This window comes from Lathyrus oleraceus, chromosome 6 (assembly GCF_024323335.1).
Source record: "Lathyrus oleraceus cultivar Zhongwan6 chromosome 6, CAAS_Psat_ZW6_1.0, whole genome shotgun sequence".
Classification (NCBI taxonomy): domain Eukaryota; kingdom Viridiplantae; phylum Streptophyta; class Magnoliopsida; order Fabales; family Fabaceae; genus Lathyrus; species Lathyrus oleraceus.
Genome location: NC_066584.1, coordinates 377,133,323 through 377,205,411, shown reverse-complemented (window position 1 = coordinate 377,205,411; position 72,089 = coordinate 377,133,323). Strand labels below are relative to the sequence as shown.

Below are 72,089 nucleotides of genomic sequence, written 5' to 3'. Positions count from 1 at the left end.
TACTAAAAGGATGAAACCTAATGAGTTAAATCCAACTTACCTTTGGCATTGTCAATTAGGCCACATAAATGAGAAACGTATTTCCAAACTCCATAAAGATGGACTCTTGGACTCTTTTGATTATGAATCATATGAGATATGCAGATCTTATTTAATTGGAAAGATGACAAAGTCTCCATTCACAGGAAAAGGTGAAAGAGCTAATGATCTTTTGGCCCTCATACATACTGATGTATGTGGACCACTGAACATACCAGCCAGAGGAGGTTTTCAGTACTCCATCACATTTACTGATGATTTCAGTAGATATGGTTATGTGTATTTAGTGAAACACAAATCAGAGTCCTTTGAAAAGTTCAAGGAATTCAAGAATGAAGTACAAAACCAACTAGGTAAGAATATTAAAACTCTTCGATCAGATCGAGGTGGTGAGTATTTAAGCTTAGAGTTTGATGACCATCTGAAAGAGTGTGGGATCCTATCCCAACTTACTCCTCCTGGAACACCCCAATGGAATGGTGTATCTGAGAGAAGAAATCGAACCTTGTTAGACATGGTCCGATCCATGATGAGTCACGCCGATCTTCCAAACTCATTTTGGGGACATGCACTATTGACAGCAGCTTACACACTTAACCGTGTTCCATCCAAAAAAGTTGAGAAGACACCGTATGAGATATGGAGTGGTAAGAAACCACATATGTCTTACATGAAGATTTGGGGTTGCGAAGTTTATGTGAAATGACAAATTTCAACTAAGCTTGAGCCCAAATCTGACAAATGCTTATTTATGGGGTATCCTAAAGAAACAAGAGGGTATTACTTCTACAATCCTTCTGAGGGCAAAATGTTTGTCGCTCGAACTGGAGTTTTCCTAGAAAAGGATTTTATTTCCAAAGGAATCAGTGGGAGGAAAGTAGAGCTTGAAGAAATTCAAGAATCACAAAGCATCGATACACCTATGGAGGAATTAGAGCAGGAAACACAAGTAGTTATGGAAGAGCAACCTGCTCAAGTAGAACAAGACCAGCGTAGGTCAAGCAGGATACGTCACCAACCTGAGAATATGTATATCTCATAACTGATCAAGGTGATGTATTACTCATGGATCAAGATGAGCCTGTGACCTACCAAGAGGCCATAACTGGTCCCGAGTCTGAGAAGTGGCTAGAAGCCATGAAATCTGAAATGGATTACATGTACACAAACCAAGTTTGGACCTTGGTAGAGCCTCCTGTAGGAGTTAACCCTATAGGATGCAAGTGGGTCTTCAAAAAGAAGACTGACATGGATGGTAAGGTACATACCTATAAGGCAAGACTGGTTGCAAAAGGATATAAACAAATTCATGGGGTTGACTATGATGAAACCTTTTCACCAGTTGCAATGCTTAAATCTGTTCGGATTTTACTTGCTATCGCTGCATATCATGATTATGAAATATAGCAGATGGATGTCAAAACTGCTTTCCTTAATGAGAATCTTCTTGAGGATGTGTACATGACACAGCCTGAAGGATTTGACATACCAGAAGAAGCCCAAAAGATATGTAAGTTAGAAAGACCAATCTATGGATTGAAGCAAGCTTCCAGAAGTTGGAATCTTCATTTTGATGAAACGGTAAAACAATATGGATTCATCAAAAACGAAGATGAGCCTTGTGTCTACAAGAAGGTTAGTGGGAGCATGATCGTCTTCCTGGTATTATATGTAAATGACATATTACTCATTGGAAACTATGTCCCTACCCTGCAACAAGTAAAGTCTTGGTTGGGGAAATGCTTTTCTATGAAGGACCTAGGTGAAGCAGCCTATATATTAGGAATCAGAATCTATAGAGATAGATCACAAAAACTGCTTGGCCTAAGTTAGAGTACGTACATAGACAAAGTGCTGAGATGCTTTAATATGCATGATTCCAAGAAAGGATTCATACATATGCAACATGGCATGTGTCTATCAAAAACACAATCCCCTTCAACTAAGGAAGTAAGGGATCGCATGAATAAGATTCCATATGCATCTGCAATAGGATCTATCATGTACACCATGTTATGAACTCGACCAGATGTCTCGTATGCTTTAAGTGCAACGAGTAGGTACCAATTTGATCCTGGTGATGCTCATTGGGTAGTTGTCAAGAATATAGTATTTGAGAAGGACTAAGGACTCATTCTTGATATATGGAGGTCAGGAAGAGCTGGCTGTAATTGGATACACTGATGCTAGTTTCCAGACAGATAAGGATGACTTTAGATCACAATCTGGTTATGTGTTTTGCTTAAACGGTGGCGCTGTGAGCTGGAAAAGTTCAAATCAAGACACAGTTGCTGATTCTATAACCGAGGTCGAGTATATTGTTGCCTCAAGTGCAGCAAAGGAAGCTATTTGGATCAAAAAGTTCATTAGTGAACTTGGCATAGTTCCTAGCTTTGTGGATCCCATTGGTCTCTATTGTGACAACAATGGTGCCATCGCACAAGCTAAGGAGCCTAGATCTCACCAACGATCCAAACACATACTTAGGCGTTATTACCTCATTCAAGAGATAATAGATAGAGGAGATGTGAAAATATGCAGAGTACCTACACTTGACAATATTGCTGACCCACTGACAAAGCCTCTTGCACAGCAGAAGCATGATGGTCATACTAGATCTATGGGCATTAGGGGTATGCCTGATTGGATCTAGTGCTAGTGGGAGATTGTTGGTGTAAGCCCTAGAGGCTAATACTTTTGGTACTTGTATCGAATTATTTATTAATAATAAAAGGCTTTTTCTTTATTATGTTTGTTTAATAAAGTCCCTAGAATAGATAGTCCGTTTAATGTATCAAGTGTGACTTAATCATGAGATCACATTAAAGATAAGGACAATATTCTTAAAGTATCCATAGTCGAGCTTTATTGTGAAGTGGAATGACATTAAAGCATTAAGACTATTATGTATATAGACTGATGATCACATCTCATGGATTATGGATAAGGAGTTATCAAGTCTTAAACATAGGTATGAATATTAAGAGTAATATTTATACTGGATTGACCCGCTATGAGAATACTATATAGAATGTTATGCAAAGTGTCATAAGTTATTCTCATGGTGATAATGGTGTATACCACCCTTCGACCTGAAAGCACTATGGACCCTAGATGTAGATGTCGCACCTCAAAAATGATAATGCGATCCCTCGCGATGGAACGCGGAAAAAATGTTAGTTAGAAACAGAGTCGCCACCGAACTTTATTCATTCCAATGAAGGAATAGGAAAATATCGAGAAAACCTTTAGAAATAGAATAATGGTCGTCGCAACCATATTCGGGTTCGAGAGTCGATTACGCAAGGGGAAGGTATTAGCACCCCTCACGTCCGTTGTACTCAACGGGAACCTTTTAGTCTGATTTTGCTATTTGACTGTTAATTGATTGTTATTTGCTTGCTTCGAGTGATTATAATTGATGATAGATATGGATGAAGACCTTAGGAGGGGGAAATGGGAGGTTTTTTATTAGTGTGCTCGCGAAGAGACAATAATCTCCTGCCTATGTATCCTTATAGTGCAATAAGGAAATCAAAGCATTCGTAGTTCGGGCTACTACGAATATTTTGTGTGTTTTGTTTTGATGAACGACTGTGTAGGTCGGCGTTCTAATGGCTAAACGCTTGGCTTGTCTACTCACGGTGGAGACTCTAGCACTGGTTTGTTGTGCGCATTAAAAAGGATTAACAGTGTTCTTTTGAAGAGGTTTTGGTCACGCGGGGGTGACAAGTTGAATTGATATGTTTGGGTTTGATTGGTTTCGATCGCTCGAGGGCGAGAAGTTAGGTTTAATGCTGGAGATGTTTTTGAAGAACGGCGAAAGATTGAGCAATGTGGTGTACACCAATCGCTCAATTCTTTCAAGGAATAACAAGGCGAACGCCTTCTATCCCTTTTTCGTTCGAATTATTTTGAAAGTTGTGTTTGTGGATGTTGAATATGCACGGTAGTGAGGCGTACACCTCCTACTTGCTTATTCAAGGAATAATGAGGCGTACGCCACTTACTCCTTTATCCAAGTTTATTTAGCGTGTTTTAGTCGGAAGTCGATAATTTGTGCAATATGGCGTACGCCGATTATTCAAGTAATCGAGAGAGGGTGAGGCGTACGCCTCCCCTCTTTTATCATCCGAAGTTTAAATAGTAAAAGACATGTTTAGATGTCGTATTCGATTGCGTTTTAAATTGATGACGAAGATTTGAGCAATGTGGCGTACGACAATTATTCGAATAATCGAAAGATAGTGAGGCGTACGCCTCCTATCCTTTTTTTCATCTGAAATATGGAATAAAAAGGATTTGGAATTTGTAGAAATGATTTAAAATATTATAATTATTAGGGTTTTATTTGAATGACGAAAATCCGAGCAATATGGCGTACGCCAATTATTCGAATAATCGAGAGATAATGAAGCGGATGCTCACTATTCTCCTTTTCATTCGAAGATTAATAGAGCTTTTAGAATTTAAAATTAATTGGGGGAGTGATTTTAATTTTATGGAGTTTTAGGGTTTTAAATGAATGACAAAAATCCGAGCAATATGGCGTACGCCAATTATTCGAATAGTCGAGAGATAGTGAAGCGGAAGCTTACTATTCTCCTTTTCATCCCAATGTTTATGTTTAAAAGAGAAAATTCTTTAGAATTGAATGGTTTGGAAAAATGTTTGAATTCATGTTTATGAATGAAATGAATTTTGTTTAGTGTATTATTCATCTACTCGATTAATCAATAACCAAGTAGGTTTCATTGTAAGGAAGCCCAAGAGTAAGCTATGTGAGGTTGATGGCGATGCGAAGAGCAATCGACTTACAAGGTGTTTTAAAATGGGCTCGATATTTGAATCGAGAATTGTGTTATGTGTTTTTGAAATTGGTTTGGATTGATGGTGAATTGAAATGAAATAAATCAATAAATATTTGATTAACCAAATTAATTAATTGAGACTTGAATAGATCGATTAATTAACTTAATTAAAATTAATTATCAAAATTATTTATTTAAACCAAATAATCATGTTAATTAAAATTAATTAATGATAATTAATTAAACAATATTTAAATTAATTGATTAATTAAAGAAAATGGAAATGTGTGATAATATTGATTTGCAAAATTGAATCATGGTCACAAAATGTGCTCAAGAACCGGTTAGGGCGAAATGACAATATGGTCGATGTCATACGCGAGGTCATAACGCGGTGAAATTGGTCCATTAATTTATTGAAACTTTGGATGGTACAAAGACATGGAATTGTCGAGTCCACATAAATTGATTTAACGCAATGAACTTTAAACGACAATCCAATATTATTCATCATATTATAGATTATCTATTTAACTATAGAGATATTTGGAAGCTAACTAAAATTGAAATATAACTTGTGACAGAGTCCTCATTAACCCATTTCACCACATGCAAAGTTCTCACTAGACCATGACATAATGATAATAAAACAATAAGGCCCATGACGGAACAACAAAAGCCTGACATAATTGTTATGTATTAACATCCATGATGTCCTACAGAGTAAAAAAAATATTAGTTTATATTAACTAAATTTATCCTACAAGGTAGCCAAAACTAAACACTCATCCCTATCATGTGAAACAAATCTAACCAAAAAAAAAATTGAGGAAACTAGAATGAACTTCATTCGCATTCGCATCAATCTTGCACCTGATAAATACAATTACCAGCCAACATCCACCTTAGTCCAAGAGTGAATGAGAATTAAGATAAAAAAACAAAATTTACCTACATCTCCTAAACGAAAACGGATCAAACAAAACCAGACCAACATAAATCAAAACATATACTTGACGACATATAATGAAGGATGCAAGATTACCACGAGATCATAACAACAATGAGCATAAACAGATCGATGCAAGCCTAATTATATTTTAGCTTAATTTTTACAAAAGACTTAATTGAATTCACTGTAATGCTAAGAAATAAAGCTACCGTCAAATGAAGAATCTTGAATGTGGCATTGGAAAATGTTGAGAAGAAGGAATACGTTCCACACCCAAACCACTCAAATCAGCTTTGTGGTTTCTTTCTTCATCGAAAGAAATTTCCTTCATGCGCGGTAGATCCAGATATTGGATGGTTGCTACTATATCCAGACTTGTAGAAGGAGAAGATGGAAGATACCGCAGCGGTCGTCGACTGAAGGAAGACGGCGATGGGACCCTGAGAGCGGAGGTTCTGACAAAGGTCGCTATGTGCAGATAGGATGGCTCTCGTGGCAGACGGCAGCTAAGCGGTTGAGTGAAAGTGGATTTTGATGGTGGAGTTAATGGGGAATCGCGGAACGGCGGAGACGGGAGATTGTTGGATATTTATGGTGGGGTCGCGTCGGTGGTTTGTGGAGGGTTTAGTGAGGTTGATTTCTCCGGTGAAGGCGATTGGAAGGCGGTGGTGGGTAACGAGAGTGGTGGAGAATCGTTGGTGGTGGAGATGATGACGATGGATGGTGGTTGACGGCGTAGGTTTGTGAGATGGAGATTTGGGGGTATTGTTTGAAGGGTTTGGTAAAGAGGCGATTTGGGGAAGATGATGAATAGTGAAGGCGAGAGAGACGGAGTGAATGAGAGAGAAAAGAGGTCGCGTGTGAAGGGGTTGTGAGTGAATAGCGGAAGAGATGAAGGCGGAAGAGATTTGTGCGTGAGAGAAAGAAGAGAGATTCGTGAGGATTTTTGTGAGAGATTTTTGTGTGGATTTGCAGAGTGGATTTTCTGTTTTAGAGAGTGAGGTGGAGCTAAATGAGTGGAGCGTGAGGTAAGGAGAGTGAGTGGCGTGAGGTGTGTGAGGAAAGGAGTTTGTTAGCTGAGTGAACTTTTTTCCTTTTCTTTTCTCTTTTTTTTTTGCTGGCAAGAGAGAGTGGAGAGTCACATGTGTGATCGTTGGGAGATGAAGTGAGGGAATTAGAATCCAATGTAAAAACATATATATTTTTTACATTTATTATTTATTTAAGAAGAATAAAATCATAAAAAGAAATATCTAATTAATATTAACTTTTAATTGTTTTAATTAAATAACTAAATCAAAGATTATTGACCAATTACAAATAGAAATCGAGTATAAATTTGTTCGAAAAATTAAACCGGTCACACTAAAATTGTCAGGACAAAACATACTTATTAAAAAAAATACAGTCTTTCCTCAAATTCTGAAATAATTTTGTATCGGTTAAAAGGCTCAGGCGGGTCAAGATATAACCGAAACAGTCATTGCTGATTTTGCCTGTTCTTGAGAAATGATTCAACTGATTGGTCTGTATTTTCAATAAATTCATTCTGACTGATATTTTAGGTGTTATTCATGATACAATGTATGTCATGCTATGCATATGATGCAAAAATAAAATGAGATCAAATTCTATGAAATTTAAATATGCCCGGACAAAATTGGGGTATGACAGCTGCCCCTATTTAATTATCTTGAACTAGAAAGTAAGAATGACAACGGTCTTCATGCATTCGTGGTGGAAGGTAATTAAATACGAAAATACTCAAATTTTGTCCTTTGGGATGCAATGGAGAAATACAGACGGAAAATGCGATGGATTCTAACAACACCAAGGTAATAGGGGTAGAATGCCAAATCAATGTCAACCCTCGAGTCGACATCAAGTCTTGCACAGGTCGTTATTGATGTAAGGAAAAATGAACATGTTTTCTGGCGCCTAAAGGATGACAGTCCCAATTAATGGTCATCACCAAAAGGATGATGGGAATTCAACATGATTTTCAGGATCTTTATCACCAAAAGGATGATGGATAAACTGAGCTTCAAAGGTAGTCATCACCAAAAGGATGATGGTTACAGTGGCTATAACAAAGATCGCCATCACCAAAAGGATGATGGTAAGATCAACAACAAATCTCGCTATTACCTAAAGGATGAAAGTTAAACACAATCCAAAGATTTCCATCACCAAAAGGATGATGCCCGTTACCAAAAGGATGATGGTTATTCTGATAACGTTTCCCACTATAGAGAGTATAATATCAAGGCTATCACCAAAAGGATGATAGTTGACTCATCAACTTCAAAGATCACCGTCACCAAAAGGATGAAGGTAAGATTCAACAACAAAACTTGTTATCACCAAAAGGATGATAATAAGTCAAATAACTTCAATGATCACCCTCACCAAAAGGATGAAGGTATGGTACAAGATAAAACTTTTTACCACCAAAAGGATGATAATAAGTCGAAACAATCACCATCACCAAAAGGATGAAAATAATAATTAAAAACAAAACTTGTTACCACCAAAAGGATGATAATAAGTCACACAACTCAAAGGATCCCCATCACCAAAAGGATGATAGTAAGATCAAAACAAAACCTTGTTACCACCAAAAGGATGATAATAAGTCAACAATCACCATCACCAAAAGGATGAAGGTATAATCAAAAGACAAAACTTGTTATCGCCAAAAGGACGATAATAAGCACACAACGCAATTGATCGCCATCACCAAAAGGATGAAGGTAAGATCAAGACAAAACTTGTTATCACCAAAAGGATTATAATAAGTCAACAATCACCATCACCAAAAGGATGAAGGGATAATTAAAAGACAAAACTTGTTATCGCCAAAAGGACGATAATAAGTACACAACGCAATCAATCACCATCACCAAAAGGATGAAGGTAAGATCAAGACAAAAACTTGTTATCACCAAAAGGATGATAATAAGTCAACAATCACCATCACCAAAAGGATGAAGGTATTGTCAAACGACAAAACTTGTTACCACCAAAAGGATGATAATAAGCACACACGCAGTTGATCACCATCACCAAAAGGATGAAGGTAAGATCAAGACAAAAACTTGTTATCACCAAAAGGATGATAATAAGTCAACAATCACCATCACCAAAAGGATGAAGGTATTGTCAAACGACAAAACTTGTTACCACCAAAAGGATGATAATAAGCACACAACGCAATTGATCACCATCACCAAAAGGATGAAGGTAAGATCAAGAGAAAAACTTGTTATCACCAAAAGGATGATAATAAGTCAACAATCACCATCACCAAAAGGATGAAGGTAGAATTAAAAGACAAAACTTGTTATCGCCAAAAGGACGATAATAAGTCAAAATAGACTCAAATGATCACCATCACCAAAAGGATGAAGGTAAGATCAACAACAGAACTTGTTACCACCAAAAGGATGATAATAAGTCAATAACCTTAAATATCACTGACACCAAAAGGATGACAGTAAGATCAAACAAACCGAACTTGTTATCACCAAAAGGATGATAATAAGGACAGACTTCAAAACTTGTTATCACCAAAAGGATGATAATAAGCTGAAACAGACTCAATGATCGCCATCACCAAAAGGATGAGGGTAAGATCAAAACCAAACTCGTTATCACCAAAAGGATGATAATGAGCCCATAACTCAAATGGTCACCGTCACCAAAAGGATGAAGGTAAGGCCAATAACAAAACTTGTTACCACCAAAAGGATGACAATAAGTCAATAACTTTTACTGATCACCGTCACCAAAAGGATGAAGGTAAGATCGAACAACAAAACTTGTTATCACCAAAAGGATGATAATAAGTCGACAGTCGCCATCACCAAAAGGATGAAGGTACTAAAAACAACAGAACTCGTTATCACCAAAAGGATGATAATGAATCAACAATCACCATCACCAAAAGGATGACCGTGAGATCATAACTTCAAAACTTGTTACCACCAAAAGGATGATAATAAGTTATAATAATTTCAAATGTTGCTGACACCAAAAGGATGACAGTGGGATTGGACTTTCCAAATGTCACCATCACCAAAAGGATGATGGCTTAAACCAAACTCCATAATCTCTATCACCAAAAGGATGATATTTAGATTGAACTGGACATCATCACCAAAAGGATGATGATTGAACCCAGAATGACAAGGATCCTTATCACCACAAGGATCGCCGACACCAAAAGGATGACGGTAGGCTGTAATTATTGTAGAGGTCACCATTCCCCAAAAGGATGAAGGTTAGCTTAAAAACTTCAAGGATCTTCGACACCAAAAGGATGACAGTAAGATCACAAATGTCAAGAATTTACCATTACCAAAAGGATAACGGTGATCATAAACAGGGTGATGATTAGTATTATTCCTCAATGGAATTTCACCAAAAGGATGATAGTGAGAAAAATATTGGACAAACAAGACTACTGTCAAAGTTCAGTAAACCTGATTTGCTGGGTAGTGTTGGAACATCACTAGGTAATATTTGCTTGGGGTATCAACAACAAAAGGTTACAGAAAAAATATTCTCTGGGGAGAAGTAGTTTCTGTCAACAAAAGGTTACAGGAAACGACTTGTCGAGGAACGCTCAACGCGAAGCAAAGTAGGTGTTTAAAGAAACACTGTTTGACTTAGCTGAGGATAACATCTTATCAACAAACGGTTGAAAGATGTAACTCAATGGGGAACGCCCGATGGCAGGGTAGGAACTTACTTAGAAAAAGTGACAATGACTCAACTGAGGGTTGGCCTGGATGCCTACGACTAAACCTTGGATTTTGATTCGTGCCATATCCATAAATGTCATGTATGTGTTATGTTAATGAGGTGATGCATATGATGCATGTGATGCATGTCTGAATGCGAAGAATGATTGGTTTGTTCGGGATTGGCCCCCATTTTTCAAAGGCAATGTGTTTTCTGGAAACCAGTGATGGTTATATTCATTTTTATGAAGGTGGCACAAAGGTGGGCTTTGGTTTTTTTTTGGTAATTGTCGTTGTGGGTTGTATTGTTGGTTGATGGAGGGATCTGACTTCCCGACACTCGGTAGTTGATGGTGTGATGAACCCGCAATAGGTGTGGATATGCTTGGTGCCCCAAGTTTGATTTCTTGCTGATATATTATGTATTTGTCTTTGAGAAGATCTCGATTTCTTCTTCTGAAGCATTTGGCCATCCTGTGACTGAGCATAGCGATGTGATCAACACATGTTGGTTGTGCTTTTGACGGGCCCTAAGGGTTCTTATCAAGATGTGACATTGTACTGGTATGAACTTTCGATATTTGAGTGGTGAATTCAAGCAATTACTAGTGTCTGACGCAATCTGCTTGATTGCCTTGAAGATATGAAGGGAATTTTGCCCCCTGCAACTTGTCTTGCTCCCGACTGTAGGGTGTTCAAAGGAATTCTCCTTAAAAGGAAACTTTAGGAGTGATTTATCCCATGACATGGTCGGAGTTTGTTTTTCCCAGCTTCTGAATCTTGCAATGGTCTGCCCCTGATTAGCCTTTGGGGAACTTGCCCTAGACACACTGAGTATTGAAGTATTTTTCTCCCTGATCAACCGATGCTTGGAGATTTGTCTTATACTGACTACTTCTCATGTCAATGTAATCAAAAGGATGCCATGCCCTTGATTTATGAGATGGCCTTGATTCGTGTCAGCACCAATGATCAAGTACCTCTTGAATTGCCCCTTGTAGGATTTTTCTCGATGTCAAGTACTGACTGACAATTAAGAATTGTTATTCAAGAAATGGTGATTTTAATGCAACAGTTATGCAAGTTTTGAAAAAAAATCATTCATTTGGAAGCGTCGTGGTAGTGTGTGGCGAGTGGATCACGTGTCCAATCGCGGTGCTTGATTTAGCTAGTGTGTGAATGATATAGTGAGAATAACATATTAGCAAATCTCTAGGAGTCAGTTTACTCAACCTTGCTATAGTATGCTCTCAGAATAAACCTTACTTCAATTAGGTCTTTTGAAGGTTGTAACGTGGCTTGGTTCATGGTTATTGAAACAAAAGGATATAAGGCTCAAAGTTTATTTTAACCCACCCCTTCTTCATGATGATCTCCAATCCTACGTTCAGTTAATTCACACACATTCGTATTTTGCAGATGTAAGGATAAAGATGGTGATTCAAGGTTTCTTGGTTTGGCAGCCACTTTATTTCGTTTTTTGGATGTCGGTGACCCTTTGATTTTGGTATGGTGGTCACTGCATCTTGTTTTGTTTTGTTGGAGACTTTCATTGTCTCTTTCAATTTTTGTTTGATCCTTAACTCTTGCATGGACCGCTTGTTGAAGCTTCAATCCATCGGGATTACCCCTGTTTTTGCCTAAGTCTCCTTTCAGGGTGTTGGACTTAGCGGGCTCTTTCTTTGATTTTTTTTTTTAAATTGTGACTGCCAAGTCATTGGTCATTGAAGGACAACCGACATAAAATTTGAATTTGTATGGTTCCTTCGACACTTCAAGATGTGTGTGGAGAATGTCATATGGTTGATCCTTGTATGGGATATTTCACTTTGTAACTTGGACGTGTAGTCTTGATCAACGGAACACTACCCTGCCCCAGGTTAAGCGTAAGGGTTTTTAGATCCGAAAAAAAACTCCTACTTCTAGGCTCGAAGTGGTTGACTAGGGATTAACTCCTTATATCTCCAGTGTTTGGGGATTTGAAACAATGCATGTACATCATCAACAAAGTTTTATCCGAAAGCATTCAATCAGCAATTATGAGTATTTTGTTTTCGTCATCCTCCTTCCAACATTTACTAACAATAGTGAGACGAAGAAAGTGAGGTGGAAAAGTATGTGTTTGTGATTTGAAAATGTGATAGATGAGTGAATATGAAAAATTGATTCAAAGCATGCATAATCATCCCATTAATAAAACCAAATACAAATAACAATGTTTAGAGCATACAATTCTTAAACACATAAGAACAAATTACAAGAATGTGAAAGGGTAAAAATGGCATAAAGATCTCCTTCATTCAAATGAATAGGCCTTCATCTCTTGATTGCTCTGCTTGTTCAGGCTGGTGAGGAACTTTATCTTTGAGCTTCACTCGACTCTGCATGCGCTGGCATGGGGTTTGTTGCAACGTTTAACCTTACTGGCGTGAATGTAACTGCTTTGCTGTCAATCAAATCTTGAACCTTGTGCTTGAAAGCCTTACAATTCTCTATTGTGTGCCCTGGGGCACCCATGTGATACTCACAGTGAGCATTAGCGTCGTAGCCTGGAGGATATGGTGGAGTTGCAGGTGTTATCTCCTTTAGAACAACCGATCCATCCTTTAGCGGGTAGGGAAGGATCTTGCTGTATGACACTGGCAAAGGATCGAAATGTCTTTTTGGCCTCCTTGCCCTCTGCTGATTGGGTTGACGTTGTTGCGGAGCACGTTGCTGTTGATTCTGATGTTGTTGTTGGTAAGCCGGTTGTTGATAAGGCTGCTGATATTGTTGTTGATATGGTTGTTGATAAGGCTGTTGATATTGTTGTTGATGCGGTTGCTGACATGGTGGCTAATATGGCGTTGGGATGACAGCAGCAGTCTGGTGATAAGGCATAGGAACATTCGGATGTGCCCTATATCCTCCTCCTCCCATTATGGCATTGGTTTGACCTTCTAGCTTCTTCGGAGGATTAGGATAAGGTTTCTTCATCCCACTTGAAGCATTGACGGCATAAGGTAGCTTTCCCTTCTTGATCTGGCTCTCGATTCGTTCTCCCACGGAGACGACCTCAGCAAAAGTTGGGAAGCTAGATCCTACCATCTTTTCCATGTACTGGGTGTGCAGAGTTCCCATAAACATGTCAATTAGCTCTTTGTCAAGGAGAGGAGGTTGGACACGAGTTGCAAGCTCTCTCCACCGCTATGCATATTCCTTGAATGACTCATTGTTGCGTTGAGTCATGTTTTGCAGTTGGGTGCGGTTGGGTGCTAAATCAGTATTGTACTGATAATGCCTAAGGAAGGCTTCAGCAAGTTCTCTCCATGACTGGACCTGACCTCTCTCTAGTTACATGTACCACTCCAAGGATGCCCCACTGAGGCTATCTTGGAAGTAATGAATCAAGAGTTGATCATTACTGATTTGGGCAGCCATTTTGCGACAGTAGGCTCTGAGGTGAGTTCTCGGGCAACTAATTCCCTTGTATTTATCAAAGTCTGGGACTTTGAATTTTTGTGGAATCACGAGTCCTGGCACCAGGCACATATCAACGGCGTCCAAACCGGGAGTAGTGCGAACCTCCAAGGACTTAAACTTTTCCTCCAAAGCATGGAGTCTATCAACAGCTGGGTCTGGGAGACCTCCAACAACAGGTTTGACGGGTTGTGGCATGAAGAAAGCGTCATACGGATCTTCATCACCCATCATGGATCCATGGCGAGCAGATGTAGCAGAATGCTCGTGGGGATTCATGTTGACCATGGGAACAGGAATAGGGATCGGTCCTCCTCTAGGATGGTTAGGGTTACCATCAAGGTCAATCACTCCAGGGATACTGAGCGATGGTGATCCAAACTGGGCATCAACTTTCCTGGCTTCGGGGCTAGTCTCAGCATCCTTTTCCTTCTGGGCCAAGAGTAACATGGTCTCAAGCAAGCGATCCATCTTTGCCTGCACGGAATCAATGTTTGTTCTCATCGAAACCAGGTTTGCTTCCAGTTGTTTGAGTGTCATCTTATAGTTGCGGCGTGTCTCGTACTGGTGTCGAGTAGTTAGCGTTTACTGGACAAAGGGTAGAATATGGTGTAAGCTTTTGTTTCTGGAAGATGAAATATGATGCATGTTTATGATATGCAAATGCATGAAATTTTTCCAGGTTTTTTGCAAAGGAATACAGGCACAAGATTATTCACACGTCAGGTACGTCAGGATAAGAGGAAGAAGTACGAGTTTGTCTGATTACTAGAAATTCCCCAAAGGTAGGTTCGAAAGTTATGTTTTCAAGGAAGAAACTTAGACTCACGGATCAAGTTCAAAACTTCCTCGCAATGGTGGGCTAGCCATATCGTGATGGGAATTCTGAAATGATCTAATCTAAGTGGGATTCTTGTATTGTTCGAACAGGGTGTAGACCCTTCGGTTTAATACTACATAATCACCAATCATAAAAACAAAACCTGGGTTTAAGGCGAGGTCCCTAGAGTCACGGATCATATTTAGAACCTCCCCCACAATGATGGGCTAGCCATATTGTGATGGAAACTCCAAACAGATCTACTCTAGGTGGAGTCTTCGTATTGTCCCAATGAGGTGTACACCCCCCTATTTAATACTACACAACTCCGGGTTTTAAGTTTTTCTCGAAGCTCGGGTATGGAGCTTATATCACAACATACATCAAGCCCCATACTATAGTATCAAAACACATTACATACAAGCAACATAATAAAATACAGAGAAACAAGCAAGGAAGATAAGAACAGTTTCTAACAGTCATAGAAAAATCAGACTAAGTTAGGCTAGACTCTCTCTTGCTTGGAGCAGGGTCCCCAGCAGAGTCGCCAGTCTGTCGCACCTCAAAAATGATAATGCGATCCCTCGCGATGGAACGCGAAAAAAATGTTAGTTCGAAACAGAGTCGCCACCGAACTTTATTCATTCCAATGAAGGAATAGGAAAATATCGAGAAAACCTTTAGAAATAGAATAATGGTCGTCGCAACCATATTCGGGTTCGGGAGTCGATTACGCAAGGGGAAGGTATTAGCACCCCTCACGTCCGTTGTACTTAACGGGAACCTTTTAGTCTGATTTTTCTATTTGACTGTTAATTGACTGTTATTTGCTTGCTTCGAGTGATTATAATTGATGATAGATATGGATGAAGACCTCAGGAGGGGGAAATGGGAAGTTTTTTATTAGTGTGCTCGCGAAGATACAACAATCTCCTGCCTACGTATCCTTATAGTGCAATAAGGAAATCAGAGCATTCGTAGTTTGGGCTACTACGAATATTTGGTGTGTTTTGTTTTGATGAACGACTGTGTAGGTCGGCGTTCTAACGGCTAAACGCTTGGCTTGTCTACTCTCGGTGGAGGCTCTAGCACTGGTTTGTTGTGTGCATTAGAAAGGATTAACAATGTTCTTTTGAAGAGGTTTTGATCACGCGGGGGTGACAAGTTGAATTGATGTGTTTGGGTTTGATTGGTTTCGATCGCTCGGGGGCGAGAAGTTAGGTTTAATGTTGGAGATGTTTTTGAAGAACGACGAAAGATTGAGCAATGTGGTGTACACCAATCGTTCAACTCTTTCGAGGAATAACAAGGCGAACGCCTTCTATCCCTTTTTCGTTCGAATTATTTTGAAAGTTGTGTTTGTGGATGTTGAATATGCACGGTAGTGAGGCGTACGCCTCCTACTTGCTTATTCAAGGAATAATGAGGCGTACGCCACTTATTCCTTTATCCAAGTTTATTTAGCCTGTTTTAGTCGGAAGTCGATAATTTGTGCAATATGGCGTACGCCGATTATTCAAGTAATCGAGAGAGGGTGAGGCGTACGCCTCCCCTCTTTTATCATCCGAAGTTTAAATAGTAAAAGACATGTTTAGATGTCGTATTCGATTGCGTTTTAAATTGATGACAAAGATTTGAGCAATGTGGCGTACGCCAATTATTCGAATAATCGAAAGATAGTGAGGCGTACGCCTCCTATCCTTTTTTTCATCTGAAATATGGAATAAAAAGGATTTGGAATTTGTAGAAATGATTTGAAATATTATGATTATTAGGGTTTTATTTGAATGACGAAAATCCGAGCAATATGGCGTACGCCAATTATTCGAATAATCGAGAGATAATGATGCAGATGCTCACTATTCTCCTTTTCATTCGAAGATTAATAGAGCTTTTAGAATTTAAAATTAATTGGGGGAGTGATTTTAATTTTATGGAGTTTTAGGGTTTTAAATGAATGACGAAAATCAGAGCAATATGGCGTACGCCAATTATTCGAATAGTCGAGAGATAGTGAAGCGGAAGCTTACTATTCTCCTTTTCATCCCAATGTTTATGTTTAAAAGAGAAAATTCTTTTGAATTGAATGGTTTGGAAAAATGTTTGAATTCATGTTTATGAATGAAATGAATTTTGTTTAGTGTATTATTCATCTACTCGATTAATCAATAACCAAGTAGGTTTCATTGTAAGGAAGCCCAAGAGTAAGCTATGTGAGGTTGATGGCGATGCGAAGAGCAATCGACTTACAAGGTGTTTTAAAATGGGCTCGATATTTGAATCGAGAATTGTGTGATGTGTTTTTGAAATTGGTTTGGATTGATGGTGAATTGAAATGAAATAAATCAATAAATATTTGATTAACCAAATTAATTAATTGAGACTTGAATAGATCGATTAATTAACTTAATTAAAAAATAATTATCAAAATTATTTGTTTAAACCAAATAATCATGTTAATTAAAATTAATTAAGGATAATTAATTAAACAATATTTAAATTAATTGATTAATTAAAGAAAATGGAAATGTGTGATAATATTGATTTGCAAAATTGAATCATGGTCACAAAATGTGCTCAATAACCGGTTAGGGCGAAATGACAATATGGTCGATGTCATACGCGAGGTCATAACGCGGTGAAATTGGTCCATTAATTTATTGAAACTTTGGATGGTACAAAGACATGGAATTGTCGAGTCCAAATAAATTGATTTAACGCAATGAACTTTAAACGACAATCCAATATTATTCATCATATTATAGATTATCTATTTAACTATAGAGATATTTGGAAGCTAACTAAAATTGAAATATAACTTGTGACAGAGTCCTCATTAACCCATTTCACCACATGCAAAGTTCTCACTAGACCATGACATAATGATAATAAAACAATAAGGCCCATGACGGAACAACAAAAGCACGACATAATTGTTATGTATTAACATCCATGATGTCCTACAGAGTAAAAAAAATATTAGTTTATATTAACTAAATTTATCCTACAAGGTAGCCAAAACTAAACACTCATCCCTATCATGTGAAACAAATCCAACCCAAAAAAAAAATTGAGGAAACTAGAATGAACTTCATTCGCATTCGCATCAATCCTGCACCTGATAAATACAATTACCAGCCAACATCCACCTTAGTCCAAGAGTGAATGAAAGTTAAGATAAAAAAACAAAATTTACCCACATCTCCTAAACGAAAATGGATCAAACAAAACCAGACCAACATAGATCAAAACATATACTTGACGACATATAATGAAGGATGCAAGATTACCACGAGATCATAACAACAATGAGCATAAACAGATCGATGCAAGCCTAATTATATTTTAGCTTAATTTTTACAAAAGACTTAATTGAATTCACTGTAATGCTAAGAAATAAAGCTACCGTCAAATGAAGAATCTTGAATGTGGCGTTGGAAAATGTTGAGAAGAAGGAATACGTTCCACACCCAAACCACTCAAATCAGCTTTGTGGTTTCTTTCTTCATCGGAAGAAATTTCCTTCATGCGCGGTAGATCCAGATATTGGATGGTTGCTACTATATCCAAACTTGTAGAAGGAGAAGATGGAAGATACCGCAGCGGTCGTCGACTGAAGGAAGATGGCGATGGGACCCTGAGAGCGGAGGTTCTGACAAAGGTCGCTATGTGCAGATAGGATGGCTCTCGTGGCAGACGGCAGCTAAGCGGTTGAGTGAAAGTGGACTTTGATGGTGGAGTTAATGGGGAATCGCGGAACGGCGGAGACGGGAGATTGTTGGATATTTACGGTGGGGTCGCGTCGGTGGTTTGTGGAGGGTTTAGTGAGGTTGATTTCTCCGGTGAAGGCGATTGGAAGGCGGTGGTGGGTAACGAGAGTGGTGGAGAATCGTTGGTGGTGGAGACGATGACGATGGATGGTGGTTGACAACGTAGGTTTGTGAGATGGAGATTTGGGGGTATTGTTTGAAGGGTTTGGTAGAGAGGCGATTTGGGGAAGATGATGAATAGGCGAGAGAGACGGAGTGAGTGAGAGAGAAAAGTGGTCGCGTGTGAAGGGGTTGTGAGTGAATAGCGGAAGAGATGAAGGCGGAAGAGATTTGTGCGTGAGAGAAAGAAGAGAGATTCGTGAGGATTTTTGTGAGAGATTTTTGTGTGGATTTGCAGAGTGGATTTTCTGTTTTAGAGAGTGAGGTGGAGCTAAATGAGTGGAGCGTGAGGTAAGGAGAGTGAGTGGCGTGAGGTGTGTGAGGAAAGGAGTTTGTTAGCTGAGCGAACTTTTTTCCTTTTCTTTTCTCTTTTTTTTTTTTGCTGGCAAGAGAGAGTGGAGAGTCACGTGTGTGACCGTTGGGAGATGAAGTGAGGGAATTAGAATCCAATGTAAAAACATATATATTTTTTACATTTATTATTTATTTAAGAAGAATAAAATCATAAAAAGAAATATCTAATTAATATTAACTTTTAATTATTTTAATTAAATAACTAAATCAAAGATTATTGACCAATTACAAATAGAAATCGAGTATAAATTTGTTCGGAAAATTAAACCGATCACACTAAAATTGTCAGGACAAAACATACTTATTAAAAAAAATACAGTCTTTCCTCAAATTCTGAAATAATTTTGTATCGGTTAAAAGGCTCAGGCGGGTCAAGATATAACTGAAACAGTCTTTGCTGATTTTGCCTGTTCTTGAGAAATGATTCAACTGATTGGTCTGTATTTTCAATAAATTCATTCTGACTGATATTTTAGGTGTTATTCATGATGCAATGTATGGCATGCTATGCATATGATGCAAAAATAAAATGAGATCAAATTCTATGAAATTTAAATATGCCCGGACAAAATTGGGGTATGACAGTAGAGTCGAGTGCCTTATTGCTGATCAAATATTGTCCGTAACTAGATGACCATAAAGACAGTTGATGGGTGCTCCATGAAGCGTGCTAAGGGACATGAGTGACCTAGATGGAATTTGCCCATCCTGCATAACAGGATAAATGTCTATGGGCCCAATATTGAACTGGACAAGGATGACACGGTTTATGCCTTGTGTTCAATATAAACATAGGGGCAAAAGGGTAATTTTACATATAAGTATTATCACAAAAGGATTTGTCAGATCACATGACATTTTCGTGTCTTGGGTAGCAGTGATGTGTTGCTAGATACCGCTCACTGTTTATTATGTTAAATACGTGATTTAATATAATTGCCAATGCCGCGAAAACCTACAGGGTCACACACAAAAGGACGGATTGATGAGAGATAAAGTAACTAAGGAATACCGTAATGTATGGTGCCCTTAAGTGAATTGTAGAACATCGTAAGGTACGGTGTACTTAAGTAGAATACAAAATATGGTAAGGTACCACGCGCTGAAATGATTTTGGCATATTATAAGATATGAGCCACATACACTTGAGTGGGCTTTATAGCTTGCAGCCCACACAAGTGGTTCTATAAATAGAACCCTTGTGTAGAAGCATTTGTGCAGTTGCAATTTCGTCTCTCTCTCTCTCTCTCACTCAAAGCCTTCATTCGTATCAGCTAGCACTGAGATTGAAGGAATCCGTTCGTGTGGACTGAGTAGAGGCATTGTCATCGTTTAACATTCGTGATCGCTCAGTAGATATGCATCAAAGATTACAATCGCCACAAGAGGTAACAATTTTATCACTGATCATGCCCATTCGTAAGGATCGCTAAAGGAGAAATTTTCAACTCCGCTGTGTTTTGGATCTCCCTTCTCCTTCAGGATGTCTATGAGAAGATGGACGAAATGAAAAACCAACTTCTTGAGCTGCGCAAGGAATTGAAGACGCTGAGAGGTAAAGATCTGTTTGGGAAGAGTGCTCCTGAATTATGCTTGGTACCCAATGTGAAAATCCCAGTGAAATTCAAAGTGCCTGACTTTGAAAAATACAATGGAAACTCTTGTCCGCTCAGTCATCTTGTGATGTATGCCCGCAAGATGTCAACCCAGACAGATAATGACCAATTGTTGATTCACTACTTCCAGGACAACCTGATAGGTGTTGTACTCCGTTGGTATATGGGGTTGGACAGTGCAAGCATCCGCACTTTCAATGACCTAGGAGAGGCTTTTGTGAAGCAATTTAAATACAATGTGGGCATCGCGCCGGATAGAGACCAGTTGAGGTTTATGTCTCAGAAAGATAAAGATACATTCAAGGAGTACGCGCAGAGATGGAGGGAGTTGGCTGTCCAAATCACTCCTCCTTTGGAGGAGAAAGAGATGACAAAGATCTTTCTAAAAACCCTGAGTTCATTTTATTATGAACGCATGATCGCCAGTGCCCCCCAGTGATTTTACCGAAATGGTAAACATGGGGATGAGACTTGAAGAAGGGGTCTGTGAAGGATGTTTGTCAAGAGATGAGGCGTCGACGAGTAAGAGGTATGGCAGTAGTTTCAGTAAGAGGAAAGATAATGAAACCAATGCAATTTCCAGTGGGAGGCAGAGGAGGCCTCAAGCAAGAAGAAATCCACCACCCCGTCAACATCATCATCATCATCATCAAGTATCTTCAGTTATCCCTGTGTTTTCTAATAAGCAAACAGCGCCAGTTCAACATCAACAACAACATCAACGTTAACAACAACCACAACAAAGAACGAACACCTACAACAACAACAATATCAACAACCAGCATCAGCAGAACTTTGAAAGGAAAAAGGTCTCTTTTGACCCGATTCCAATGTCGTACGCAGAATTATATCCATCCTTGGTCCTCAAGAACTTGATTCAACCGAGGAACCCACCGCAGATCCCAGAATCACTTCCCTGGTGGTGTAAACTTGAGCTTCATTGTGCTTTTCATCAGGGTGCACCTGGGCATGATATTAAAAATTGTTATCCGCTGAAGTTTGAGGTGCAAAAGCTTATGAAGAGTGGTATGGTGTCCTTTGAGGACCGCGTGCCTAATGTGAAAGCTAACCCTTTGCCTGCTCATGGGAACTCTTTAGTGAATATGGTGGACGGTTGTCCCGGTGAATTCAAGGTTTTTGATGTCCGGTTTATCCGAAGATCTTTGGTGCAGATGCACAAGGATATCTGTATGGTGAGTGACTGTGACCATGACCATGATGGTTGTGTTGTTTGTAGTGTGAACCCAAGAGGGTGTGATTTGGTGAAAAAGGACATCCAGCGTCTGATGGATGAAGGCATGATTCAGATTGTTCAATCCTGTCATATAGATGACGATGTCAATGCCATAGTGCCTATTTTCAAGAAACAAGAGCGGTTTATAATCCAGTATGATAGCAGCAGTAACAAGAATGTAAGTCAAAGATAAGTATCGACGTTGGTAATACGGTTAGCGGGCCCAGTCCCGTATGCATCTGATAAGGCTATACTGTATCAGTATAATGCTACAATGATAGAAAATGGTCAAGAGGTCTCGTTGCCTACGACCAGTTCAGTGGTGAGCATTGCTGATGTAACAAAGGTGACCCGCAGTGGTCGAGTATTTGGACCGGTGTTCCCGGAAAATAAAGAAGAAACAATTGCTGGTAAGAAGGTGGAGGTACCTAATGTAGATCCAGTTGGCTGTTCAAAGGATAATTCTGGTGAATCCATCAACTTGAAAGCCAATGATGATGATGAGGTACTCCGACTGATCAAAAGGAGTGAATTTAATGTGGTTGAGCAATTGCTCCAGACCCCCTCAAAGATCTCAATGTTGTCTCTGCTTTTGAATTCTAAAGCGCACAGAGAAGCACTGCAGAGAGTCCTTGAACAAGTGTATATGGAGCAAGATGTTATTGTGGATCAATTCAATCACATTGTGGCTAACATCACTTCATGCAATAATTTGAGCTTTTGTGACGAAGAACTCCCTGAAGAGGGAAGAAATCATAACCTGGCTTTGCATATTTCAATGAACTGTAAAGAAGATGTTTTGTCAAATGTGCTAGTTGACACCGGTTCGTCACTCAATGTGCTTCCGAAGTCAACATTGTCAAAGTTATCTTACCAAGGAGATCCCATGAGGTATAGTGGGGTAATTGTCAAAGCCTTTGATGGCTCACGTAAAACAGTTATTGGTGAAGTGGACCTTCCAGTCAAGATAGGTCCGAGTGATTTTCAGATTACTCTCCAAGTAATGGACATCCACCCGGCCTACAGTTGCTTATTGGGAAGGCCATGGATTCACGAGGCAGGGGCTGTTACCTCCACTCTGCACCAGAAGCTCAAATTTGTCAAGAACGGCAAGCTAGTTATTGTAGGAGGAGAGAAGGCGATGTTGGTTAGCCATCTGTCATCTTTCTCATATGTTGAAGATGAGGATGAGGTTGGGACTCCGTTCCAAGCCTTATCTATTCCTGATGAGAAGAGAGTTGGGGCATCTATGTCCTCTCTGAAAGATGCTCAGAAGATTGTTGAAGAAGGTCCTGTTCATCAGTGGGGGCGCATGGTAGAGGTCTCCGACAACAAAGGCAGAATTGGTTTAGGGTTCCAGAAGGGCTCGTCAGCTGTTAGATCTGAAGAGATGCAACCTAGCTTCCGTAGCGGAGGGTTCATTCATGGCAATAAGCAACACTCAGTTGTTGTGCTAGAGGATAATGAAGAGGAAGACTGCACCAACTTTGTGACGCATGGAAGGACATGCAACAATTGGATTGTCGTTGATATTCCTGTTATTTTGCATCGATCTAAGTAATTGCTTTATATTTTAAAAAATCATTCTCATATGCCTAAGGGAGAAGTGAACATTGTTTGGGCATTTTAATTTAATCATCAATAAAATTAATTCTATTCATCCACATCTTTGATGTTTATTTTTACCTTTTTTGCTTTATTCTGAAAATGGTAATCACCAAAAAACATAAATAAACAATATAATTGTCCATTTGCATAATATTTGGTCACAAATTCACTTCTCTAAAATCAAAATATCAAATCATTATGCAGGTTGGTTCCTAACCCCATTGAATACAATGATCCTTCTCCTTCTCCAAATTTTGAATTCCCTGTGTTTGAAGTTGAAGAGGAAAGTGATGTAAAGGTGAGTGATGAATTGTCTCGTCTTCTTGAGCAAGATGAGAAGATTATTCATCAGTTTGAAGAGCAGATTGAGCTAGTCAACTTGGGTTCCGAAGATGATGTGAAGGAAGTCAAGATTGGGTCTCGACTGTGTCCAGATGCTAAGAAGGGTTGATTGATCTTCTTTGAGAGTATTCAGATGTGTTTGCTTGGTCCTATCAAGACATGCCTGGGTTGGATTCTGAGATTGTGGAGCATAGATTGCCGTTGAAGCCAGAATGCCCGTCAGTCGTGTAGAAGTTGAGAAGAACGCATCCTGATATGGCTGTGGAGATCAAAGAGGAAGTTCAGAAGAAGATTGATGTCGGTTTCCTTGTAACTGTTGAGTATCCGTAATGGGTGGCCAATATTGTGCCCGTGCCAAAGAAAGATGGAAAAGTCCGCATGTGTGTCGACTATAGAGATTTGAATAAAGCCGGTCCGAAAGATAATTTCCCTTTGCCACACATCGATATGTTGGTAGACAACACCGCTAAATTCAAAGTCTTTTCGTTTATGGATGGATTTCCCGGATATAATCAAATCAAGATGGCACTCGAAGATATGGAGAAGACCACATTCATTACACCCTGGGGAACATTCTGTTAAGAGTGATGCCTTTCAGTTTAAAGAATGTTGGTGCAACTTACCAGAGAGCAATGACTACTCTTTTTCATGATATGATGTATAAAGAGATTGAAGTTTATGTCGATGACATGATTGCTAAATCAATTGATGAAGAGGAACATGTTGAGCATTTGTTGAAGTTATTCCAGCATTTGAGGAAATATAAACTCCGCTTGAATCCCAATAAGTGTACTTTTGGTGTTCGTTCGGGTAAGCTGTTGGGCTTTATTGTCAGCGAGAAGGGTATTGAAGTTGATCCTACCAAGGTCAAAGCTATACAAGAGATGCTTGTGCCCAAAACTGAGAAGCAAGTCAGAGGTTTTCTCGGTCGCTTGACTTATATTTCCAGATTCATTTCCCACATGATTGCCACATGTGCGCCTATATTCAAGCTTCTTCGGAAAGATCAGTCTTGTGATTGGACCGAAGATTGCCAAAAAGCATTTGATAGTATCAAGGAATATTTGCTTGAACCTTATATTTTGTCTCCACCTGTCGAAGGAAGACTGTTGATCATGTATTTGACTTTGCTAGAAGATAGTATGGGTTGCGTTCTTGGTCAGCAAGATGAGACTAGGAAGAAAGAATTTGCAATTTACTACCTCAGTAAGAAGTTCACCGACTGTGAGACTCGGTATTCAATGCTTGAGAAGAGTTGTTGGGCATTGGCTTGGGCTGCTAAGCGTCTGCGTCAATATATGTTGAATCATACCACTTGGTTGATATCCAAAATGGATCCAATCAAGTATATATTTGAGAAGCCTGCTTTAACTGGGAGGATTACCCGTTGGCATATGTTGTTATTAGAGTATGATATTGAATACCGATCTCAGAAAGCAACCAAAGGTAGTATCTTGGCTAACCATTTGGCTCACCAACCAATTGAAGATTATCAGTCAGTGCAGTATGACTTTCCTGATGAAGAGATTCTATACTTGAAAATAAAAGATTGTGATGAACCATTGCTTGAAGAAGGGACAGAACCTGGTTCCCGTTGGGGCATAATATTTGATGAAGTTGTTAATCAATATGGAAATGGCACTGGGGCAGTGATTATTACTCCTCAAGGCACACATCTACCATTTATAGCTAGATTGACTTTCAAGTGTACAAACAACATCGCAGAATATGAAGCTTGCATTATGGGGCTTGAAGAGGCCATGAATCTCAGAATCAAGTATTTGGATGTCTTCGGTGATTCGGCTTTGGTTGTGAATCAGATCAAAGGAGAATGGAAGACAAATCAACCCGGTTTGATACCATATAGAGATTATGCGAGGAGGATTTCAACTTTCTTTAAAAAGGTTGAATTTCATCATATCCCTCGAGATGAGAACCGAATGGCAGATGCTCTTGCAACGTTGGCATCAATGATTGTAGTGAAGTATTGGAATAAAGTTCCCAATTTATCCGTGATACGTCTTGATAGGCCAGCTCATGTATTTGTTGTTGAAGAGATCAAAGACGAGAAGCCGTGGTATTACGAAATCAAATGTTTCCTCCAAAGTCAGATCTACCCGCCTGGGGTATCTTTGAAAGATAATAAGACTTTGAGAAGATTAGCCGGTAATTTCTACTTGAATGGTGATATATTGTACAAGAGAAACTTCGACATGGTTTTGCTCAGATGCGTGGATAGACACGAAGCAGAATTATTGATGACCGAAGTGCACGAAGGTTCCTTTGGTACTCACTCCAATGGACATGCAATAGCAAAGAAGATGTTGCGAGCAGGTTACTATTGGCTGACAGTGGAATCTGACTGTTGCAAGTTTGTGAAGAAGTGCCACAAGTGTCAAATTTATACTGATAAAATTCATGTTCCCCCTACACTTTTGAATGTTATCTTTTCCCCATGGCCCTTCTCCATGTGGGGAATTGATATGATTGGGATGATTGAGCCCAAAGCTTCGAATGGACATCGTTTCATTTTAGTGGCGATTGACTACTTCACAAAATGGGTTGAAGCGGCATCGTATGCAAATGTAACCAAGCAAGTTGTTGTAAGGTTTATCAAGAATCAGATCATATGCCGTTATGGTGTGCCAAGTAAGACCATTACTAACAATGGGTCGAACTTGAATAACAATATGGTGGAAGCTCTTTGCAAAGACTTCAAAATTGCGCATCATAATTCTTCTCCCTACAGACCCAAGATGAATGGGGTTGTTGAAGCTGTGAATAAGAACATTAAGAAGATTATCCATAAGATGGTTGTCACATACAAGGATTGGCATGAGATGCTCCCATTTGCTTTACATGGGTATCGAACATTCGTCCGCACTTCAACAGGGGTAACCCCTTTCTCTCTTGTATATGGTATGGAAGCAGTGATCCCCGTAGAGGTTGAGATTCCTTCATTGCGTGTGCTCATGGAAGCCAAGTTGATTGAAGCCGAATGGTGTCAGATCTGGTTTGACCAATTGAATTTGATTGAAGAGAAGAGATTGATTGCCATGTGTCATGGTCAGTTGTATCAGCAGAGAATGAAGAAAGCTTTTGATAAGAAGGTCAAACCTCGAGTGTTTAGAGAAGGAGACCTTGTGCTCAAGAAGATTTTATCGTTCAAACCAGATTCCAGAGGAAAATGGACTCCCAATTATGAAGGCCCATATGTTGTCAAGAGAGCCTTTTCAAGTGGTGCATTGATTCTTACAAATATGGATGGTGAAGAGTTCACTCGTCCTGTGAACGCATATGCAATCAAGAAATACTTTGCCTAAAAAAAAGAACAGCTTACTAAGTTGAAAACCCGAAAGGGCGACTTAGGCAAAAATGAGCGTCTCGGTAGATTGAAAACCCGAAAGGGCGATCCAGGAAAAAATTAGAGACATAAAACAGAAAGAATTTCCCGATAAGTTGAGTACCTCACTTTGGGGCAACTTATGCAAAAATTAGGGATTATGGCAAGTAACTGCATTCTGCTGATCTTCAGATTTTGAAGACTTGTTTGAGCACAAGGGTCGACATCAGCTCATCATCAGCAGCGGTCAAGAGCACATTGGATATCAAGAGTTGGTAGAAGGATTAAGGATCATTTGTATTCAATGTAACCCTTTTCCATGTAAATTACCATTTTCAACTTTGTAAAAAATCTACAGAGTCTTGTCATTTACAGACTACCATCCTATTAAATAAAGTTGAGCCTTTATCCAAATTGTTTCTGCTCTTGTTTACGTCAGCCAATAGTTTTAAATTTTATTATGATCATTTTGAAATTAAGTTTTAAATCAAAATTAAGTTTTCTTTAAAATATAAAAGCAAGAACATTTCAAAGCAAGTAACAGTAATATCAACAACATTTCAAATGGATAGCAAGTCCTTAAGTGCGAAGCATTTGTGGTTCCCCAAGCAGTAACTCTTTGGGTATCCCTAGACATTAGTGTTGATTCATTTCCTCAATGGAATGTTGTTATCCCCAGCTGATAGATTCAGTTCCCCAGTGGAGTGTTTGATCCCCGGTGGAGCTTCTTCTCCCCAGCCGAGTTGGTTGATTCTGATACCCTGTGGCGTATCCTTGTCCTCAACAGTGTTTCGGCCTTCCCCAACGGAGTTTTTGCATCCCTAGCGAAGTTCGTTTCTCCTCGGCAGGGTTGATCTTCAGAGATTTGGTTGATCCTCCCCAGTGGACTGCATTTGCTCCCAGTCAGAGTTTCCTCCTGGTTTTTGAGCAGCTTTTGTTGATTTATTTTTCTCTGTAGGGTTGTCTCCCATTTTTATGGTGTTGACCTAAAATTCCCCACAAATTGGATGTTCTATCCTCTTCAGATCTCCTCTTTCCCCAGTTAAGGTTGAGCCTTTTTGGATGTTGATCTCTCTGTTCTCCGGCAGTAGTCTCCATATTTTGTGGATTGACCGAGGATTGTACCGGTGGTTCAATTTCTTTGCGACACCTCTGTATCCTTGTGATCGTTTTGTCAGCATAATCATCACATATACATATACATATACATTCATATAATTTCATGATCTGCATATCCTGCATCTTCATATTTAATTTGTTTGGGATTCTCATTCTCTGTAATGGCGGTACTTTATCCCCATACTAAATTTGGTGTCTGTCCTCCCTCAAATTGTAGAGTGTCATTTCCTTAAGCAGAAAGACTTTAACCTTTCTCCGTTTCCCCACTAAGTTTGTTTCCTCATGGAAGATTGTTATTTCAGTTCCTCTCCAGTAAATTTTCTGGGTGGAATTACTCCCCTTGAGTTATGTCCTCATTGGGTTGAGTCTTGATTGACCGTTTTCTTTCTAGCTCTTACCTAGATCGATATTTTGGTCCCCTAAGAATCTATTACCCAGTAACTGGTAATATTCTTCTTAGTTTGCAATTTGTTACTTTTTGCCCATTACCCGGCAAGAGTACCCTTTTTATCCTCAGTAGAGTCCCCTGGAAGTATATCCTTGATATATTCATCCTAACAGGTGGCAGATATCTTTCTTTCCCCCGCAGGAGTCTATCCTTGATATGTTCACTTTAACCAGTGACGGATATTCTCACCTTGTGGTATTTTACCCAGTAAAAAGGTAGTTGTAAACCCTATTTTATTCCTCAAAGAGTTAATCCTTGATATGTTCATCTTAATCGATGACGGATTTTCTTCTCCTTGTGGTCTTCTACCCAGTAACCAGTAGTTGTAAATCCTACTTTTTCCCCTGAGCGGAGTCTATCCTTGATATGTTCACTTTAACCGGTGATGGATTTTATCTTCTTTGGTATTCTATCCAATAACTGATAGATTTAATTCCTACTTTTTGCTCCCCTTTTCAGAGTCTATCCTTGATATGTTCATCCTAACCAGTGACAGATTTTCTCTTTGAATTGGTCTTCTACCCAGTAACCGGTAGTTGTAAATCCTACTTGGTCCCCTCGCAAAAATAATCCTTGATATGTTCATCTTAATCGGTGACGGATTCTCCCTCTGACGGTTTTCTGTCCAATTTTCGATAGATGTAATTACCCTTTTTGTTCAGTTGGTATATCCTTGATATGTTCATCCTAACCGATGACGGGTATCCTCCTTAACATTTCCAGGCAAGTTTATCCTTGATATGTTCACTTTAACCGGTGACAGATTTTTCTTCCCTGTCGAGTTTATCCTTGATATGTTCATCCTAACCAATGACGGATATTCTCATCCTTGGTCTTCTTCCAGTAACTGGTAGTTGTAAATCCTATTTTTCTGCAGTTTGTCCCCCAACAAGGCTATTCTTACCCAGTAACCGGTAATGAATACTCCCTCCTGGAATTTCCTCAGTGAGCCATCCTTGATATGTTCATCCTAACCGGTGACGGATGTTCTCTTTGTCAGATCTTTATTATCTCCTTACCCAGTAACAGGTAGTAGATAATAGATTTTTGCTCCTCCTGTGTTGAAATTTATTTCTTTCCTAGTTGAGTTGAGTGCGCATTTCCTTAGTGAAATTGCTTTCCCCTGCACGAGTCAAGTACCTCATTTTTATCCTGATGTATTCGTATCCCCTACAGATGTCGTTATTTCCCCGGCTGAGTCTTTCCATTTTGTATGGAATTCCTCGAGTCCCCCAGTAGTTTTAAGTCGTAGCCTGGCCTACGCATAACTCCCTTTTATCCCCCAGAGTCTCTGTCTTCCCGGCGAGCTTTCCTTATGGAATGCATTTATGCTCCTGCGGATTTTCGGTCTCTCTGATTTCTTTTTCCTTTGTGGCAATATTTCCCCACAGAGCATTAACTTTTGCATTTACATCATATGCATCATGAGGTCTCTTAGGGACCAAAATTAGTTTCTATATGTTATTATTTAAGCCCATTCTACTGAGTCTACATGAAGATTTTAACCTTCGCCTCCTCAGTTAGAATGTCCTTAAATAGGGGCAGGTGTAAGACCCCAATTTTGACCCTAAGATCCCTCATGCAATTACATCATAAGCATTAGCATTGAGATCATATCTTGACATCCTCCTCACCCCTCCTTCATTGGGTTTGTTTTGGGAGAGATCACCAAGCACTTTGTGATTATATCATACTTGTATATTATCATTTTACTAACCAAAATATCAAAAACATGTCTTTTCATCTATCTAACTCTTCTGTAGGTAGGGCATGATCCCATTGATTCATTGATCACATCTAGGGTTTGAGACCCTCATGAACAAAGAGCACAACCAAGAATTGATTCAAGAATGGTTATAAGCATCATATATGATTCCCAATGATCTCTACATGTTATATTGATCAAGTTTTCTTCAAGAGTTTGAAGGTGATTTGCCTTGGAAACCCTAGTTTGACTGGGTATCTTGAGTAACTTCTCCAATAAGCTATCTAACCAATTGATCAAAATTATCAAGGGACACTTCAAATATCATCATCTTATGCATATATGATCTACCATGATCCAAGAAGGTTAAGACAATTGGAAATTAGCAAGTTGGTTGATGGTGGTTGGCCAGATGAATTCATCTGATCAAAACTGGGTCTCCCTAGACCCTATCTCCTACAATTTTCACCATATGAAAATGATTCCAAGATAAAACTTACTCTAAATGACATTCTAAACAACTTTTATGTTGAGACCTAGAGATATTTTTGCTTGGAAAATCATTTTCTATGTTGAAACATTATAGGTCATTTAGTCTAAACCCTAATTTGAAAGTCAACTTCCCAAGGCCATAACTTGCTCAATTTTTATGAGATGAAAGATTACCAAGTTTCACCATCAAATCTAAGGTGTCTACTTCAACTTTGATGTTTGGAGTGGGAGCTAATTCAACTTTTTTGAGCATGTGATATGAGGCTACATTATAGGTCACTTTTGACCTATACCATTGATCAAATGATCTTTCAAAACTTCAAAAGTGCATAACTCTATCATTTAAAATCCAAATGACATGAAATTGGTTACCATTTTGAAGGTCTTTGAGAGAGCTACAACTTTGATGAAGACACTTTTCTCATTTGAAGCCCCCATAAAAAGTTAAGTAAGGTGGAATATTGAGACATATGGCTTGACACTTAGAAATTTTTTGATATGTCAATTTTTTCCAAACTTCCACCTCAAATTTCTCCAATTTATAAGCTCCAAATGGAAAGTGTTCAACATCAAACTTGTTCCTCTTGATCTCACCTTTCCAAAGAACTCAAACTCACTCATTTTGGACTTGAAATGCATAGGTTGCACATGGCTTAAACAGGCTGATATCATTTGGCATGGATCAATCTTCAAGCATCAATGTACATGTGCCTTGCAATCTAAGCTAACTTCAAACCATCTGATATGCAATTTTGGACCTCAAGCTATCATTTCATGGGCCTATGCGCGCCCATGCACCATTGCATCATCATTTTCCAATTTTGGAAAGTGGAAGTGAGTGTGTAAATATCACTTGATTCATCTATAAATAGAGCTTCAATTGCTCAGAATTAAGAACACCATTGCGCCAGCTTTGATTCCCCATTGAAAACTTTTCATTCTCATAGGATAAACCTGATAAATTCATTTGAATTTGAGCTTGAATCTCCACAGTTTTGGAATTCAATTCTCCAGGAATCCATTGCTTCTAAACCTTTCCATTCTCTTCTTGCAAGCAATTGAAGTGAGTCCAGGCACAAGCCAAATCAAGATCCATCGTGTTCAGACCCCCATTGAAGGTAATTTGCAGAAATTTTAAACTCTTCGATTCTCTTAAATTCTTGCTCAATTCCATTGATTCTTTGGTTGTCTGAAGTCCTACCAATGTAGGCAAGAAGATTGAGTTGCTTTGAGGTCAAATCGAAGCAACTCAGTTCATATACCTCAGATATCAATTCCACATATCTCTTAATTTATTTGGAATTGGAGTAATTGGAGGTCAGATTCGAGCTCAGTGTCATTTTCTCTTTAAGATCATGTCCGTGTTTCTTTTTTTGGTGATGGTTTATGTTGACCAGTCCGGTGAGGTTCACCGGAGAAGATGACCGGAGCTCTGGCTCCGGCGATGACTTGGCCAACCTCTGAATCATAGGATCCATGTCTCATGTTCTAATCTTGATCGTCCCTTGTGATTACCATGTTTGCCACGCGGTTGACTAGAGAACATGTGGAACAAGCGTTTTGGATCATCAGAACATGTGGAACAAGCGTTTTGGATCATCAGATATGCCACCTCAATTAATGTGGAACAAGCGTGATGGTTTCTGAATTTTTGTTTTAATTACATTTTCTTCAATAATTCATATAAAATTTAATATTGATCCAAAAAATATGGGACTTTCATCAAAAAAATTTAAAATTTTTTGTCTTTCATATTCTGAATTAAAATTAATTTTTGGATCATTATTAATATTTTTTATGAATTAATTGATTTTGCATTTGTTTTTAATTGCTTAAAAATATTTTTAAATGTCCAAAAATTATGAAATTTTTTCTCCAAGGTCCTTTGACCTTGTTTGACCTATGATAAATCTCATGGCTATTTCTTTGGTGTTTTGATGAGATTTTAAGAATTGGACAAAACATATTTGAATTAAATGCACTATTTTATTATTTTTAATTGAATAAATGTCAATTAAATTTTGTTGACCATTTGTATTGACTTAATTGAGTTTGCTTGTTTGTTGTTGGGCCTTGGTCAAGGTTGATTTGACTTTGTCAAGTTAATATCATTGGATTTAGGGGATTGATGGAATGTTTATTCCATCTCCCAAAATGAATGAATGATATTAATTTGGTAAAAGCCCTCCTTTGACCAATTTGTGATCTCATTCATCCCTTTCCCTCTTCATCTAATTCCCCTTCTTCATCCATTCATTTCCATTTGGCCCATGACATCTCAAAGTCCTAATGCTAGTTGATTGAAAAATTGACATGAGTATGGATGAGATTAGTCCACACATTTTGTATATTCTTTTTTGTGTGTGGTATGTTTCATGAGCATAGTTCATTATACTATGTCTCTAACATGCATTAACACCAAAATTATATTGCCTGACCTCAAATAGTTGTAACTTCTACATAAGTCCAATTACGATTGTTTAACATAGTGCTAAATTTTTGGACACAAAAGGCATAAGCATTCTAGTTAGTGAAATTGTAAGTCTCCCCTCTTTCATGGTATTGTGTGGAAACTTGGCCTTCTTTCCTTCCTTTGGAAGATGTTTTGGTTCAAGGATCCATGCTTGTGATAAGTGGGTTGAGTATTCTCCAAAGAATGTCTTGAAAAAGCAAAAGCAAAACAAAACTAACTTTTAACCTACTAACTATTGACTTTTAATTTCAAGCTTTTACTTTGATGTCATTTACTTTTTGCACTTTATTTCATTTGCCATTGTACATATCATTCTAATTGTTTATGTTAATGCAATTTTCACTTTGTCCATTTGGACCATATTGTGTGATATTGTTTTGTTTGTATATACTTTGTTTGTGTGGTCTTTGACCATTAATGTACATAATAATCATAAAAAACTTTTGAGTGGACTGTTGGCTTGATCTTGGACGAATGGACTTAGAATCTAGGCAACTTCCCTAAGCTAAAGGACTTGGTCAATGCCAATTTCTAAAGAACCAAGTGCTTACAATTTGAACTTCATCTGATACATCATTCAAGATCTCTCTAAGTTCATCTGCAACATGATCATTATGAAGCTGTTATTTTGAACCTGTGACTTGTGGAATTCATCTGTTACATGGGTTATTTTTGAAGAAGATCATGGAATGGATAAGCTTGGAGGAGGCCATCTTTATTTGATGCCTTTTCTCTTCAAGATAATATAATTGTGCATTTGTGTGTTGCTTGATTCTAAAAGTCCAAGGGAATTCTGGGTTTCTATTGACATTTTTGTCTATTGGATTGCTACCCATTTGGTCAGATCTTTTCAACCCTAAACTTTTAAATTTTGTGCATAGGGTAGTCTCTTCATCTTCTCCCCATTTCTTTAATTTTAAAATCTCCCCCTCCATTTTCAAAAATCTTCTTTGTGTGAACTATTTTTGTTCTAAACTTTGACCACTTTTGTAAAAGATAGAAACTTTGGCATTGTGCCATTGCATTTTCAAACTTATTTTCTTAAATCAAACTTGTGAACAAACTTAACAAATACTTGACTTAAAATTTTAAAAAGCCAAAAAGAACTAATTCATTCAAACCATTTTAGGCCTTTGTGCCTTTCAAACTTAAATTTTGTTAAAATCAATGCATCCATTTTGAAATTTATAGCACGAACTACGAGGTTTTGATCCCTCATTTTTATATTGGTACGTAGGCACAAGTCTTAAGGTCTTGTCAAACACAAAAATATAATTAATAAATTCTTTTCTCATCCCCCCATTCTATTTGTTTGTAAACATCACTTTGTACAAAATACATATGCACACAAAAAGGGCTCCCTAGGAGTACCTAGGACACTTTGGATGCTAACGCCTTCCCTCTGTGTAACCAACCCTATTACCTGTGATCTCTGATTTTTATTTGAAAACTTCTTACTATTTGGGTTTTGTTCGTACTTTTCCCTTTTCCCTTGGAAACAATAAAAGCGCGGTGGTGACTCTTGTTATTTGATCTCTAGCTTGTCAATAACTTGATGATCATGAATTTCCCGTTACAACTACACATTTCAGACATGTGCACAAACTCTCTTTTATCTCGAGTCCTCGTTGACACGGGCTCTTCGCTTAATGTACTGCCAAAAGTTACATTAAGCCAATTACAGTTTAAAGGGACCGAGATGAGGACCAGCGCACTGATTGTCCGAGCTTTTGATGGTTCTCGAAGACAGGTTATTGGGGAAGTTGATCTGCCTATCTGTGTTGGACCTCACCAGTTCAAAATTACCTTCCAAGTCATGGATATCAACCCAGCTTACAGTTTTCTGTTGGGTAGGCCATGGATTTATGTCGCTGGGGCAGTCACCTCTACGCTGCACCAAAGGTTGAAGTTCTTGATTGATGATAAACTAGTTATTGTATATGGTGAAGAAGACATATTGGTCAGTGAACTCTCGTCATTCAGATATGTTGAGACAGATGAAGGGATTGTTGAGATTCCACTCCACTGTTTAGAATTTGAAGAAGTCAGTTTTGCTACTGTCAATCATGATCAATCATCCGCTACCATCCTATCTTCAGTCAGAAGCGCCAAGAAGACACTGGAGAAAGGCCCGCTTTCTGGTTGGGGTAAAGTTGTTGACGTGGCAGAGAAGTGTGACAAATTTTGTATCGGTTATCGTCCATCAACATGCAAGACAAACCCAAAGAAAAAGGAGTTCAACCCGGTCAAATTCAGCAACGTCGACTTTCAAAATGATCATACTGTGGCAGTCATTGGAGAATCCAGTGGCAGCAAACCGGAGACTCCTAGCCTCGTACGTAGATGCCCTCCAGGGTTCAAGCTCTCCAACTGGACAACTTCCGTGATTCCTATAGTGTACTCGGAAAAAACGTAATGCATTTTGTTTTCTCAGTCCCTTATCCTCTCCCGAGACAAGAGGATGGCTTATAAGGGTCTCCATGTTTAAAAGTATTATGTGAATAAATAAAAAGTACTTTTGCATGCAAAACTTGTGTTCCCTTTTCTTTTAGTTATTTTCACTTTTTTACTAAAACAACGAAATGACAAAAGATTTCTTTTCCTTTTTCACTTTATTAAAAAGCATACTAAAAATAAGCTCATCATATGCAGAGCAAACAAAACTATTGATTACAATATGGAAAGAATCAACTGTAAATCTGGATTTCCAATCAACCAAGTTGAGGATGCCAGTGAAGAAGATTGTGAATTACCAGTTGAACTAGCATGGCTCCGTGAGCACGAAGAAAAAGAGATTCAGCCATACAAAAAACCAGCGGATGTCATTAATTTGGGTTCTGAGACCGATAAAAAAGAAGTAAAAGTTGGGGCATCTCTTGCCAAGCATGTACACTCCGAGTTGGTAAAGTTATTGCATGAGTATGTTGATGTTTTCGCTTGGTTATATCAAGATATGCCAGGGTTAGACACCAGCATTGTTGAATATCATTTTCCGCTCAAGCCTGAATGTCCTCCTGTTAAGCAAAAGCTCAGAAGGACCAGACCCGACATGGCATTCAAGATCAGAGAAGAGGTTAAGAAGCAGTTTGATGATGGATTTTTCGTTATTTCTGACTATCCACAGTGGGTTGCTAACATCATTCCAGTTCTGAAGAAAGATGGTAAAGTCAGAATGTGTGTAGATTACCGAGACCTCAATAAAGCGGGCCCAAAGGACGACTTCCCTTTACCTCATATTGATGTCTTGGTTGATAGTACAACTCAGTTTTCTGTCTTTTGCTTCATGGATGGGTTTTCCGGGTATAATCAGATAAAGATGTCGCCAGAAGATATGAAGAAGATAACTTTTATCACACCTTGGTGGATTTACTGCTACAGAGTAATGTCGTTCGTCTTGAAGAATGTAGGGACAGCATATCAATGTGCCATGGTAACCCTATTTCACGATATGATTCATGAAGAGATTGAGGTTTACCTGGAAGACACGATTGTCAAATCCATAACTGAGGAAGATCACTTGGTGAACCTGAGGAAGTAGTTTGTCAGACTCCGGAAGTTTAAGTTGCGTCTGAATCCAGCTAAGTGCACTTTTGGAGTCCGATCCGATAAGCTCCTGGGTTTCATAGTCAGTCATAAGGGTATTGAGGTTGACCCAGACAAAGTTCGAGCCATCCAAGAAATGCCATCTCTCTGAACAGAAAAAGAAGTCTGAGGTTTCCTTGATCGACTCAACTACATCTCCAGATTCATATCACATTTGATAGCTACCTGCGAACCGATATTCAAACTATTGAGAAAAATCAATCAATTATGTGGAACGACGATTTCCAGGCGACATTCGACAAAATAAAAAAGTACTTGCAAGAACCACAAATCCTGATACCATCGGTTCCTAGTAGGCCTCTCATTATGTACCTCATGGTACTCGATGAATCTATGGGTTACGTCTTGGGTCAACATGACGACACAGGCAAGAAGGAACATGTTATTTACTATCTCAGCAAGAAATTCACCGAATGTGAGACCAGATACTCACTTTTGGAGAAGACTTGTCGTGCTTTGACTTGGGCTGCTCGACGTCTGAGGCAATATATGATTTGTCATACCACTTTATTGATATCCAAAATGGATCTGATAAAGTATATCTTCGAAAAGCATGTTGTTACTGGTAGAATTTCCCGGTGGCAAATGTTGTTGACCGAGTATGACATTCAGTATGTGACCCAGAAAGCGATAAAGGAGAGTGTTTTGTCTGACTATCTTGCTCACCTACCTGTCGAAGGTTATCAGCCGTTGAGGTTTGACTTTCCAGACGAAGACATTATGTTTATCAGAGACTTCATTATGCCAGGCTCCGAGATAAGCCCTGAGGAAGGCCCCGAACCAGGATCACGATGGATGCTCGTGTTCGACGGTGCTTCCAATGCTCGTGGCCATGGCATAGGTGCTGTTATTACATCCTCAATCGGTTTCCACCTTCCATTTACCGCTAGACTATGTTTCGACTGCACCAATAATATGGCAGAATATGAAGCATGTATCTATGGTTTTGAGGCGGCCATCGACTTAAGGATCAAGATTCTTGAGGTATACGGGTGATTCAACTCTGGTAATAAGTCAGGTAAAAGGTGATTGGGAGACTCGGGATAGCAAGTTGATACCTTACAAGGAGCATATCAGAAAACCGGTACCCTACTTTGATGAAATCTCTTTTCATCATATTCCTAGAGAGGAAAATCAGTTAGCAGATGCTCTAGCTACATTGGAATCTATGTTTAAAGTCAAATGGAAGAATGAAGCATCAACTATCCATATTGACCACTTAGATGGACCAGCGTATTGTCTAGTAATAGAGGTTGATCCTGATGATAAGCCCTGGTTCTATGACATAAAGACATTTCTGGAAAAATAGTAGTATCCTGAGGGTATATCCATTACTGATAAGAAGGCTCTGAGAAGTCTCTCTTCCAAGTTAATCCTAAACGGTGATGTGTTATACAAGCGAAGTTATGATTCTGTACTACTCAAATGCGTGGATAGACACGAAACTAGTACGATCATAAAATCCATACATGAAGGTTGTGAGGGTGTACATGTGAAAGGTCCTACCATGGCCAAGAAGATTCTTCAGGCTGGATATTATTGGATGGAGGTTGATTGTTACAACTTTGTTAGAAGATATCACAAATGTTAGATATATGGTGATAAGATCTTTGTGCCACCGACTCCGTTGAATATTTTGACTTCTCCATGGCCCTTTTCTATGTGGGGTATCGATATGATTGGGATGATAAAGCCTAAAGCTTCCAACGGTCATCGATTCATCCTGGTCGCCATTGATTACTTCACAAAATGGGTAGAAGTTACTTCATATGCCAATGTCACTCGACAAGTTGTTACTCGATTTATCAAAAAAGAGACAATGTCAGTAATCTCAACAACAATATGATGAAAGAGTTGTGCAAAGAATTTAAGATCGAGCAACACAATTCTTCACCATATCGATCCAAGATGAACGGCGCCGTAGAAGAAGCTAATAAGAACATCAAGAGAATCGTCCAGAAAATGGCCAAGACATACAAAGACTGGCATGAGATGTTGCCCTTTGCTCTGCACGGTTACAGAACCTCGGTCCGCACATCCATTGGGACAACTCCATATTCATTGGTATATGGGATGGAGGTTGTCCTACCAATTGAAGTTGAGATCCCTTCACTCAGAGTCATCATGGAGGTTGACCTCGATGAAGCTGAATGGGTTCGATCACGGTATGCTAGTTGAATCTGATCGAAGAAAAGCGTTTGACGACCGTTTGTCATGGTCAGTTGTACCAAAGACGTCTCAAACGAGCTTTTGATAAGAAAGTTCTCCCTCGTGAATACCGCACAGAAGAGCTCGTGCTCAAAAGGTATTCTCCTATTCACTCACACCCTCGGGGCAAATGGACTCCCAACTACGAAGGACCTTTCGTCATCAAGAAGGCCTTCTCAGGTGAGACTTTAATCCTCACAACAATGGATGGGGAAGATTTACCCTCGCCGGTGAATGCAGACATAATAAAAAAATATTATGCCTAAAAAGAAATGACGAAAGCCCGCTAGATTAATCTTCACAAAATTGATCTAGGCAAAAATGGTTATCCCGATGGACCAAAAAATGAATTGTCCATGCAAAAGTTAGGGAACAAATATAGAGCTCGCTAAGTTGAAAACCCGAAAGGGCGACTTAGGAAAAAAGGAGCATCCTGGTGGACGAAAAGAATGGAAAATGTCCAGGCAAAAGTTAGGGATAAAGTCATTGACTATGATCCTTGAGCTCATTACGTTACAAGCTAGATATCAGATGATCAAAGATCAATCCAATCATCATCATCTGAAGCAAGGTCCCAAAATTAACTAAAATTATTTTATAATTTTTTTAATGGGTCCAACCCAGTCCATGAAAAACATAAGTTCTGTGGACTGCGCCAAAAAATAATGGTCGTGTTTTTTAATCTTTTTTATAGTCCAGACCGCACTAAAATATAGAATTTATGGGTCGGTTCGATGGATCGGGAGTGACACTTATCTCTGAGTGAATAATGTATATTGCGAGCGACCCCTCAAGACTTTGACGATCGATGGTCTCACCTACCGCGGATCTTTACAAGTATGTAATTACAATACGCATTTCTTATTTGTTTAAAAATAAAGCATGATTTAATTTTATCAAACAATAATTATATTTATAATTATTTTATAAATTAAAAAACATATTTATTTAGTTAAATATTATTTGATAAATAAATTACTATTAATAAAAAAGAATGTAAATTTTGATTTATTTATAAATTAACAACTTAAAAAAATAATTTATATACTTCTAAACTATTTATTAAAGTAACAATTACAAGTATGGGTTTTAATTTATTATAAATTATAATTATAGTATTTAATATTTTATTATTAAAAAAAAAAGCAATGAAACGTGAGTTCAATTAAAGAACTCATTCAATATTTGTTAGAACATACTCCTACTATAATACAACACAACACTATATAATAATGAAATAAAAATTGATAAAATAAATAAAATAAAAAATAAAAGTTTTAAATAATTACAAAAATATCATTAATGAAAATATGTTGTCGGTGTGTTTCTAATTTTCAATGACTGTATAAAAAAAACCAAAATTAAAAAGCAAAACAATCTAAGACTGTTTCCGTTTTTTAGTTTTGAAAACTAAAATACTAGAAATAATTTTTAAAAACAATTTTTAAAAAAAGTATTCCAAGCAGATTTTTAGTTTTTAAATTTTTAAAAACTTAAAAACTGTTTTTTTAGAACTAAATCAAACAAGCCCCTTAAGTAATTTAATAGTTGAAATTAGTCATTAACAACAGAATGAAAGGGAAACTGAACGTCATAATCATAACTGATACATAATCATAGCCAAAGAAACGAACTAGTTCTTAATAAGGAGAAATATCCAAAATTATCTTTAACATAACTGGTACATAATCATACAAGGAATGAGATCACTCTCAATTCCTATGGATTTCTCATCATCATCTTCTTCAATTCGCCGTTCTCTTTACTGAGAGTTTCGACGCGGGACTGAAGAATATTAATCATGGCCTGAGCACTTGTCAACTCGAACCGCATTGTCTCCTTCTCAACGCCAAGCTTCTGCGTCTCACTTTGCAGGTGTTTGATGTACTTTGCAACACTCGGAGGCACGGAGGATTCGAGATTCGACAAGTCTAAATCCTCCGGCTGAACGAAGGTGTGGTTTTCCTTGGATTCGAGTGATTCCAAGAGAGAAAACTCAACCAGTGCTGACAGAAAGTGTTTCTTCGGTAGAGGATTGGAGGTTGTGGCGGGGGCCATGGTTGTCTGGAGTGTTGTCGCGGCAGTGGTGATTGTGGATGAGCATGGATCCTGACTGTTAGGGAATGAATCTCCGGAAACATTGGAATGATTGGAGTTCAAGTTATGGCGACGCCTTTTGTATATTTGAGGTAAGGGCTTTGGGTTTATGATTTGGAGTGGGTACTCGTCATCCGCATGTTTATGCTTAGAATCATTCTTTTCTGGGGATGGGTACTCAGTCATGCTCTCCCTTTTACAGACAGCAAGTAGATTTTGAGTTTCTATCGGTAGCTTGTTCACGTCTAGTGGAGTTTTATTGTTGGAATAAGTGTCCTGAAAGGATATAAAACACAATGAAATGTTAAGCCGGAAAATGATGCATAAAATAAGAGAAGTTAGCAGATAGATAAACAACAATGTATAAGCTAATTCTTCTTCTACAAAAAAAGGCTATGAAGTTGATCCAACCGTTAGTTTTGAAGATGCTAATCCAAAGGCTTAAATAGCTACTGCCTTTGTCGAGGGATCAATAGAAGCATCAACAATACAAATTCTATTGATACAGCACAAGAATACCATTAAACTTCCTTGTTCAGATGAATGCACTAATATCTTCTTAGTAACATGTCTAGTGTCTCAAAATCCTGTTGAAACTTTTTAGTACTCTGTTCACTACAACCTGATAACTTCTACAAATCTTTCTTCTTACCCTTTTCTTCTCTCCCTTTGTACCCCTCTTTGTAAAAGCATTATAAAAACCTACAACACTCTAACTAATTCTTACTGTGCTAAATCAAATGGTGCGGACTTTGTTATCTTTTCTCATTGCTCATTGGTGCCAACTGATCAGTAACTTTAAAATATGCTATATAAGAAGGAACTACACCCAGGGTTATCAATAGCGGCACTATCCCGGGAGAGCAGCGGGACGCAGAGGCCGGCCGCGATCGGAAAAGCCATAGTCGTGAAGTTCGATGTCGCGGGCGCTATTTGCTGTTTCGCAGGTCGCAGGAGCGGCTTCCTTAAAATTTAAATCATTTTGAGGGTACTTTTGAGATTTTCTCTCTAATGTGAGCTCTAATTTGGTTCAAAAGTTTTAGAATTTGGATTGGGTCTAACTCATCCCTACAAAACCGACAGATAAGGTGAGGGTTGTCCAAACTTTATAAACACAACATAGGTCATATCTCTAAACAATGTGGTACTAAATTCACCCCTTAAAAAACAACACAATGAAGGTGTTGGAGATTGCAATGAACACAAGTCAGGTGCCGCAATCAGGCGACTAGGGGGCAGACCGCAATGAAAGCGGAATTTCCAGCAATAAGCATCTTCCTCTCCCACTGGTTCGCTCTTTTTCTCTCTTGTTTCCGCAGCTTTCACAAGAAAAAAGAAAAATCCTTCTCCTTCCTTATTCAGTCTGTATCCGAGTTCTTCCTCACTCACTCCAGGATCCCCACCGTTCTCTCTTCCTTCCAACCTCCATTGTCGCCGTCCTCTTTTCCTTCAAATTCCTCTCTGTTCCCCTATTTCTTTTCCTTCTTCCTTGATTTGTACCTTTCAATTTAAAATCCTGCTGGATTGAGGATGATCGAACCATACCACAAGGTAGCTATTTTTTCTATTCAAATATCTCCAAACAACTTCTAAAGCCTCAACATGTCAAAAAAATAGTGTAACCCAACCAAGTATCGCTTACCAATTCCATGACACAAGAATAACTTCTCTCGAAGGAGAAAGATATCAATCCTACCGATTATGAGGTCAAAATTTTTCTGAAAAAGAATAGTAAGATATCACCAACATAAAAGGATTACTCTAGTAGTTATAATTTTTCCAAGGTATCAATACCCACGGTAAGTCAACTAATTGACCACTGGTCAAATTACATTGACTTCAAACTATTCATTATGAAACCAACATAAATACTTTATTAAGCCCTTGCAAATTGTCAAAAACGGTCATTGTCAGTATACCATATAAAACAATTGGCGTTGACTACAGAGTGATTCGGGTCAGTTTAAACCCTTCACACTACAAGACCGCACGGAGCTTCTACCTACATGCAGCTTCGTTTGCTAACTGAGCCAAATGCCGTCAGTGATTCTAGGTTGCTTATCTTCAGAAAGGAAATCTCTCATGTTGTAAAGAACATATGAAGATAAGAAGTACACAAGGCACGAAAAATAATCACCCATTAAAGAAAGCTAAAGGATCAGCAAAGATACAATATTGTGTCTCTTCAAAGGGATTCTGCCCAGACAAACAAAAGGCATGTCAGAATTAATTAGTTAGGGTATGCACTGACTCCCCAGGTATCAAAATTTTAGTTGTGCGGAGTGGAAATAAGAAGGTACATTGCATCAATTGTTATTCAAGAGATACACCAAAAAAGCCTTATAACTTGGGAAACAATTTATAAGGTTATTAAGCAGAGGATGTGAAGAGTAGAAGAACATGAAGGACAAGGGAAAGGAGAAAGGGACACAATAACAAAGTAGCTCGCAAAACATGATTATTGTGCATCCATAACTAACACATGACGGCATATGAAATTAAAACTTTGCACGTTCCAATTATAGATTTTACTTTTTTTTCACACAGGAAAAAACAATGTAGCACCGACACCTCTAAACAGGTGTGCGACATGTGTCGGTCTCTGACACCGACACGACACCTACTCATGTGTTTACGGTTAATTTATTATTTTTAAAAATTATTAATGGTGTCAATGTGTCAGTATTGGTGTCGTGTTTGTGTCTATGTCCGTGCTTCACAGGGAAAAAGTCAAAAAGAGAGAAGAAAATACGTTTGGGGAAAAGGAGTCTTCCTTGTCAAGGAAACACAATAAACAAATTAAAACAAATAATGCAACAAAGCTTCTCAATCCCTCAGCAAACTTATCAGTTTACTATTGATTGAATGAATACCAACACGTGCTTTCCATTTTCCAATTACTTTTTCACAAACATGAAATAGCCATGCGTGAATTAAAAAGAAAAGCGGCAATAAATGTGTTCCATTGCAAATCATCAAAAGTAATGACAAATGACAGAGATTAAATATACACCTAAAAAGACTGAGACAGAACAGACCTTCACAACAATGCTTCTTTCTTCGCTGCATGAAACGCCGCTGTTGCCTTCAATACGCAGAGGGAGATAAACAGGACCATCACCCACAGGCTCGGCTCCAGGAACCATTCCCAGTCCTTCTTCCCACTCTTCTTCAACAAAAGGTGCATACCGTTGTCCATTTGGAGGTCCTATGTTATTTTTGTGAAATACTCTACACAAGACATACGCATCCTTCTCCACCCAACAGAGAAATGCACAAAAATTATTAACCAAATGCAATAAAATAACAAGGACCATACTTCAGTACATAGCAAACTACGGTTCAACATTTAGTAAAGAACAAAGTTTAAACTCCTGCATCCAAGAGTCATATACAATTCGGGTTTGGGAATCACAAAAAAACAACAAAGCTCCACATTTTATCAACATCAAAATGAAGAAAGCCCATAGTAGCTGCAACAAAAACAACACAAAATCATACAGTTTAGGATCATCTCACATTTCAATTTGTAAATTCGCAAAATCTCACCTGCGGCTGAGAGGGTCCAGACCCATCCCTCTCCATCTCTTCTTCAACAAGTCTGTACTCATGCATAACCCAATTAGTTCTCTTTCCATCAGGAGCTCGGCCACTATGAAACACCAAAGTTTTCTTCAACCCTACAGTCCTTAGGTCATGTTTAACCGGCCGATCATTTCCAGTAGCTTTCCAGTAACCTCTATTGGTAGCCCTGTTCATTCTTCCACCATTTCCATACTTCTTGTCCAATGCACTAAAAAAATACCATTCCTGGTCTCTGGTCTTCAATCTTGATTTATCTAAACAAACATCCAAAGAACCACCGTTAAAGTTTTAAAACCCATTAACATTCAACCAAGACAAAGAAAACCCATCTCAACAAAAATTTCAAAAAATTAAAAACCCTACCCTACCCCCATTGTGGCTAACCTAAACAAGACCACCCCACAAACAAGAAGCAGTAAAAATTCAATCTTTATCATGCCAAAGTTGATAAAAAAATTAAAATTTGGGGAAGGTGAGCAACCTGATAGGTCCCAGGGCTCACTCTTGTAGATATCAACTTCTGCTATAGCATCAAATCGAAAGGGTTTTCCAAAAAACTTGCGCTTGAGGTAATAAATAACGAGTTCCTCATCAGTTGGGTGAAACCTAAATCCAGGAGCAAGGGAGGTAGGTGGTGCAGCAGTTGCTGAAGCAGACGGCACTGAGACTGAGAGTGGATGGTTCACTAGTGTGGTAGTAGGAGGGGCAGTGAGTAAGAGAGTTTCGTGACCCATGTTGTGTTAGGGCGTGAAGGGAAAAGGGTAGTGATGGTGGTGGTGGGTATGGTGGATTAGGGCTTCGCAGCCGAAGCAAAACGGAAAAGATGGGTTTTGATTGAGGGTCAAGCAACAAAAGAGGGTACCTTCAATGACAAGAAATTCTTAACGCTTCGTGGGGATTCTCATTTTTATTTTCCAAAATTCATTTTTATATTGGAAAATATTCTTTTAGTTGGAACTTAGATTGCATTATTATTTGGGTAAACCTATGTGTGAAGAATTGGTCTTATATAGTAGGGTGTTTTCCGGTTCGAACCGGTTCATATAGTAGGGTGTTTCCCCGGTTCGGGTCGGTTGAACCGATCGAACAGAAAACCGTATCGGTAGGTCAAAATAGGTTATTTGAGCCGTCATTTGTTGAATTGGTGAAAATCAATGTAAATCAATTAAAATTAAATTAAAAAATTGATGAATTGAGAATTTTTGACATTCTATGAACTAGATTAATGATTATTCTTATTTTTCTTATAAAAGTTAAATTGACATTGTTTATCATTATAATTTTTTATTGAAAAAATATGTAATTTTAAAATAAAAAAGTAAATTTTTGATCATATATGTTATGTTTAAAATAAGAATGGGTGTTCATCGATGATAGGGAATCTTGAATCAGTGATACTATTGACCTCTGATGTGATGGCGCGTGGTGGACTTCCAATATTAATAATTCAACATCCAAGTTAATTCAAAGTTTAAGATGAGTATAGTGGAAATGGAGATCAGAAAAATGTACCTTAACATGTGTTGATTTTATATGTTGAAATTCTTTTGATTGGACTTTCATTTGATTAAGCATTTGCTTTAGGTTTTTATTCGGTCCAAAACTATATCTAAAAGATGATAAAAAAAATTAATAAACACTAAAAATCGAGTGTCTACAATATTTTTAATATTTTTTAAGTGTTATGATTTTTTAGTTTTACTTAAAGATTTGTGCTTGTTTGATAAAAATAGAGGTTAGCTGATAAGCTAGCTGGTAGATTATAAATTCTCATAGTTTATACTTTATAACTCATGGTTAATAATTGATAGGTGATAAATTAATTGAAGTGTTCGATAAAATTAACGGTTCATAAATGTAAAATGACAACTCATATAATAATATGTAAAAGAAAATCTTAATTTATATCAAATTATTAAAGTAAAAATAAATTATAAAGGGTAAATGTAAGTTTTTAGTACTTATTTTTGATATTTTTTAATTTAAAACATAATTATTTTATTTTAAATTAAAATAAATTATAAAAAGGTAAAAATGAGTTTTAGTTAAAATAATAAAAAGTAAAAGTGGAAAAAAAAATAATAAGATATAAATTATAAGGTCAAATACTATTTGTAATAAGGTTTGAAAAATAAGATCTAAATTAGTAAAATAAATTATAACTTTATGATAAAAAGGACTACTCTTAAACAAGTCTCTTATTGTTATACAAGCTTATAAATTATAAAATCAAAAAATATCATATCAAACATAATCTTAGTCATGTGATTCAACTCGATTAAATATTTATACAATTTTGTTATTGAGATTAAGTTATATAATAAAATTATTCAATTTTATCTAAATCAATCATGCAATTATTAACCTTTCTGAATCTACCATCAACCCCTTTGTCCTAGGTAGATGGTTGAACAAATTTTTAAAAACATAATTAATACATTTCAAAATTTGAAATGACAAACTCAAGATAATCTTTTATTTAGAAAATAATGTAAATTATACTTTTCTTAATTTTTTAAATATTAAATTAATTTAAAAAACACATTAAAAAATTAAAGTGATAATCAAAAGATATATTCAAATAATATAAAGTTGACTAACTAAAATACATTAGAAAAAATATTTGTACTTTATGTTCAAAGGTTATAATAATAGTATCTCATATATTCAATAACTAAAATCACTTTATATAGGAAAACAAGGACCAAAATAACTTTATATAAAAAATACCAAAATAATCGCTCACTGATTATTATTTTGTAAGTTAATATTATAATAATAACAATAATAATTGATATCACTATGGATATCTTTTTCTTTTACCAATTTGCCTTTTAAAATGAAGTTAAATAAAGTTAAATAAGATCATATGATTGTTCTATCTTATTTTTTAAAAGTTTAATATATTTTTTTAGTAATGGATCTTTGAGATTTATTTTATTCCCTTAACTTAATAAATATTTATATTTATTTTTTAACTCTTCAAAAAATATTATGTTAAATTTTTTGTTTAATTAACGACAAATTTAACAATTAATTTTTAAGTTTTTGTTAATAAGACGAAAAGTACTAATATGTAATATTTTATAGAGTTAATGGACAGATATAAATATTTTTTAAATTAAAAAATTAAAATAACTCCAAAAATTAAAATATATGACCAAAATTGATATTAAACTTTTTTTATGGTAATATAGGACGATTTTGGGCATACTTCCAATTTGTGGCCCATTGTTGTTATCCTTTTCTTCATGGACCAAATGTTTGAATTCCTAATCATGCCAATCATTTTATTTTCCTAATTGAATATCCATTTGATATATAATTATTAGAGAGTATATAGGACCTATTTAGATTCAATTTTCTATGACATCACATATCTTTAAAAAAATTAAAGAAATATGAGTATAAATTTTTTCTCTTACTTATAGAACACGTCTCATTAATCATTTATACTTAAATTTCAAAGATCTTAATATCACATGTTCAATCAAATTATTACAATCAAATTATTAAGGATATATATATATATATATATATATATATATATATAGATATATATATATATATATATATATATATATATATATATATATATATATATATATATATATATATATATATATATATATATATATATATATATATATATATATATATATATATATATATATATATATATATAGAAGAGAGAAGAATATATTCTCTTATATATTCAAGATTTCTTTTATTTATAATCGTATGAAGACTTTAATCACTCACATTTAAATTCTAACGAACTTATTTATATCTCTAACTTTAATTCATACTAAAATAATAAAATCTCACTTTTCCTCTCCATATTCAAAATAGTTAAATTACTCCTTCCGTTTTCGCATTTAAATGTTATTCTGTTGCACATATCCTTAAACTTAATTAATTTAATCATAATTTTTTTGTGTATATTCTTTTGTGCACTTTATTTAATTATTTTGCCTCCATAATATTTTAATATTTAATTTTTCCTAATATATTAATTAAGTTAGTTTTAATTAATGTCGAAATCTCTTAACTTAATTTAAAATTTTATATTCATCATTTAACTAACAAACATTACTTTTACAATCCACATAAACATCTTATTAATTAATTTGATTCTTTATGGTAATTTTTAACTTTAAATATATTATATAGAACAATATTGTTTAATATCCACCACAATCTTTATTAAAAATTTTCATATTAACTATTTAATTATTTTAACAAATTTTACTCCTTTAAATTTTGATGGTCTATTAATTCAAACGATACACTATCAATATTTAACTTTTTTAAAATATCTTCATCTTCTTTCCAATTGTTTTTCTTCATCTTCTCTCCCTTCATTCTTCTTCATTTTCATCACCATCTTCATTGATTTTCATCAAAAATTTTAAAAATTTATTAAAAAATTCCTTATTACAGGTGTTTTATTCTCGTGTTGATCCTTAAATTAGGTATAGTAATGATGAGAATATTGTGTTAGATATGTGGTAAGATTAATCATTTATAAAAAGATCTCAAAATTAACTATTCAAATAAACATGATTCATAATTTTTGATAGAACAAGAGTAGTTGAAATGATTTAAAAGTGCATAATTTTAAAGTGTTTGAAATTTAGGGTACGTTGAATGCTCTTAAATCATGATTTTAGGGCACGTGGTTCTGTAACATTATCAACAAATCTAAATTAAGTTACCCGTGTTTGGTTGCACTTTCAATTTTCAGATTACGATTTCATCTACATATATCTTTCTCATACTGTACAACTGTTTATATTAAACTGAGTTGGCAAAAAATAAATAAAAGTAGTTTAAATAGTACTAATAAGAATAAAAGTAACCTATGAGAAACGCTATATAGAATCTCGTGCTATGAAAAACAATAAATAGTATGAAAAGAGAAACCAATTGGGAAATTGGGTGTGCAGTGTTTGTTGAGTTCAGAGTTCACCTTCCACTCGTACTGCATGCAATTTTCTTGTTTTGCAGTTCGAATTTACGGTCGAGTAATTGTGTTGTGTTGTTCGAGGATCTATGTCTAATCTATTCATTGTTATTATTGTATTATTATTATCCAACCTTACACGTGTTTTCATTCACTCACAATCTCTGACCACTCAATTTATAGTGCGCACCTCACTACTCACTCTATCTTTAACTTTCTCTCCCCTTCTTAATGTGCATGGAAAAAATATAGATTCTCTCTACTCTCATTTTTTATTTTGATTTTGATATTTGATGAATTGTATAGCTAAATCAATTCATTAATATTTATTGATAGAGTATAAGTGTGTATGTGTTTTGTCTCGGTTTTATTATTTTAAAATGTGTGACGTTGTTTTGTCTTGTCAACTATCTTCTTTTTTTTAATATTTATTTCGTTACATTAATATTTTAGTTATTGTATATGATTTAAATGATATACACCTGTATTTATTATTGTATTAACTTATTTATTTATTTATTTATTAGTAATGAATAGTTGTCATACATGTTTGTTGATATTTATAGTTAGTTTAATGTTTATATTAATTTCTTTAAAACTATTTTTAAAAGAAGATTATGCATAATGATAATATTGATTTCTTATTTAAGTCAATGACATGGTTTTATTTTAAACTAATTTACTTATTAATTAAAATATTTTAAATTTAATTATAGAATATTATTAAAATGTAAATTAAATTACTTTTTTGTCAATTTATGTTAAACTATTGAAATCGTAATTTTAAGCATAAGTGACAAATATTTTATTTTACGGTTAGATCAAAGACCCGTAATTTTGTTTAATGGATTAACATGTGAAATTCATATTGTTTCAAAATTTATTAAGAGAAATATTTGGATTTTTTTAAATAATCACTAATTTTAAAAATCAAATAACTACTCTTTGAAAATATATACGAAACTAATCACTTTTGAAACAATAAAACTCGTCCCCTAAATGATGCGCCACTGTCTAAATCGCATGTACTCTTTTTCTTCACATAGACGCCGATGTATATGGCGCATGCTCCTCTATAATGTCAATAATAGAGGAGTATGCATTAAGCTTTAGGAGCATGCGTCATTGCCTATGGCTCATATGTTATTTTTTTTTTATGAATAGATCATTCCCTCCCCCAACATTTCTCACCCATCTTCTAATTCTCTCCTTCAATTTTTCTTCAAAATATCTTATATCATCATAAGAAATGATAATTTGATTTATTCGACATTAAAATCTCCGATGAAGATCCGACCTTGGAACACTGAAACTTTCGAGCATCTTCAGAGGAGCTTGATTCGTTAGTTAGATGGAGACATTGAAGACGGTGAAAAGATTAGAAGAATTAAAAAGTTTGTTACGGTATTCAACAATAATGGAGAACATTGTATTTAGGAGATAGTTAAACCTAACAGTAATTGTCGGATTATGATGTATAGTTCAGATGAAATTATCTTGATGGTTGTAATCACATAGTTGTTTAGTAATTGTATTTGTTTTTTGTATTGTTTTAATTGTTGTAACTGAATGTTGCAATCTTTATGAAAAGAATATTATTTTCAATATCAAATTAAATGGTTACATAAAATGAATCACATATCAAACGCAAGACTAAAAGTGGATTCAATAATTATGTTGTGGAGCTTGCTCCAACATTAGGACAGTTTGTACGATTGTGTTCGGACTGACGGCATAAACTGCATAATCTCGTCATTTTGTTCGTCGTATCCATTTATGTTTGAATACATGTGTTGTTAGGGCGACTCATTTTCTTTCTTCACATATTTTCATTGTGTCAAACTATGCCCCTTTGATATGTAGGTCAATAATCCTCTTTTACTACCACCAAAAAGCTATTGTTGTACATATTGCATAAGTTTGTAACTTTGTAAACGGCGAAAAGTAGGTTGGAAAGGTCCTGCCGAGCATGTGAACATGTTGCTATGACATGGGTGCAAGGCATACCGAAGGCTTGAAACTTTCTGCAATCGCACCAACCTTTATCTAGTTCGACTCGATAGTATCCCATTGGCCTCCCCTCATTGTGGTTCATTGTCTCCTCTACATTGAATTGACCTTTACGACTGTCATACATTGTGACCACATGTGTGTTAGCTTTGGTAGCTTCCTCCTTAATAAATTTCATACAACTTTCACCGAACAACGACCTATATTGTAGTGCTGAACTCCATTTTGAACGTCTGGTCTCGAATAATGACCCTAACCTAAAATAGGTTGCTCTTACCAAAACAGTTATCGATAGGTTTATGATGCCTTTGAAGACAGAGTTTATTGATTCACTAGATTTATTGTCATGTGTCCCCATCGTTATTGTAGAATGCCCTGGTCCACATCTCCATTGGAATATTATTGATCCACCTTAATGCATTTGCATTTGTCAATCTGATCTTGTCGCGGTATTGTTGGAACGATGGTTCTGTTAATGCATACCCTGCATTCACAACTTTCTTTCGAAGCGTCTTGTCTTTGAAATCTTGCATGAAATTTTGAGTGATATGTCTAATGTAGTAGACATGCGTAGAAGGAGGATCTTGATAACCATTATGAAGGTTTTTTATGCACTCTCAATAGATGGATGTCTGTCTGAAATCAAGCATAATTTAGGTTATGGAGCAACATGTAATCGGAGATTCTTGAGAAAGAATAGCCATCCACTAGCAGCCTCCCCTTCAACTAGAGTAAAGGCAATTGGAAAGATATTATTGTTGTCATCATTTGTCACTACTATGAGTAACGTTCATTTATATTTCTCGTACAATCATGTTCCATCAATTTGAATAATAGGTTTGCATAACTTAAAACCTTTGATGCATGGTTCATACGCCCAAAAGAGTCGATGGAATATTCCATTTCCACTAACACAAGTTCTATATGGGGTATATGCCAAAAGGATCTTCAAAATTGAACCAAATATTATGGAAATTCTTTGTACGAATCCTCTTAATTTTCGTATACTCCTTCAATCACCTTAGTCCTAACTATCCATGCCTTACTGTATGAGTGAGTATAATTGCATCGTATAACGATATGCGAGATTATTGTACTTGCCTTCAATGATACACCCTTGCTAATGACAGGCAATATTTCATCGTATATTAGATGGGGGCTTAGTTTATGATGATCCTGCATCAGATTAATGACATGCAAGTCTGAGGTGGACGCATATAACCTATCTCCCAAAAATCACTCATTTTCCGATAAGATGCTATCAGCCGGAACATGCAGAGCACGTTATGTTACAGAATCTCGTACGGCGTTGCATTAGTGTAATCAGTGGTATAATCAGCTGAGATTTCCATGTGAAACTTTGTTATAGCTCTCACACAGTATTCTTTTGTACGAAACATGTCTCCCACTTTTAAATCTCCCTCCGACTGCATATACGGATTCTAAAATGTATATGAGGATGGTTTGTCTGCACCCAAGTTAAAGGTTGTCATGTTATGAGGCGAATAATACACATGACTTAAAGGTAATGGCTCTTGCTCGTGGCCGATAGTGTCATCATTCACCATATGATGAACCAATATCTCATCTTCGTCTTCTTCCTCGTCAACAACATCGACTTCGGCTTGTTTGTCATCATCAATTTTGCAAAAAACTTGTGACAGATCAACAATCTGAGACACCTGATTTTGTTGTAATAAAATATACAACTCAATATCGTTGAATCCAAAATGTTCATGAGTTTGAAACATATTTTTAACACCTTCATCATCTCGAACCTTTGGCTGGAAAAAAATTGACTTGGTTGTTGGCAAATATAATTGGATTTTTGTAAACGATTTGTGACACTAGACCACAGTGCAACTTCTCCTCTATTCTCTCTTTCAAATGCGAGAAATTTGATCTTCTATTTATTGTAAATTGGGTAATATCGATATTACAAAAATTAAAATCAGATATTTCACAGTCAAATGCCTCACTATTGATGTGAGCATTGATTTGGTGAAGGAGCCATTTTGTGAAAACTTTGGTTTGCTAGTAGTGTATTTTCGTGTGCTTATAGTGTATTTTGGTGGTGATAATTCAATGTGACTTGGTTTAGAAAGGAAGATCTGTACAGTTAAATAGGATGAAAAAATCATGGACCAAAATGCAGTAATGCACCATAGGAATTAGTGCATGCCTTATATGCTCCACATAGGCGCCTTTGTTAATGACATTTCATGTGTTTTGCAAAGCTGCATGTATGTCATGTTGACTCCTAGCCTCCCTAGCCTGCAAAGTTGCCATGCTTCCCTTTCATGCATTCTCAATGATTCGCCACTTTGATTGATGCGTGTGTGTAAAAATAAGAGCATATGTCATAGACAATGACGCATGAGTGATGCTTTGCATACAAAAACACTTTCGTGCGAATACATTAAATCTCTATAAATAATAGTTTATCTCAACACATTTCCATCATAAGCAATCGACAAACATACTATTTTTAATCCTTTTCATCAGCAATAAACACATAGAAACATTCTAAAATATGGTTATATTACCCACGAGTAAGACACATAGAGGAGCCATTAACAAGATTGTGGAGTTCGTAAGTCATTATTCCGAATATATAACTAATATTTTTGTCACAGTACTATATTTCTCGTTATTTATTTTCCTTAATTATTATTTTTTGTTAGGATCAAAAGAGATTTTGTTGTCCTGTACATAAATATGTCTCACGCAATAAATTGATAGAGCCGTATTTATGAGCAACCAGTTTTGGTAATTTACTCAACATAGTCTCCTACTATGTTGATTATAAATTTATCCTCAAATTGGTAGAAAGATGGATACTCGAGACACACATTTCATCTTCTCTTCGGTGAATGTGACATCACACTAAAGGACATGTACATGTTGTTGGATTTATCTATTGAATGTAAGGCTCTTAATGGTCGAGTTATCTAAAATGATTTAATGTCCCAATTCAATCAACCATCCCTCCCACACTTAACTCAACAAACACGACCCAACTAAGCCAACATGGACACTAAACTCGACTATGATAACCGACTATTGGGAGATATGATCAAAAATTTGTTAAATAACACTTATATCTCAAGAACCTCTCACCAACCACCTTTGACTCAAGCGAATACTATGAGACCCCAAACACCTCATAGAAATCGTGAAAGGCCTTGAAGGCAAGCGAATGCACCAGGGTGGGAGCCGGTGGACGTTACGATCGAGCAGGTCATTAAAATTTTCTCTAATCGTTATGTAATTCTATTTGGTGGAATAATATTATAATTTATTTTTATTAAACATTTTTTGGTTAAAACAATTTAAAAAAACAAAACAACATAGGATCCATCGGAAATGACGCATGTTCCTAAAGCTTGCATGCATGCGCCACTGTCATTGGCATTATAGAGGAGCATGCGCCATAAGCATTGACGCCTAAGGCAAAAAAGAGTGGATGCACCACAGGGCAGTGTCGCATCCTTTTGGGACAAATTATTTTTGTTTGAAAAGTGATTAGTTAGATATATATTTTAAAAAAGTAGTTATTTGAGGATTATTTTTGAAAATAGTGGTTATCTTAAAAAAAATCAAATATTTGTCTAGTGTACAATTTCAAAGAAATGATGAAATAAATCATAAAACATAAATATTCAAGATATTTATATTAAAAATAATATTTAATAAAAATATTAATTTGTTCCATGTTTGAATCTTTAATATAGATTTTAATAAATAAAATTATTTTATTTTACTTGCATTAATTTGCTATTCTTCGATGTTTATATTAGTCTTGTTTAAGCTCTAAAATCTTAAATTAGTTATCTTTTTTCATTAATTTTTGTAATAATATCAAATTATATGCTAAATATTTTTTTTAAATACCTAGGAATGAAAGGGTTCAAATTTCATTATGCTAAAAAAAAAATTGAAAGCTTCACATGTTTCAATGACATGCGACTATTTTAGTGTAAAAAAATACCTAGTCATACCATGAAGGCTCTGACTATTTTCGTGTAACTATTGACATATCAACAAAGTCTTCATTTTATTTTTCCTTGTGCTTATAACCATGAATAAATCTCACACAAAATTTATTTTCCCTTAAACGTTGGCTTCACCCAAACTACCGTCAACTTCAAAAGCCATACAAAACACTCATAAATCATTAAAAATCTTTGTTGAAGCGACCACTAAATGTATACAACACCACTCTTAACTAACGTTTGACCCGTTATGTCAAAGGTGATATAACAACAATCACCATTCCAAAAGAAGAATATCTTTTAGGATTGGAAGCTTGTAAATACAATCTCCATGACAAAATAATATGGCAAAAAAGAACCACACCCCTTATAGTGGTTCGCTTGCATCCCAAGTTATATGTAATTTGGAACTCCATTCGAAAGTAAATTATTACCTCTTTAAGAAAAGGGATTATTTGAATTCTCTTTCTCAAGACTGAACAAATGTTCGTAGGGTTAGATCTACAAGCTCTTCGAACCTAAATCCCGAGGTTTTAAAGCTTTTTTCATGGACTAGGGAATTCATTCCATCCACTGTCAACCAAACTCTACATAATTTTAGGTTCGAATTCATGGTTTATCCCAAGAATACTTGAAACCTAAAATAATTGTTTCTATTGAAAGTAGTATTGACATTCCCATTTGTATAAATTATACCTCTATTAAACCCTCGTTCAATAGGATATTTGACCACTTTGTTAGGGTGTTAGTTGACATTGATCCATTCAATGAGCTAAATTATAAATTTCAGTGGAAATGGTTGAGTTGACCTTCTTTGTGAAAATTGAACACGGAAGACTCCTGCAACTATTGCAATTGCATTGGGTTGAGTTGACCTTCTTTGTGAAAATTGAACACGGAAGACTCCTGCAACTATTGCAATTGCATTGGACACTCTTTTGTTAATTGTAAGAGGAGAGATGAACCTGTTTTTCAAACGGGACAAACCTATAGGCAAAACTATATTTGATTAGAATAAGTTATTTATGTCTGCGGGGAGAAAAATAAAGATCTAGCCATAGAGGTTGTTGACTTAACTCATAAGAAACATAATGAAAATCATGACGAGGAAAGTATTTGAGGTAGTAAAACACCCTTACATGCTGAATTTTTTGTTCTCCTCGGAGCCATCAAGATTGCTAGAGATAGAGCATGGTGAAAATTTTGGATTGAGATTGATTCTATTTTGGTGGTTCAAGATTTTTCAAAGGATAACATGGTGTCTTGACAATTAAAAAACCATTGAAATTATTGTAAAAATGTAATACCTAAATTTTTTTTTTCTTTCCTCTCCCACATTTAAAGAGAAAAGAATAATTGTGCATTTTTTTTTGGCTAACGTAGGATGCACATCTATCTCTTTAACTTTTTTTATTCTATTCCTTTAGCGATTACGAATGATTTTGTAAAAAAATGTTAGATTTGTCCTTTTTAAATTCATATACTTTTGAGAGTGGTTTGAATTAATTCCCAATTTTCTTTGTGTTAATATATGATCTTTATATAAAGAATATCTACGATATAAGTTTAAAAAAATTGCCAAAAATATTAATTTCATTTAAATTCAAGAAAATAAATAGTGTTATAATTAAATAAGAGAATGCTTTATGATGTTTTAGTTAATTTTAATAACTTAAGAAATAAATTGACAAAAGACTGATAGTTTAGAAAGTTAATTGTTTATTAGTAAATAAACAATATAATAATAATAAATAATAATAATAATAATAATAATAATAATAATAATAATATTAATAACAATAATTAAAAGAAAGTATATCTTAATTTCTAGCTCATCTCCTCTCTTCCTCCATTTTATGTTACATAACAGTGTTATTATATATTCATTCTTATTAATAACTCCATGTTTCACATTTATAATTTGATTATGTGTTTGAATCTTGATATATATTTTAATATATAAAGAAAACTGAAAAGAGATAAAAGAAAAAAAGTCAAATACAAAAAATCGTCACTTTGCAATAAATTTATTTTTATCTCAAATTATTATAGTACTCTTTATTATTTATTTCTCTTTCCTTTCAATTTTCATAATTTCTATTTTATAATTTATAATTTATGAAAAAAACATTATAAAATCATACATAAGTTTTCACTTATATAAAAATAATAATTATATTTTTTAATGTGTGAAGTGTTCTAAATGAATTATAATTTAAGATAGAGAGTAATAATCCCATTATGATCATTAATATTTCATTGAACAAAATAAATAAATACAATTATTTGAAGTTATTTGTTTCCATTTTTACAGGATGGATAAACAAAACTGAAGTAGTATGGATTCGAAGAGTAAACTCTAACATTGCCAAAGAAGAAAAGTTAGTATTTCTTATAAAATTATTTTTATTCATATTAACCTAAATATTAAAATTAAATATACTTAAATAAAAAAAATATTTTAAAATATCTGAGAAAGAAAATAAAAACTTATCTTCAACAAATCATTCATAATTTCATAAAAAAAAAAATTCTTCATATAACATTTCCCTTATATGGAGGTTTTAAAATCTAAATATTGCAAAAATTTGAATCAGAGTGACTTATCAAATGCAAGAAAATAAATTCAAATAACATCAAAAAATGAAAAAGTTATTATACCTCCAATATAAGAGGAAAAAAGACCCGAGGAAAAAAGACCTTGGTTTCCTTTCTTTTCTTTTTGGTTAAAAGAAAAATAAAGAAAAAGACTACATGATTTTTGGATCAAAGTATATAAACCTGCATTTTATTAATAATCAATGATTAAAAGAAAAATAAAGACATGCATTTTATTAATAATCAATGGTAAAAATTCATGAAATTAAAATTAGGAAAAACTCAAATAAATTATGATAAAATATTAAAGACATGAAATTCGAATTAGGAAAACTCTAATCAAATATAAAGGTGGTGCCTTGGCAAATCAAGAATAGACGGGATATGCATTTTATTAATAATCAATTGTAAAAATCAATTATGATAAAATTTTAAAGACATGAAATTTAAATTAGGAAAACTCTAGGAAATTTTAATTTTTTGACTACTCACTTATTTACGGGAGAAAATCATTGTGCAGATAAGTTAGCTAACATAGAATTAGATGTATAGAATTAGATGTTTGTATCGAATTTTATCAGAAAACCATCTTATCAGAAACCCATCTTATCAGAAATCCGATTAAAATTGTCTAACTATAGGATCAGATAGATTTAAAGTTTTGCTCTATGTCCTCCTCATTTTTGTACCTTCTTCTCTTTTCAGTGGATTAATGCTCAATTTATCAACAAAAGAAATTAACAAAAAAATGAAAAAAGAAAACAAAAGAGAGATCTTACTGACATTCCTCATCTTCAACCATGACGGAGAAAATGGTGTGCATCTTTGTTGTTGTGATTTGAACTGCGCATCGGGGAAGAAGAAATAATTTGGTGTAGAAAGATATGAGTGAAAAGAATGAGGAAACTCTTTATCTGCTATTTGTTGTTATGGTTTGGATTGCTTTTGAGAAGTATCAGTTTAGTTTTATGTTTTGATTATTTTTTTGTCAGGAGGGGCAATTTTGGATTTTCATTGAGATACTATTTTTTAAATATATAACTAATTTTTCTTATGAGATTTGTTTTCATGCACAATAATTTTAAAAATAATTAAAACCAATCGGGATAAAGTCATAATAAATTTTAATGGAGATAAGTTTATAAATATAATTTAATATATAAAAAATAAAATTTGCAAGCTATATAAAAAATTACAAAATATATTTAAAATTAATATTTTCAAACATAGAAAAACTAATATTTATATGAGAAGATAGAGTTTAAATTATTAATTATTGTTGCCCGTTTCAAACCAAAAATGGTTGAATGAAAAAGAGTTCAACATAGTCTCAAAGTCTAAAAGGTTTTTGAAGAATAATGTCATAAGGCAAAATATTTATTTCGATATTTGATATCGAGCGGATATGTGGAGAAGACATATGCATGCCCTAAAAAGCACTTGATCCAGAAAGAACACTAAAGTAGGATTGTTAGATAAAATAACAAATTATATCCTGCCACTTGTCAGTTTGCACAGTTTTGATTTAATTTAAGGGACGAAGACCTCCAAAAATCCTAATAAAAATCCTATAAAAAGGACTACATACGTCAAATTAAGACACACAAACATTTCTTACAACTTTATACCTCTCATATCTCATAACCACTGACTTAGGCATCAAAGTGTGTACAAGTACCACCCCAACAAATCAACCGAGTAGCCAGGAAGCAACAAATCTTAAGATTGGAAATGACCACAATCTGATCATCTTCTAGAAAAAGTTGTTTGTCATGAAGGAACATTGAACTCGTTTGTAGAAACAAACATAATGTTCCAACAACTTTCTCAAACATCAGAAAATGGCAAATCCAGTAAGAAGACAAACCCATAACCCCAACAGTCTACGATATGTGGCAAGCGCAATCGTAAGAAGTAGCCCACGTCGTGAGGAGGACCTCACCACTCTTACATATGGCCCATAAATTTAGATCCAGCAACTTCTGACAATCGAGGTTCCCACACCCCCTCTATTGGGTAGGTAGATCTAATCATTGAGGTTGCTAACTGTAAGACCCCAATTTTGACCATAAGATCCCTCACGCTACCTCATCATATGCATTAGCATTGGGATCATACCTTGACATCCTCCTTACCCCTCATTCATTGGGTTTGAATTGGGAGAGATTACCAAGCACCATGTGATTATATCATACCTTGTATTTTATCATTTACTAACCAAAATACCAAAAATATGTCTTTGCATTTGTCTAACTCTTTTGTAGGAAGGACACATGATCACCTTTGATCTATTAAGTTCATATCTAGGGTTTAAGACCCTCATTGCTAAAGAGCACAATCAAGATTGGTATACAATGGCTTTAGACATCATATATGAGTCCCAATGAGCCTCACATGTTGTTCAGGTCAAGAGTTCATCAAGAGTTTGGAATTGGTTTGCAGTGGAAACCTTAGTTCATCTAGGTATCTTATGTAACTTCTTCACCAAGCTTCTTCAACAATTGATCAAATATTTCAAATTATATTTCAAATTTCATCATCTTATGCATATATGATCCTCCATGAGTCCTAAAAGTCAAGAGAATTACAAGTTAGCAAGTTGGTTGATGGTGATTGACCAGAGGAATTCATCTAATCAAAACTAGGGTCCCCTAGATCCTATCTCCTTTACTTTTTATCATATGAAAATAATTCCAAGAGAAAATTTACTCTAAATGATATTCCAAACAACTTTCATGTTGAGGTATAGAGCTAGTTTTTCTTGGAAGGTAATTTTTTATGGTGAAATATTATAGGTTATTTTGTCTAAACCCTAATTTAGAGGTCAACTTCCCAAGGTCATAACTTGCTCAATTTTTATGAGATGAAAGACTTCCAAGTTGCACAATCAAATTCAAGGTGTCTAATTCAACTTTTATGTTTGGAGGAAGATCTAATTCAACTTTTATGAGCATGTGATATGAGGATACATTATAGGTGATTTTGGACCAATACCATTGAACAAGTGATTTTCCTCAACTTCAAAAATGCATAACTCCTTCATATCAAATCCAAATTAGGTAAACTTTGTGACCATTTTGAAGGTATTTGAAATAGCTATAACTTTGATGATGACATGTTTCTCATTTGAAGCTCACACAAAACGCTAGCCAAGGTAGAATAAGTGAACATATGACTTGACACTTAGAAATTTTTTTGATATGTTAAAATTTCCAAATTCCACTTAAAAATTCATCATGATACAAGCTTCAAATGGAAAAGTGTTAAACATGAAAGTTGTTCCTCTTGATCTAACCTTTCCAAAAAGTTCAATGTCATCCATTTTGGACAAGATTTGAATGGTCTGCACGTGCCTTGAACATGGCATCATCATTTGGCAAAGATCAAACTTCAAACAGTTGTGTACAATATCCTTGCGTTCCAAGTTGATTTCAGACACGTTCACACTCAATTACGGACCAAAAGTCATGACTTTATGGGCCTGTACATGCCCATGCACCCATGCATCACTCATTGGCAATTTTGGAAACTCACTTAAAGGGTGCAAATAACACTTGCTACAACTATAAATAGAGGCCTCTAGGTTCAGAATTGAGGACCCCTTCGCGTCAGCTTTGATCCAAAACCCCAAACCCTTCCATTTGAGAGGATAATCCTGAGAATTTTATTTGAAAATTGAGTTTGAATCTCACTGTTTTGAGATTCAAAACTCCAGAGATCCAAGAACTTCTTTGCATTCTAATCTACTTATGCAAGCTTCCTGAACAAGATCAAGCACGAGCCAAGGCAAAAGCAATTGAATCTAGACCTATATTGAAGGTATTTTCCAGAAATTTTCATCTCTTTGATTCTCACTCAATTCTCCATAATTCTCTTGGATCCTTGGTTGTCTGAAGTCCTACCAATGTAGGCAACAAGATTGAGTTGCTTTGAGGTTAAATCGAAGCAACTCGGATCATGCACCTCAAATTTCAACTCCTTGTATCTCTCAATATACTTGGAGTTAGGATAAATTGAGGTCAGATTTGTGCTCAGTGCCATTTTTACTTCAAAATCATGTCCTTCTTTTTTATTTTAGTGATGGTTATAATTGGACTAGTCCGGCGAGGCTCGCCTGAGAAGGTGACCGGAGATTTGCTCCGGTGGTGAGTTGGCAAGGTCCATAGCCACATGATCTGTTTAAATTGTTTTAATCACAAGCCTTGGTTTTGATTACCTGTTGTCGCAACCTAAATGCGAAAAAAGAACAACCGGTGAAAAAAGAAACGACAGAAGAGTCGCCACCGTGCGTTATTTATCCCAAAGGAGGGAAAGGAAACGCTCGAAGAAAACCTGGAGAAAGGAAAGGAAAAGACAAGGTCTCGCAACCAAATCTTGGGTTCGGGAGTCGATTATGTGAAAGGAAGGTATTAGCACCCCTACGCATCCGTAGTACTCTACGGGATCCACTCTTGTTGTTCTTGTCTAAAGGGTGTGTGTCTATCTAAGGTACTATTTACTAAAAGAAAGTCAAAAGAAAATGACTCGCACGAATGTTGCATCTACTACATACGTATCTCATCTGAATATGAGAATCAGAGTCTTCGTAGCTCGGCTACCTATGGTTTAAAGAGAAGTGTGCTCGGTAAGACATCGCGTCTTATGCCTACGTATCTCATCTGGAATGAGAATCAGAGCAAACCGTAGTTTGGGTAACTACGGGAACAGGGGTCTCAATTGCAACTAGGGCAAGAGAAAGGTAATGTCTCGATCGCAACGAGGGCGAGAGAAAAAGAATCGCAACGAGGGCGAAAGAAAACAAGGATTTAGTTGTTAGTCGTCAGTCAAAAACTCGGCAAGACATCACATCTCATGCCTACGTATCTCATCTGAACATGAGAATCAGAGTTGTCGTAGTTCGACTAACTACGGGTTAAGGATTGCCATCTGAACATGGACTTACAAAAGAGGACGCCAGTTGTGTCAAAGGAGAGTGGGCAATATGTTCACATCCTAACAATAGGTGTCGCAGCTCGCCGAATCGAGTCTTAGGCAGTTACCTCTTTGCAATAGAACGGAGTGACATGCCACAAGATCGGAGACGCACGGAAGGTCTAAAAAATGGGGAAGCTCTGCCCTAGAGTTGTCATGCAATGTGGACCTAAGTGTTAGGATTTACAAATGGGAACATCTACCTAATGTTAGCATGCAAATAAGATAAGATAAGCAAACATGTATATAATCAAATCAAATGAATCAAAGAATGAAATGAAGGGAGCATTAAACAATGCATGAGAAGTATAAACATGTTAAACAATCAAACAATAGAAGCATGGATGAAAGAAACAAGTATAAAAAAAATATCAGATGAATCAGACAGATGAAACTATGCACACAAAGGATCAATGAATAATTTAATCGGGAAATGATGCAAGGATAAAATAAAATCAAGATGAAAGGCCTCTAATACATGGCATATAAGATGAACAAGGGAGGATCAAAAGATCTCTTCAATTGCCTTAAGCAATCCCTTAAATCAAACATCGATCATAGAAAAGTCAACTGAAAAGTCGAGTCAACTTAAAAAATATGGAATAAATAGTAAATTAATCAAGAAAATTATGAAAAATTAAATTAAGTAAGGTGGGGTCAGGATATCATCAACCCCCAAAAATATTTTAAAAATAATTAGAATTAGTGTATAAATTAATTGAAATAAAACAGAAGTCAAATGAAAAGTCAACCAAGCAAACTAGGTCAAAAATAAATCCAAAATAAATTAAAAATGGGAAATAAAATTCCAAAAAAAGGTCAGGTTGACCATGAGACATTGGTCAACCCTCATCCCAAAAATCAAAACCTAAAAATAATTCTATGTCATGAAAATAAAATCAAGAAATAAATATGTATTAAAGTGATCCACTTAAAATAAATAATTGAAATAAAATATTAACATTAAATAAATATGAAAATAAAAATTAAATAAAATTAAATAAAATATTAAGAAATATAAAAAATATTTTTTGGTATTTTTATGAATAATTAAAATATTTTTATTAATTACAAAACAAAACAGAAAATAAAAATGTGAATTTAAAAAAAAATGAAAATGGAATGAGAATGGATTAATGGGCCAGACGGGTGGTGTGTGAAGAGCAATTGACGTGCCAGGCCCAATCCAACATGATTAGTGAGTCTAGCGTGTGACATTAAAATGAATAACGTTTTAATTAAATAAATTCATGTAACCCATGTCAATTGGTCACATGTTCACTTAAGTCACTAAATGCCAAAATAACAGCAGATGGTTATGATTGAAAGCAACGCGCATGATCCAACGGTGGGCAGCGTGACACGACATTGTCTCTTCATGAAACATAAAAAACCCTAGGGCCATGCATGCTGGGAAACGTAAAAACGCAGGTGATTTCTTCCATCTTCCACACAACAATGCAAGCTCGATAACGCATCAAATGACATGGTATAAAAAGCAAAGTCCAAGTATGCAGTGAGTAGAACATCATGGTATTTTGTTTTGGATAAAATAATTGTCGCAACCTGAAAAAAGAATGCGAAAAAACAACCGGCGAAAAAAGAAATGACAGAAGAGTCGCCACCGTGCGTTATTTATCCCAAAGGAGGGAAAGGAAACGCTCGGAGTAAACTTGAAAAGAGGAAAGGAAAAGACAAGGTCTCGCAACCAAATCTTGGGTTCGGGAGCCGATTATGCGAAGGGAAGGTATTAGCACCCCTACGCATCGGTAGTACTCTACGGGATACACTTTTGTTGTTCTTGTCTAAAGGGTGTAGGTTTATCTAATGTACTATTTACTAAAAGAGGGGTCAAAAGGAAATGACTCGCACAGATGTCGCATCCACTACATACGTATCTCATCTGAACATGAGAATCAGAGTCTTCGTAGCTCGGCTACCTAGGGGTTAAAGAGGAGTGTGCTCGCTAAGACATCGCGTCTTATGCCTACGTATCTCATCTGGAATGAGAATTAGAGCAAGCCATAGTTCGGCTAACTACGGGGTTGGTTTTAGGTGAACGACGTTACTACGTAATCTACCGGATGCTCGACCTTTGGAGACTTACTCGCATGTAGTAGAAGGAGTAAACGTGTTTTAGGAGAAGAAAAATCAATGAGTTGGTTTGTGTTTTAGGAATGCTCATGCAAGAAAGGAAGTCCTAGACGAAGGAACAATGCTACCTTAATGGACATGCAACGAGAGACTATACGAAGCCTAGCAATCCTATGGGGAGACGATCACACCATACAACACATGTATCTTAAAGTAAACGCGCCAACAAGGGGGCTCAAACATACATGGGTAGGGCTTTAGTCAAGAGGGGTTATATCAACCTCGACAAACAAGCCATGGAAAGGTAATCAAATGGGCTCTTAACCACTGACATTGAACGTCAGGGTGATCAGATCAAAAGGGTAATGAGGATAAGACCTCATAGCTCTTAACCCTGGCCAGGGTGAGCTTATGACAAAAAGTGGGGATTCAGAAAGGTGGAACCCTCTCCACTGACTGACCGGACAAAAGACCTTGGGCTTTTGTTCTGAAGCATCGACACGTAGTGCGAGCATAAAGAACGACACACTGAATAACAGGGGATTGATTACTAATCCCTTTTATCCGTCAATTGCCTCTTCAGGGAGGTCTTTAGGCACAAAAGTAAACAAACAAAAGAAAACATTGCCTCCTATTGAGGTCTTCCAGCTAGGAAAGCGGTAAAGTGCGGGAAAGGTAAAGGGATCAAGAGATCTACCACACGGATAAAGATCCGAAGTAATAACAGCTAAAGAAACAAGAAACCCAGAGATCTCTCAAGCTAGCACCATCAAAGCAAGCGGGTAAGTACATGTAATCGGAATAAACCTCCAGGTGGTATCCCACAAATAAAGTGGAATGCCAAGCAAGCTATCCTTTTAGGAGTCATGTGAGCCCTCACAAAAACTCAACAAACAGGTTAGAGTGACAAGATGGGGTGCAATCAAGAGTTGCCCCAAATCAAAATGTAACCACATGAATCATGCCATTAAAATTCACAAAAAAAAAGCTCACAAAAAGCAACCAAGTGTAGGAGGCCTAAACCTCTTGTTAAACACATGCATCAAAAGGGTATCAAAATTCAAAGTCAGGGGAAAGGATCCACACATCAAGACATGACATACATACTAAAACATGTGCCCATATGCAAAACCTAACGATAATACCTCATACATTAAGAGCATTCAAATTGAAAGCATAGAGTAATGGAAATAGGGCAAACCTGATTGGAGAGATAGAATGAAATTGAATTGCCCGGTTGGGTTTGCAAAGCAATCTGAGGGTTTATATGAGATGGAATTGACTCTTTGCTGATGAGTTCCTTTCAGTCTCTAGAGGTTGCTCTAAACTCTGTTAGCTCTTCTCTCACTATCTTTTTCCCCAGGGTTTCTTGGGAGATGGAAGTCTAGAATTTATAACCTGATTTTTGTAACTTTGTGGGCTCAAAAAGAGAGAGGTCCAAGTCCAAGATTTTTCTTTTATTTATTTAATTTATTATTATTTTTTTTTTTTCGTTTTTTTTTTCGTTTTTTTTTTTCGTTTTTCGTTTCGTTTTTTTTTTTCAAAACGCGTGGGCTTCGCCTAGTGAGCATGACAGTTCAAGAAATTCCTCTGAGCGTAGGTGATTCTGGTGGCTTTTCTTGGGACTCGCTAGGCGACCCCTTCTACTCGCCTAGCGAGCATGACAGCTCATGAACAAACTTTTTCTCCTTCAAGATTAACGTTTTGACTGATGAATAGACCCCATTGAACATGTTGGAAGTATCTCAAGCCATTCCCTTGTGTTGACTGATCACCCAGATAGGATCCACAAAGTGTCTTGGATGACATTCAAGCTTCTTGGATCTGATTCTGATTGATATGATGAAATGCAATATGAAGTGTTAAATGACCTAAAAATGAATGTATGAATCAGGGGGGCAAATTTTGGGGTATTAGAGCTGCCCCTATTCAATCAACTGGAGACCCGAAAAGAAGATAGCAGCGGCTTTCGCACTTTCGAGGTATCAAGGGATTGAATACAATAAAAGCCCGAAAATTTGCACTGAAGTGAAGTGAAGTAACAATGCCTGTCAGAATCGGCAAAGAGGTGGTCTTGAAAGAAGAATCCGTCTGGTACAGTGAGAGTCAGTCTGAATACCAAAATAGAATGTTAACCTGGATACCAAAATAAATGGTAACACAAAGATAACCATGGCCTGAATGCCGCTCATCAGTCTGAATACTGGAAATGACTTCGATCTGAACATCGGAAGATATGAGATTATTAATATCGGTCTGAACACCGAGAGGCTGGCCTGAATGCCACAAGTTGCGTCGACCTGAATGTCAGAAACTTCTTCGATCTGAACATCGGAAAACTGGCCTGAATGCCACTTCAATTTGAATATCGAAAAATTGGCCTGAATGCCACTTCGATCTGAATATCGGAAAATTGCCCTGAATGCCACAAGTTGCATCGGCCTGAACGTCGGAAACTTCTTCGATCTGAACATCGGAAAACTGGCCTGAACGCCACTTCGGTTTGAATACCGGAAACTGGCCTGAATGCCACTTCGGTATGAATACCGGAAACTGGCCTGAATGCCACTTCGGTCTGAATACCGGAAACTGGCCTGAATGCCACAAGTTGCATCGACCTGAATGTCGGAAACTTCTTCGATTTGAACATCGGAAAGCTGGCCTGAATGCCACTTCGGTCTAAATACTGGAAAAACTTCATGCCTGTCAGCATCGGCAGAAAATAGGGAAAGATAATAGAGGTGGCGCATGGGCCAATGACACTTGCTGGGGATAATAAAGGTAAGTCATGAACAATCTTCAGTATGAGTACTGGAAACAACTTCTGACTTATCACTTGGGATACCGAGAATGTTTTATGCTTTACATGCGTATGTTTGAATTTTTCAATGGCGTAATGCTCCATGAAAATGGAAATGCTACGCAATTTGGGAGGATGCAATGCAATATGATTCTACATGCAGGGATGCGAAATGCTGGGTAGAATGCCAAGCCGAGGCAAGGGAATCTACTGGGGAAATGATCACCATCTTCTGGACCCTGACAAGGCTGTTGGAGATGCATAATGCAAAGAACTCTGTGGGGAAATGACCCGCCACACGGTGTTATAGCAATGACGAAATACCGAGACTCTGACTGGGGAGAGAACGACACTGAAAGCTTGCTGTTGGGGAAGCGACGGTGGTTCTGGCAACCATAATTTGCGAGAGAGATGACTCAGCAGGGGAAGCTAACACCGATACTGTACCGAGATTCTGCTTCAAGGAAAGAGACCATGGATCTGGCATTGGGATTATCGATCTGGCATCGAACTCTAAGGAGCAGCCACTTCTGCTGGGAAGATACAGTATGGCACTGTCAACTCCGCTGGGGATACACAGTCTGGCACTGTCAACTCTACTGGGGAGTGTATAATCTGAAACCACCGCTTGGGGGAGGTACAGCAGTGAGAGCCTGCCGGGGATCGAAGAATCCAATGCTCTGATCAGCTCTGCAGGGATAAGATACCAACTTCGACTGTTGGGGGAAAACATTCGCGATCATCGGCTGGGAACCTTAAGGAAATGCCCCGAGGGTACCTGTTCTGAATAGACGATCTAAAGCACTTAACATTTACAGCAATTTTAAATGTTTATTAAGCATGTACCTGTAAAGCTCTTATGTTTCATGATGCAATGTTTATAAAAAATTCGGACGTCATTTTTGCAAACAAAATAGTAAAATGAAAATGAAAATAGAGATATACTGAATAACATGATTTTATTGATTGAATGGCCTCTGAATATGCATTTACATTAGGAAGCAATCCCTGGAAAAAGGTAATCGCACAAAAGATAAAAACAGAAATTAATCTAATGGCAATGTGAAATGGATTTCTATTGGGTTCCAATTCTGCTATGACTTGCTCGTCTTCAAGATCCTCCAGATGATCAGCTTTCTGAAAAGAGTGATTGGACTGTTTCCTATCCTTCAAAAGTTTCCAGTCATTGACACGAGATGAGATTTAGAACTACTCAGAATGCAGTCATTCGTTTAATCCCTAACTTTTGCCTGGATCGCCCTTTTCGGGTTTTCAATCCACCGGGATACCCATTTTTGCCTAAGTTGCCTTTTCAGGTTTTCAACTTACCGGGTGTACGATCTTTTCATTTTTAATCCCTAATTTTTTCCCGAACCTTTTCATTTTCTTGGTTCGTCGGGATGCCCATTTTTGCCTGGACTACTCTTTTTATTGTCCAGCGGGTCTATTTTATGCGAAGTGTTTTTTAACTGCGTCTGAGTTCACAGGGGAAGTGAAGTTTCCACCATCCATAGTTGTAAGAATTAAGGCTCCGCCATCAAAAACCTTGGTGACAATATACGGTCCATCATAGTTAGGAGTCCACTTGCCCCTATGATCTGTCTGAGGAGGAAGGATCCTTTTCAACACTAAATCTCCAACTTGGAAACATCGGGGACGCACTCTCCGATCAAAGGCTCTGTTCATCCGACTCTGATACAACTGCCCATGACACATGGCTGCCATTCGTTTCTCTTCGATAAGACTCAACTCATTGAACCTTGTCCGAATCCATTCGGCTTCGTCTAACTTGACATCCAACATGACTCTTAGAGAAGGAATCTCCACTTCAACAGGTAGGACTGCTTCCATACCATACACAAGGGAGTAAGGGGTTGCCCCGGTCGATGTACGTACTGAAGTACGGTACCCATGCAAGGCGAAGGGTAGCATCTCATGCCAATCTTTGTATGTAACGACCATCTTCTGCACAATCTTCTTTATGTTCTTATTTGCCGCCTCAACATCACCGTTCATTTTAGGGCGGTAAGAGGAAGAATTGTGATGCTGAATGTTGAAGTTCTGGAAAAACTCCTTCATCATTTTGTTGTTGAGATTAGAACCATTATCAGTAATGATTCTTTCGGGAATCCCATAGCGACAAATGATTTCTTTCTTGCTGAAACGGGTAACCACATGTCTGGTGACATTCGCGAACGATGCTGCTTCGACCCACTTGGTGAAATAGTCGATGGCAACAAGGATGAAGCGATGCCCATTGGAGGCGGTCGGCTCAATCTTTCCAATCATATCAATGCCCCACATAGCAAAAGGCCGTGGCGAAGACATCACATTCAAAGGATTTGGCGGCACATGCACCTTATCAGCATAAATCTGGCATTTATGACACTTCCGAGCATATTTGAAACAATCAGATTCCATGGTCATCCAGTAATAACCTGCTCTCAACAATTTCTTAGCCATTGCATGTCCTCCGGCATGAGTACTGAATGAGCCTACATGAACTTCCTGCATTAACATGTCTGCTTCGTGTCTATCCACGCATCTGAGCAAAACCATGTCGAAGTTCCTCTTATACAGCACATCGTCTTTGTTCAAGAAGAAACTGCCTGCCAATCTTCTCAAAGTCTTTCTATCATTGTTGGATGCCCCTGCAGGGTACTCTTGATTCTTCAGAAAGCACTTGATGTCGTGATACCAGGGCTTGTCGTCAACTACCAGTTCAACAACAAACACATACGCGGCCCTATCGAGGCGCATCACATCGATCCTGGGAGCGTGGTTCCACCGAATCACATTGATCATGGAGGATAGGGTGGCAAGAGCGTCTGCCATCTGATTCTCATCACGAGGTATATGATACAGCTTTACTGTTGTGAAGAAAGTCAACAGTCTTCTTGTGTAATCTCTGTAAGGGACCAGATTGGGCTGGAGGGTGTTCCAATCACCATTCACTTGATTGATCACCAGAGCTGAATCTCCGAAGATGTCCAGAGTCTTGATTCTCAAATCAGTGGCTTGCTCAATACCCAAGATACAGGCTTCATACTCAGCTTCATTATTTGTGCACTCAAAAGTCAGACGAGTGGTGAAAGGCATGTGAGCACCTTTCAGAGTAGTAATGACAGCGCCAATTCCACTTCCTCTGGCATTGACAGCCCCATCAAACAACAAAGTCCACTTTTCGTCTGGATCAGGTCCCTCCTCAACAACTAGCTCTTCACAGTCTTTCATCTTGAGGAACATGATGTCTTCATCTGGAAAATCAAACTTCATCGGCTCGTAATCTTCAACCGGCTGTTGAGCAAGATAGTCTGACAGAATACTCCCCTTGATGGCTTTCTGGGATGTATACTGGATATCGTACTTTGTCAGTACCATTTGCCAACGAGCAACCCTTCCGGTGAGAGCTGGCTTCTCAAATATATACTTGACTGGATCCATCTTGGAGATCAGTAAGGTTGTGTGAGTCAGCATGTATTGTCTCAATCACTTAGCAGCCCATGCAAGTGCCCAACATGTCTTTTCAAGCATTGAGTATCTCGACTCGCAATCTGTGAATTTTTTACTCAGGTAGTAGATGGCATGCTCTTTCCTACCTGTCTCGTCGTGTTGACCGATAACGCAACCCATAGAATTGTCAAGTACTGTCAAGTACATAATCAGCGGTCTC

At 36.7% G+C, this 72,089-nt stretch overlaps 1 protein-coding gene across 2 annotated transcripts; it reads right to left on the bottom strand.

Moving 5' to 3' along the window:
• Positions 1-40,873: 40,873 nt before the first annotated feature.
• Positions 40,874-59,486, bottom strand: LOC127092147 (NAC domain containing protein 50). Of its 2 annotated transcripts, none has more exons than XM_051030963.1 (4): positions 59,335-59,486; positions 44,947-45,236; positions 44,436-44,648; positions 40,874-41,673 (listed from the first exon to the last, which is right to left on the bottom strand). In XM_051030963.1, exons 1-4 carry the CDS (start codon positions 59,372-59,374, stop codon positions 41,020-41,022), a joined length of 1,197 nt encoding a protein of 398 aa, XP_050886920.1. In that variant the 5' UTR covers positions 59,375-59,486; the 3' UTR covers positions 40,874-41,019. The 2 variants fall into 2 exon arrangements, with proteins under 2 accessions (XP_050886920.1, XP_050886919.1); XM_051030962.1 differs by lacking the exon at positions 59,335-59,486 and adding an exon at positions 45,464-45,957.
• Positions 59,487-72,089: the final 12,603 nt, after the last annotated feature.

Bases quoted from the DNA above. Each gene is read 5' to 3' on its own strand.
- LOC127092147 (XM_051030962.1), bottom strand. From the start codon at position 45,716: ATGGGTCACGAAACTCTCTTACTCACTGCCCCTCCTACTACCACACTA. The intron at 44,649-44,946 runs GTGAGATTTTGC...TGGGTGGAGAAG, and splicing joins CTGGACCCTCTCAGCCGCAG to GATGCGTATGTCTTGTGTAG. The intron at 41,674-44,435 runs GTCTGTTCTGTC...ATATCCTTTCAG, and splicing joins AAAGAAGCATTGTTGTGAAG to GACACTTATTCCAACAATAA.